The sequence below is a fragment of the Schistocerca gregaria genome, chromosome 3 (genome assembly GCF_023897955.1).
Source record: "Schistocerca gregaria isolate iqSchGreg1 chromosome 3, iqSchGreg1.2, whole genome shotgun sequence".
Taxonomy (NCBI): Eukaryota; Metazoa; Arthropoda; class Insecta; order Orthoptera; family Acrididae; genus Schistocerca; species Schistocerca gregaria.
In genome coordinates, this window is record NC_064922.1 from 298,938,370 (window position 1) to 299,010,028 (window position 71,659).

Below are 71,659 nucleotides of genomic sequence, written 5' to 3' on the forward strand. Positions count from 1 at the left end.
GGACATACGACGAACGTGTAAACTTTCCTCATGTCAGCACTTTGTAGGTGTCGCCATCGGCGCCCACCTTGCGTGAATGCTCTGAAAAGCTAATCATTTGCATATCACAGCATATTCTTCCTGTCGGTTAAATTTCACGTCTGTAGCACGTCCTTTTCGTGGTGTAGCAATTTTAATGGCCAGTAGTGTAGATTTCTATTTCTAAATAAGATTTCCAACCGTTGCGTAATGGGTAATGCGCAGTGAGAAACAGTGGGGTGGGGAGAGTAACCATTCCTATAATATGACATTCCAAGACAACGATTTTACAATGAAGTATATATTCAAAAATACAGAGCAAAAATTCGCGTGATATTCACACATAACACATGTCTCCACAATACTATGCTTAACAAAGTGAACAATGATTTAAAGAAGGTAAAATGTTAACAGAGAATTTCTATGAAAATCAAACACTTTAATCAATTAATACACTAATGCAACACACAGGGAAGTGGGGTGGTCTCTCTTTCTCAGCACTGAGTAAAAACTTAGTTAGCTCTCAATTATCATTTCTACAAATTATGTTCGCAGTGCTGCAGTCTTACCTGAAACTTCTTCTCTTAAAAAAAAGACACAAAATTCAAAATTTATATTCCTTTCGCCTTTCAGTATACACAGGATATTGTATCTTTCTGCGTGTTGTGGTTGGCAGGAGAGCCAACCGTATGGTTAAAGGAGGCCGATATGCACGCATTTTAGCTCACGCAGGCTGGCGTGAGGTCTGGAACATGACAAGGGAATTAGAAGCGAGAAAAACGGACATAGCTGGTGGAATACTTAACTTTAATCCATTCATGGAGAACGTCGCTCTTTATGGTACATGATTCACAATATCAATAGTACGGAGACTGGCGCTTGCTAGGTCGTAGCAAATAACGTAGCTGAAGGCTATGCTAAGGATCGTCTCGGCAAATGAGAGCGTAGAAGTCAGTGAACCACCGCTAGAAAAGTCGGCTGTACAACTGGGGCGAGTGCTAAGAGGTCTCTCTAGACCTGCCGTGTGGCGGCGCTCGGTCTGCAATCACTGATAGTGGCGACACGCGGGTCCGACGTATATTAACGGACCGTGGCCGATTTAAAGGCTACCACCTAGCAAGTGTGGTGTCTGGCGGTGACACCACACTGCGCAGAGCCAAAGACTGTGCCACGACAAGACCAAAGATTGTTTAACAGAAGCGTAACTTGCTTTCTCTCTGACTTGCACATCGATAACACAAACAAACAAAAATAGAAATGTCATGAAGAACTTGCAAAGCTGCCAACAACAACAGGCATTACGGTTTCCACGTCAAACTGTACGTCCCTTTGCCGGTTGGATAACTGGGTTTGATTAGGAACGCAAAAGTCACCGAAATGGCGTCCAATTGAAACAGCCGGCCTGTTTGGCCGAGCGGTTCTAGGCACTTCAGTCTGGAACGAGGCGACCGCTACGGTCGCAGGTTCGAATCCTGCCTCGGGCACGGATGTGTGTGATGTCGTTAGGTTAGTTAGGTTTAAGTAGTTCTAAGTTCTAGGGGACTGATGACCTCAGATGTTAAGTCTTATAGTGCTCGGAGCCATTTGAACCAACTGAAACATTTCCAACCGACCATTGTGCCAAACCATTATACTATGACACCTCGAAACTAATTATTTGACTCACAAGATTTAAAAGGAAAAGCACCAAATACGGAAAGGTTTTATAGATAGATATGTCGTTTGATGTCATTTCTTAAGAAACCGTTCCTAAAACGAAGTGTCTTCGAGAGATCCGCAACGCGCCTGTACATGGAAACATTCTACATTCACAGAAAATTTATTCCACTCCATTCTGGCTGGCTGGTACAGTAATCGTTTCGAATTATTTCAAACAGGTCTGGGCTGCAAACTGAAGAAACAAGAATATGAAATATACTCATAATACATAAGCTATAATGTAAAAACCACTACATACGCGCGTCACCTGCGGAGACGTGATCCAATAAGGCTTCTCCAAAGTTCTGATTGGGATGTAGCAATCATTCATGTCTATGACCACGTTCCTCTCCCCTCTGCAAAAATCTGACATGTCGAATTCTGCATTTCACGCTTGAAAATACACCGCAACGTGAAATACCACGCTGTGACCTCATAACTCACGTCCACGTTAACTTTCACGTCCCGTGTGAGGACAGCTTACAGTTTTTAATCAATTGTATCTTTCTCATATTTTACCGCCACGATCATTTTGTGGAATGTTTGCGAAAAGGAATGAAGAAAACGAAAGTTCAGAAATATGACTCAAGATTTAGGATGAAATAATGTCAGTGGTAAGATGTACTAATGACACTGTTACGCTTCGTAAAAGTGAGATAGGATTACACGAACTACTGCAGGGAATGAACAATCAGCTGGACACAATGACTGGACTGACAGTAAATCGAAGATGGACGACAGCACTGAGGAACCGTAGAATGAGATTATTTGCAATCTTAACATCAAAACTAGTGACCGTGCAGTAGGCAAATAAAATCAGTTCTGATATCTCTGAAGCAAACCGTTGCTTGATGGAAGAAGCAAGAAGGACAAGAGATACAGACTAGCACAGGAAAAACAGTCTTCGCCAAAGGAAATGTTCCATAGGTGTTAACGCGAGGAAGAAATTTCCAAAAACGAACGTTTGGAGTAAGCGCTATGTAATGGGTATCCTAAAAATGTGGGAAAACCGGAAAGGGGAGAACTGAAAGTTTGACGTGAGGATTTACAGAAGAGCAATAAAAATTAGGTGTTCTGATAAGAAATGAGGTCTTCTGCAGTATTGGAGAAGGAGTGAAAATGTGGAAAACACGAACTAGTAGAAGGGACAGAATCATAGAACATACGGTATTGCATCAGGGAAGAACTTCCTTGGTCCTAGGGTGACTTATAAAAATCACAAGTTACAGAGACGAGACAGAGATTATAACAAATACCACAAATAATTGAGGTAGATGTTCGTGGGTAATATTCTGACATGATGAGATTGGAACAGCAAAGAATATCGTGGTGGTCCTCATCAAATCATTTGCAAGACTGATGATCAAAAAACGTGGTAAATGTGATATACTGTTAGATTACTTTTGGCACGAACGCTCCCAGAACATTAATACTTATTCTCTCCGTGATCCGTAACGATCCTCTTTTAGCGTCTCCTATCTTCGTAACGTCTTCACGCTTACAAATCAAACCTCAAAGAAAGCGTGCTATCTTTTCTTGTGTCTTCACTGTCTCTTTAATGATATCTCCTCAGAATCATCACAGCAACGATTAGACAATTTTACCACACGTCTTATTCTAATATCTCTACCCCTTCTCCATCTTCCAGATGGTAAGGATCTGACTGACGAGCTATAACTAAGAAGGGACGAACGTGAGTGTTGTAAGCTACCCTCCTCCGCGAACGAATGGAGCTTTACTGTTACCTATAGTATCGTAAATTATCACTGTGTCGTCTAGTTTTCACTGCCGCTATATTTATTTCAACAAGTTGATTTATGATTTACAGAACATAAGGCTTCTTATAGCAACTGTTCATCACTAATGTTGAAAACAGTAATTACCGGCTGTGGGCTAATTTTGTTTCATAATCAGACATGTTTCATACTTCACCCACTAGAGCAAAGACAGTAATGTTCCATTTATGTTGGTGTTCCTTTTAATTTTGCATGTTGTTCCAATTACCTGTTCAGACGTTTCAATTTGGTCACAGGATTCCTCGAGAACAATGAACGTAAGAAAATGGTATTGTTTTGCAATTTCACTCACGTAAGTCACGCTAAAATAAGCCTCGACTGTACTTTCGGTATGTGTAAAAATTACTATAATGTTTTCTTTGTGGTCTTTTCGTGACCTGTACTTCTTGTATTTCCAAAATTCTGTAATCCAGTTTATTTATTCTTAGTGAAGCAATCAACGTTAGACTTGACTAATACTCTGATTTATTCGGCCACTGAAAAAAGAGACACAGTACAACAAGTGAAACAGTTCGTAACCTTTCCATTGGGAGCCAAAGTCAACTAGAGTCCAAAACAAAATTCGATAATGTAGCCAGAATGTCCATAGATCCAAAGTTAAGTCGTCGTATGCTACAACAAAGCACTCCAGCCTATAATTCAGTATGTATACGTCTTTAAAGTCATCGCCCGTTGATTAAGATTAATTATTTCACTTGCAATTAAAATGGAAGGCAATTTCAGGTTGTGAACTATTTTTATATTAAAATGAAAAGAAATTGCGGCAACGTTAAGAGAAACTGGGGCGCCTCTCATTAAATGACTGACTTAATTCTGAATTTTTACGTAAGTTAATGCAATTTGTTCTGGAAGTAGCAACTGTGCACAGTTTTGGCTTGGAGAGCAAATTTCATAGTAAAATATGCTAGTGATCGTGAATTTTAATATGTGTCCTTGTGGAAAGTAGTTTCACATTGATTATGGGACCTCGTAATATTAAAATGATTGCAGGTTCCGGTAGTATTTCACAAACAAAAAATTACGGCGCATCAAATGGCGCACGTGAATTTTAATAACAAAAAAAAAATGCTTCCGTATTTAAGAAGACACACAAAATTATGAATCTGTATAAGAAGGACTGGTTTGTAAATGGAATATGGTTAAACTTTGAGAGTATATTTTAATGAAATAAAAGTCAACTTACCCTGTTCCTCACGGTAGATATTTGATGTCTGATACAAACCATAGGATGCATGGTGCCGAAAACACACATGAATGCATATGCAGGGCTTCCAAGGCCCTGCCCTAATTTAAAATTTTTCTCTTTTCGTATAATCATTCTTGGGAGTTAAATTTATTTCTGTCAAATTTATTGTCATATTGAAAGATTCCTAAGATACAGTAACATGATCTGGTGGGCTTCATTAACTTTTATTAATTTCAAAAACCTGTAAGTGTGAATTTTTATTAGTTACATCCATTTACATACAACATATACAAATAATTTTATTAATTCACTTATAAATTGCAGTTTACATTTTATAACATTTATTACAACCAATTTCTTCAATTAAAACATACTCATCATTCACAATATTATGTATATAGGCAATATTTTGACAAAAAGTTATTATTCATTGTTCGCATAAAACTGCATTTTTCTTAGTTTTCAACATGTGACAGACAATAAGAACAAAGAACGCCACTATGTTCCTTACAAATGTTGGTTTTGCACTTAATGCATGTAATAGCACTTTTCCTGTGTTTATTATATGGACAATAATTGCATCTTCTTCTTTTTCCTGAAACAGGTAGTTGGTTCGGCAATGTGACATCTTTTTGAACACCACATCTTTGCATGGCATCAATTATTTTCTTTGGAAGATTAGGGATCTGAATACGAAGTTCCATTAGTGGTCTTACCATTTCCTCTGCTAAATCTCTTAGGAACAAACGCCTCTTATCACTTCTTCCACTATGGTATGTCAGATGGTGGGCGGAAAATAAAATTTCGCTGTTCATTGCTGCGACGGTCATCATATTCATCTACAATACAAATGGCCATCTTCTTGTTTGTCTCTTGCAAGTGTAATAACGAATGCCCTAGTTTCACTGCTATTTAAACTAATTAAGCATTATGACCTTTTTGTATGACTATCGATACACTATAGAGAGGTGTCTAGCACAGTTATATTACTTTGGGGGAATTTCGTATAAAAGTTTGTGATGTTATGAGTCTATAGGGAATGGCTAGTTTCTACGTTCGGTTTAGTTGACGTCACTAGCTCGAAGAAACAAGACAATCCAATAACAATTAAATTACTGTCATAAATTTCTGAAATATAATTTTTTACCTGAAAGTAGTCTGGTTGGGTTTAGAATAAGTTTCCCTTGGTTTAACTACTGATATCGTCAGTTGGGTTAATTTACCTCACTTAATTGTGTCTCTAAACATAAATGCTACCAATGATTGGTCTTTCCACTGTGACTGCAGAAAACCAAGTGATTCAGTGCAAGCCTAATGTCACCAGGAACTATCAACAGCATTATGATATACATAAGTAACCGGTTGAAGCATGCACGGCAACATTGACTCATGTTATTTTTACATGGTTATGAACTGTTGCAATACTGCAGAATGAGAGATATATTGTATTTATGTTATACTTTCTCTCTTTAGTTATTCACTCTCTTAACGTAGTAGATAGTAGTTCTTCTACCTGAGTTGTAGTTTAAGAAGACGGCAGTTGTATTGCCGAGCCCTTTGATTCTGTTCAAAAAGCTTCACGATAACGAAAATTAAATAAAAACTTACGAACGGCATATGATCGCCCTCCAAGTTGTCTCTTAATGTCCAGTTCCACTCATTACAATGTCGATTGCTTAGAAACGAAACTACGAAGTCCAGACCAACAGAGATTTTTGCCTGCTGATATCAGAGTCCTTGTTCTCTAGTGTGAAGCTTGTTGCTCGTACATGACAGGACAACCAATCTGTTTATTAATCTGAGTTCTATTTAAGTATATGGATGGCAACTGAAGAGGGAGCTGATAGTGTGTATTTAGAACCATAGTGCATTTGGAAACATTTGACATTTGTAAGTTCAAAAAATTGTTGAAATTGTACGTCAAAATGAGAATCAAGCCTTGACCCTTTGGATCTGTTATCCAAGACGCACTTTGTGTTTGCAAAAACCTTCCATATTTAAGCTAATTTTTTGTAGGGTTAATTTAACGTTATGGGTTATAAGAACGAATGCTAAATGAATATGCTTCTCTGCATTCTATCTTTAAACTGCCTAGATGCAGCTATAAACAGAGTACATAATTTAACGGAAATTTTTGGTACCCATAGTATAACAGTTACCTAACAAATGGTTTTCGACATTCATTCTGCAGTAGTTCCGACGATTAGAGTACACTGTGTGCGGTGTACTTCATTGTGGCACATCCTCAACGGTAGACTCAACGTTTGCTGTGGAGTATTGACGGGTTTGAAAAATGCATGATGTATATAGAAATAAAATCAGTAAAGTAAATTTATGACGTAACCCCTATTTAATGTAGAAACAGTTATAAATGTGTGGCTCAATAGTTACATTTACTATAATACAGGAATAGATATAATGATTCCCAGCTCATTCTGGAAGTTGATAGGTGGGACACGAAGTGATGAGCAGCATAATGTGCAACTGCTTCTCAAATCGCAGTGTAACAGTTTGGGGATGAAGTGGGCGAGTACGAGTGATAATCCCTGAGATAGGTTACCACGCTTAATTGTGTATGTAAACGTAAAAATTGGACACTGTGACTGCAGAAAACCAAGTGATTCACTGCAAGAAACGTAAGGTCCAATCAGTAGGTCCATTAGTGCTGAGTTCCTGCTAAAATAAATTTAGCTCGAAATATTCAGCTCACACTGTACAGGACATTCCAGGAGCCAGCATTATATCCTCACGTCACATTGTTTACTATACTTTTTAGCATTTTCTAAGCTTATTGTTTAGTTTTATCGTTTATTGAACATCGATGGTAATGCAGCAACAGTGGTTAAGCAGTATCCAGCAGTAAAAATATAATCTTTGCCTGTTAACGATGGGATGTGCATTATTATTGCTGTCGTGTCCTGCACGCTATGGGCATATATGTTTGAGTATGATCATTTGGTTGGCAGCGAATTTCAGATACAGACGCGTTTAGACGTGTCTGTTTCGATACAATCGCAATAAAACTATATCCATCTAGAGAACGTGTTGAGTTTGATGCGTCGCTTTTCTATTCTTTCTTAAGTTTTATTGTGAAAGAGTTTGTTATGTGTTGGGTCTTAGTGGATTTTTCTGAATGGAGATGTAGTATGAACTGGTTGTTTTTTTTTTTTAAAATAAGGAGTAATTCCAAAAGGATATAATACGTTTCGTGATCCATCATTAAAGGTTATGAATTAAGTCATTTATAGTTCGTTCCATAATACGCTACTGAAGGAATGCATACGAGTGGCCGAATGGAGAAACGGATGTGGGAGGCAGTAATGTAATACCATCGGCACATGCTGCCATGCGAGCTAGAGGATATGTTCTAGGTGGATACAGCAAACCGTTCTTGAACTCCCACACTCGTTTACATGCCGTGAGCTGTATAAGAATCACCTTACAAACAATACGTTTGCTTCTTCCACTGTTTGCACTCCTCTGACGGGCTCCACACCAGCGATATGTTTCGTGTGAAGTCGCAAATGGAATTCCAAAGGGGAGACCTCCGGACATTAGTAGCACTGTGTGACTTGACCGTCTCGTCCGGTTCACAGAACGGGTACGATGTTGTGTTGCCATCGCACAGCCACTCCAAAGTCGCCTGAAGCAATGTCATCTAGTATTGACAGTGTTGTTAGTTTTGGATGCCTTTCCGTTCGTGAAACACAGCTGATGAAACTTTACAGTATTATACAATATTTCATGAATACGAAGCCTATTCTTGCAAAAGATATTCATAAATAGTTTTCTGCACTCATGGGCAAAGGAGCTGCTGTATTGGAAAGACAATACCCGCAACGGTACGAAGAAGATTTCGAGCATTCAGCAAGTTAGATATGTCCGACAGAAAAGCAATCGCAGGATGGGCAAAATGTGCGATACCAGTGGATGTGATCAAGACAAAGTAGTTGGTGTCTGACGCTTGAGAAACTTCGCCGCTCCGCCGTACAGACATTGGTCTTCGTATGTGCTAACCTGCAAAGTGTGTACCGTGTTTAACTTGATTCCGGGGAAAGTATCTCTGTCGGGTTCATACGCTGTAGGAACAACATATTGATGTCAGATTTCGCAGTGTACCCTCGTGGACTGTAACAGTGAATACGGAGACCAAAGTGCCGCGAATCTGTCCCAATATAATGCCTGACGATCAATGAGCCGACATATCAGCCAGAACCACCTCTCCACTGCTAGTTAAAAAAGCGAGAACTCCACACGAGTGCCTCTAAGCAGCACAGCTGACAGGACACAGAGGCTGTTCGTTCGAACCATAGAAAAGGGTCCTTTGAACTGATGAGTCAAGATACTCTGCGGTACACGTCATTTAAGAAGCTGGTGGAGATGTTAACATATGATATTACGTTTATACGGAACAACATGAGGCTCCTGACAGGTCTGGCACTGTGTCACAGATAAGAGGTGCAAGAAACTACAGTACAGTTATTTACATCAAGAGTAACCGGCAGGCAGCCAGTTTGTTCAGTACCGTAAGAGAGTGAAACCCCATCACTCCCGATGTATGTCAGAATGATTCGATTGACACTACGTGGACAGGAGGGAGCTTGTGTACCTCAATCCTATCACTCCAATCCTTTCATCCCAAGATCACCTTGCGTTACGACTTTCTGACCCAGTTTGGGAAGTTTACCACCGAGGTTTATCCGTTTTGTTATAAACGGTGTTTAAACAGTCGTGGGTCAGGATGGCACTCCAGCGCTTTTGGACTGTTGTGGAATCCATGTCATCAGAGGACATCGACGCCATCAGAATGAAGAGGTGTTGTACAAGCTACAGATGTGGGCCTCCAATTCATTTACGTATTACTGTAATACTAAAAGAAACATAGTAGGTTTCAAGAAATGTAAAGATACTTTCCTACCTTTTCCTCATCCGAGCTGCTTCTTCGCCACTAATGATTCTTCCGTTGAGAAGACGCAAAATCCTTCTCTTCATTTCTTTCAGTATTGTAGAAAGTGCCCCTAATGACTTTGTCCATTTATGCAGGAACATAAATAATTTCGCAACGTTGTCACTTTGATCAATCCACATTTCCATCCTGTAGCTCAGAGTCGGTGACGGTGTGCCAAACGTCAAGGTAGAGAGTGTGAAGGACGGCCTGAGACAGGCTTTGCTCGGTGCTACTCGAAAGTAACAGGAACAGCACGAAATTTCGTTGAGCATCGCGGTGAGCTATTTTTTGGTCTTCTTGATGCAATAATTTACCAACAGCCGTATGAATTGTAGTAATTTATTTTATTTTATGAACTTCTGTGTGTTAGCAGTTTCGGCACTATATTGATCCCATCTTCAGGCCCCACTCATCATAGTCGTCAAATCGCTATACACGAAAGGAGCCATGTAACTGGATCTGTGAATCAAATCATCCTGCAACAGCTCTTGGTGGCCAGGTGACAAAGACTGCCTGACCACCAAGAGCTGTTGCAGGACGATTTGATTCACGGATCCAGTTATATGCCTCCTTCCGTGTATAGCGATTTTACGACTATGACCAGTGCGGCCTTAAGATGGCATCAATATAATGCTGAAACTGGTAACACAAAGAAGTTCATAAAATGAAATAAATTTCTGCAATACATACGGCTGTTGGTAAATTATTGCATCAATAATTTCATGCCAGCCGTCGTTCCACGATCCATAATGGATCAACGAAGATTATTTTTTTGGTCGTCCCAGCTCTCTTCAGTCCGACGGAACCCTGCTCTCAGCGCAGCTTACCCTTGGATGATTGTTCGTGGTATGAAGAACGGTCACAAGTCCAGTGGCTGTTTGCGCAAAGAGAAGCAGTGTAGCTGCCTGATATTCACAAGCCTTTAATAATGAATAGGAAGGACAGAAGACAGGGGTCAGAGTTATAAGTGTATATTATGCAGTTACTGAGCGTCCGGAATGTACTGCAGACCTCGCATTTTAAGTGGGCTTGATGATACACTGTCCACAGTAAGCCACTGCAAGGTAATAAACAACTTTTTTCTCGTTTGATGGGGATGCGTCTAAAAAGAAAATCGCTTTGTGGAACGGAGACGTTGTGAGAAGAACAGTCACTTCCTTAGCCGGCCGGAGTGGCCGTGCGGTTCTGGGCGCTACGGTCTGGAGCCGAGCGACCACTACGGTCGCAGGTTCGAATCCTGCCTCGGGAATAGATGTGTGTGATGTCCTTAGGTTAGTTAGGTTTAATTAGTTCTAAGTTCTAGGGGACTGATGACCTTAGATGTTAAGTCGCATAGTGCTCAGAGCCAGCCAGTCAGTTCCTTAAGCTCACTAGAATTAAAGAAAACGTGAGGCTCGAAGAATTCATTGTGGTTTCGAAAGAATTTCAGTGATAGTCCCCTAAACGTTTTGAGGAGACTACCGATCAGTCTTACATTTTCGAGCTGCTTTTCAGACCGTTGGCGTTTCAATTGAAAGCGCCCCCGTACATTTGAAGATGTAACTGACTGATTTGCATTGTAGTTTCCGTTTTAAAGACAAATTTCTTAAAGGACAAAACCCTCCAGGACTTCTACATTGCTTTCCTCAGCTAAAGATCCACATCTCTGTAATGAGGATGCCAAAGAGCTATAGTATTTCGATCAACATTGATGTGTGAAATATGTTATTTCGGTTATGAAACTAAATAAGTCACTATTACGTGTCAATTTGAGTGCGAAAATCTGGAAAATTGTCTGTCTGTCCGTATTCCGACAATTTGTACTTGATAAAAGTCATATTATGTCTTCAGCACGCCGAAAATAATTAAATAACATTGAAATTTAGTTTTGTTTTAGACCTATATTGTCGAGAAATGTGAAACAGAGAACTAAATTGTATGCAGTGCGACTGCGTTGCCAGTTAACATGTGGCGCTTTCGTAGATTCCCTTCTCCCCCCTCTTCACACAGAGACAGTATGGCGTGGTGGTGGGGGAAATGTGCCAGCCAGGCTTAGGACTACTGCACTCGTGCCAGGGCACGGCATGTGAGCCGAATTCTTGGGCACCCCTACCATAATTCCCAATTTTGAAAGCACAGACATTTCAGGTCAGATAAGTCAAATCGTGATTCGTTGGAATGATGCAAGTGTACTCAAACAAGTCTTATTTGAAAGCTATTTTGTAAGTACGCACATTTTTAAACTTTTATGTGACGTCTCACGCAAAACGGTTTTCAACAAGGAGCGAGAACCCGTCTGTAATTAACTCCTCGTCCAGTGCCAATGCGTTGACCGATTTCGATAAAATTTCTCACAGTTGAGAGCGTAGCCGAACGTCGCAAAATATTTGCGTACCAGTACACTGTCACAGATAGTTCCTTAGTAAGGGGAACCGTTTGTTTCTTTCTTGTCAGCTCTTGTATTTGTAGCTATTCTGCTACAGAGAACGACTTCAGGTGCTCAATATGAATGTAATAGTACTCTGTAGCAGTGTTAACGTCCTCGTGGAAATCGTGATTGTGCATAAAATCTTCACGGTTTTCAAGCCGTGTCAATTCGAATAAAATTCTCGAGCTTTAGATGGCCCTCTCCTTCATCGTCTTCAGGAGTAAAACCAATGACAGTCAATTGTTTTACTCCTGGCGACGATGGCGGAGACGGCCATCGAATGCTAGAGAATTTAATTCGAATCGACGAGGCTTGAAAACTGAGAAGATTTTATTCCGACATGCCACCGCGAAAGATTCCGAGGGCATAAATATTGATTCTGTTTGTTACCATTTGATAACGTGTTCTGTCTTTATGTGTTGTGGGTGACCTTCACCGACGTAGTTCTTACACTGCTAAATGAGCTCTAGAGAAACAGAAGTAATAATCGTTTTCACATTTTCGTTTTATACCGCTCTGAAAAGCTGATTTATAAACACCAATATTACCCTTTCAGTGTCCTTACATTAAGAATGATTTTTAAAGGTGTTGCTATGTACAATTTTTTTCCTCTTCAAACCATAGTCAGGAATTTCACAGAAGGCGTCCTTTGTAAATGGAAACATGTGATCTATCTTTTTCCTACGAACGTGCATTACGTAATTGGTACGGTAGCTTTGTGATGGGTGTTCACACTATGATTTTTATTATAGACAGCCTCTTCCGAAGAGAGCGTAATCTGTTTCTGTATACCACTGACAAACAACGCTGCCAAGGGTGGAAAATATGGTGCATATATTTTTCTGTTCGTCGAGAGCTATAATAGCTTCGTCCTACTTCCACAGTGTTTGAAGTTCATTTTTTTCGAAGATTTATATTGGAACAAGGAAAAAAAAGAAAGCGCGGCCGTGTTAGGCTGTTGGCTGCGCCGCTACCCGATCTGGAATATCTCATGGAGGTCCTTTATTGTTTTTCCTTTCCCTCGCCAGGGCGCTCTCCAGTAGCATAAACGTTAGTATAGGGTACACAAATCAAAAGCATCTCTCAAAAAACAAAAATACGGGCCCTCTGGAAGACGAGGAGCAGGAGGAGGAGGAGGAGGAGGAGGAGGAGGGGTGGAGGAGGAAATTTTTTATTTGTGCACTCCTCCTAACAGGTCTCATCATCACTCTCCTTGTTGTGGATCCCGGTAAACAGCGGCCGGGTGAATAGGTGCAGACGGAAGCTCCTTAAGAGCTATAACAGTTTGCTCAGGCGACGCAAATCGCTCGCCGCCCCGGCTGCAGTGGGCGGGGCTGCTCTGTTGTAAATATACAACCCGGAGGCAGGCAGGGCCAGGCGTCGCCGGGGTGCAGCCAAGTGCCTGCTGTACCAAACGGCCGCGGTCCGCGATGCAGCGCCAGTACTGGCGCTTAATACACTGCTGGAAATTAAAATTCCGACGATCTTCAAACTGGCGTGAAGCGTGTTCCAGTACGCAAATCATAAGCATTTCAGCACAGCTGCACGAAGACAACAACATTGACGCCATTTATATATACTATGCGAAACTGCTTCCTTCCAGGTTTCTGACTCACGCATTTCTATTCTTAAGTTCTGAGCGTATAGTGCGTGTGGATTCAGTGTCTTTCCCTTACTTCTACTTAAATCAATGACAAGAACATAATTTTTTTCGTTCATTGTTATTTCATGCTCCCAGATCCCATACTGGCGGGAGGGGTGGCGGGGCCTTCACCCAATGGACATTAAAATTTCAGTTATAGGAAAAAGAAACAAGAAACAAGAAACAAACAGTTGATGAAAAACATTTAAATAGGTGAGATATCTACACTGAATTAAATTTTTCTGGAGGGGTAAAAATAAAATGGAAGTATTTAGACATACGAGAGATACGACCTATTGGACTGATAGTTAAAAACATTACGAGTAAAAGGTAAAACGAAACACAATAAGCGGACATTTAGAAATATTTATAACCTGATGTCGAAACACTGATACTAAAAAGAATCACTTTTTTCTCACTGGACAGGAAGCACCTGCCCTGGGATGGGGAGTCAGTTGTTGAAGGTGGACATGTTTGAAGGTGGGAATGTTGTGGTATAAGAATGAAGGACTGGTGAATAGCAGCGATAGGACATCAGTGGCTATTGGAACAGATGAACAGGTGGTAAAGAGGGGGAACTGGGGAAGCTAATGACTGTTGGCAATGGTGTTGGAAGGGCAGGGGAGGTGGCGAAAGAAAGGCAGATGGGGAAAAAAAGTGGAGGGGGGTAAATAAAAGTGGGGACAGGAGGGAGAGAAAGCCCTGATGAGACGTGAGTGGACTTAAAGCTGGTAGGATGGGTAAATGACGGGAGGGAGTTCATGATCTGGGAGGGAAAGACGGTTGAAGTTTCTTTGGGAGAGTACGAGGACGGTGTGTAGGTGAAGAATTGGTGGATTGTGTTGGTAAAGATGCAGTAGCGTATGTTGTTTGGAAAGTTGAGGGGAAACGTTAGAATTATTGGAGTCGATTTTGCGGAAGGTGTAGGTTGTTCAAAAATGGTTCAAATAGCTCTGAGCACTATGGGACTTAACTGCTGAGGTCATCAGTCCCCTAGAATTTAGAACTACTTAAACCTAACTAACCTAAGGACGTCACACACATCCATGCCCGAGGCAGGATTCGAACCTGCGACCGTAACGGTCGCGCGGTTCCAGACTGTAGCGCATAGAACCGCTCGACCACCTCGGCCGGCGTGTAGGTTGTTCGGAGGTGTTCAGTGTGAGTGAGAAGAGATGGGAATTTGATAGGTTGGCAAAGGATTCTTGTCGAGGAAGATAAACGGATGCGAAAAGCAAGGCGGAGGGAATCGCGTTCAAGGATCTGGAGGGATTTATAGAACTTGGGAGGGGCGGACATTTATACAACATGTGCATAGCAAAGGATGGGTCGGATCAGGGATCTGTACATGTGGAGGACAGCAGAGGGACGTAGCTACGTTTTCGGCCGGATGATAGTTTTAGTAGTTTTAGTCTATTGTGAAATCTCCATTGGATGATTATTAGGTGACGTTTTCCATGTAAGTGGCCATCGAAGGTTAGTCCAACGTATTTTACTGTGAAGAATGTAACATTATTTGATATAAAAGTACTTTTGTTCTCGAAAATGCTTTACGAGCTGTTCCAGATGGCCGGTGGCGTAAGGCGTCGCTCAGAACGGTGTCGCCAAGCTACTTCATTGCTAGAGGAGGGCACCAAAGCACGTATCTGTTGCAAATCGTAAGTGACTGAGCACTCACAGTTTTCACGAAGACTTCTCAGTATTTGGCTGTGACTTCAGGCACAACCATATACCGCGCCATCTGATTTACAGCATACATACTGCTATGGAAGTCACATGTTATTCGGACTGTTCTGAAGAACAGTATAAGTCATAAGTAACAACTAAAAGTACCATAACAACATGCAACAACGTATCCCATGAGTCGACCTACTCACGTACTTCGTTCTAATAAACTTGTGTCTCGTGCTGTCGATGTGTAACCCATTATTCTCGAAGAGCTCAATCACGAACTCGTACTGCACTTAGTGACAATTTCTGTTTGATACTTTACATCACACTATTAAAAAAAAAAAGTTGTGTGACTAGGGCCTCCCGTCGGGTAGACCGTTCGCTGGTACAAGTCTTCCGATTTGGCGCCTCTTTGGTGACTTGTGCGTCGACAGGGATGACATGATGATGTTAAGGACAACATTACACCCAGTCCCTGAGCGGAGAAAATCTCCGACCCAGCCGGGAATCGAACCCGGGACCTTACGATTGACATTCTGTCGTGCTGACCACTTTTTTTTTCTTCTTTTTTTTATCGTTGTGGTTGGTCGTCGCGGACGTCACACAACATGAAGTTCGTTTGTTGATCCATCCACTCAGTTTCTTATTGTAGAGGCTATCCAGCTCTCTGACCGAACACGCTGAGCTACCGTGCCGGCAAGCCACTCAGCTTCCGGGGGCAGACATCACATTATTAATATTTTCACACTTGTTCTCTGTGAACTTCTGAAGTAATTTTCATCACGCGGTAGTAGTCACCCGGTGGAACCCTTTGCATTTTAAATTTTTATGTACGATTTCTATAAGCATGAATATAACCTTCTACATTATTTAAGATTTGTGTTATGAATCTACCTTGTAGTTTTAGATTTTATCGTGAAAAGTGAGTTAAATGTAGGAATGTGTATTTAAATATGGCGCGAACATAAATATTACGAGGTGCAGCGGGTTATTCTGTTTCAGAACCCTTATTTGCCGTTCACACTAGTTGGGTGCACCAATTCACTAAAAGATTATCATCTTTCTACGTAATCTAGACCTCGGGCTACGCTGCAGATCACTCTGTTAACACAATCAAGACTTCATGCGGGGTACAATATCAAACCCGAGTCCATTACATAATATACAATTTATGTGGTGTTAGGCTCATTGGTACAGATATCGTGACCATTGGTGACCTGGCCTGCGCTGTCTGCTACCGAAAACATGCGGTGCTTCTGAGTCACTGCTAGATTTTTGTTTATTCTTTGTGTTTTACTGTCCCGGTTGATGCATAGCGATAACACAAATATAGCACTAATGTGGGACTGGAGAGATATAATTCCGGTTTAAAAATCATTTTGTTTGTAACATATTGACGCTTTCCGTCGACAGTGGGCATCGCATGAAAGACCACATGAGCAGTATTCGTTTGTGCTGACTCCATCTACACAATGCAAAAACGAAACTGCAAATATCTGCCGAAACACCAGACAAAATAGTCGTGGCGACTCTTGGGAGAGATACCCTATATAGTCGTTCATTAGACTGGTTGTAAATATTAACAGTATCACTTTTTGTCGGCTGGGTTACTGAAAACGCTAACCTTTACAAGCGAGATACACTTACCAGTGCCTGTTAGTTTTTATTTGCGACTACTGACAGTACATCCTCCACTGTCACAAGTAACAGCAGGAACTTTTTAACTTTGTTGAAGTATGAAAGGATACACGTTGTGAGTTAGTAAAAGGTGATGTAAAACAGTGAAAAATTACAACTGAAAATTCTAGTTACCGAAAAGCAACATTACCAAAAATCGCTGTTTTCAAAAAGTCACAGATTACACCATACCTACTGCTGGTCCTGAAAAGCGGATAGTAGACTCCAGTTAGTGAGATAGAGATGCCGTTTCGTAGGTCTCGACATGGAGGAGGCTACACTGGACCGGATAACCTGGCCAGTTGCAAGATGAGACATAGCTCAACATGCTTCCAATCTAAAATGGATCTTCTCATTTTACTAATTAAGCATAAACTTCACAAGCAACAAAAAAATGAAAATTTTAATAATGGAAACTAATAAAAATAAATATTACTACACCTATACAATCAATGTATTTCAGTCACAAAGTGATTAAGAAATCCAACTGACATCAAACAATCTTAGAGAAAAGATTTACAGATTTTTATGCTGAGAGCAGGACGTAGAATTTGGATATTGTAAATTGCAGTATGGTCACTCACTGAGAACGAACATAAGAATGGGAAGGAATACATCACTGTTTCACTGGTGAGGGAACGGCCACAACTTCACTATTGGCCTCTTAATCTAAAGATTTTTGGTTTTCACCATCCCTACTCTAATTTGATCTTCGCGGCGAGGAAACAGCTGCTTGATGAGATCCAACCTCCACATCAAGAGAGGCAACTTATCCTCCTTGATCAGCACTTCATCGCCAGTCTGCGGCCGCCATGCTCCTTCCGATGTCCATTTACTGGGTTGATGAAGCAGGGCTCAGGCAATCAATGGACAGCCTCCCCAAAGGGATTGATTGACTCATCATTTGTTCACGTTGACACCTGTCCAGCCTTTTGGTGGGAAACTCAAAGTTATGGTTTCCGGACAATGGAAAGGCCAGTAATGATTCACCAAATCGGCCTACAACTATCCACTTTACAACAAAAGTTGAATTTTGCCGAACGTGTGCCTCACACGATTCCTCTTGCTTGCACACAGCCTCGCGTGGAATTAGTATATTCCTATCTGACAAATCAAATTCTTCGTCAATCAGCTGCGATAATTTCGATTCTCCAGTCTTTCCTTGCCTCAGATATCGGAGAAAACATCTGCCCCCATAATCGCTTCTATTCTAACAGGCGTTTAGAAATCTGCTTCAGCAAGTGGAAGAGCAAAAGGAATGTTCCAGCTTTTTGAGTCTGTGTACCTAGACAGAAACTTACTGGTAAATTGTTCGCAACAGCACAGGTGATCTTAATGTGACAATCTTTAAGTTTAGAAGACATATCGACATTACATGGATGCGAAACAGCAGTGGCAATGCTGTTCTGTATGTTATCCACAGGAAATTACCGTTTACTGAGTTTCACTTTTAGTGTCTAGGCCATGCCCTTGGATATAAAACAAAGGAGGCTCGCACTGTCTAGCAGCACTGTGCAAGATTTGACAACCGTGTTGGCAACAGGGTATCATCCACTGTCCCCTTAATAGTGTGATGGGACATGAGCAGTTTTCAATGTCACCAATCCGACTAAATCTTACGTCAGCTGACTATTGTGTTGTGCTTTACCTTGCTCCTTGCAAGTAAGAACCTTGCACTCGATAACGAAGTGGTCATGGCAGATGCACAATGAACACGGCTTAGTTTTTGTAACAAATGCCCGTCAATCGTCGAGACGTAGCGCTTCGAACCCCTTCCATTTGGTAATGGCATGCGGTTCCTTACAAACTTACATTTCTTCTCATCGTCATCAATACCCAGATGAGCACTCTCACGTATCTCGTTTGACTTCAGTTATTGGTATTTCTTGGCCGATAGTTTGAGGTGCTTTTCCTGAATCTGATCAAATCAGGGACTTGACGTTTGTCTACAGAAAATTCATCAGTTGATTTAGCGTGGTAACGTGAACTAAGACGTTTTCACCTCCCATACAAGTCGATGTGTGGTTAACAAGATAGCCAGAATGGCTTCTGAAAGAATCACTTTATAACTTTAAGAGTCGCCAAGGCCTTCAAATTCCTACATACATGATTAATGAAGGGTCTGTAATTGCTCGCAGTGCCATGCTTAACACTTGGTAAGGCCAACAGATTCTCTGATTGGGTTGCTGCAGCTATTGTGGGATCACCGTATTTGTGTGCATGATGTAGACCACCCACCGCCCCCCCCCCCCCCTACCTCCCGTCCCAAGCAATTGTTATATTTCCTGATGTGAAACATCTTTTGCTTCATCTAAGAAAGGAGAACTGAGGTACTAATATGTTTGCGGAGCACCACTTCAGTTATTGGTCGCAATTAGACTCGAAAAGTCATCCATGTTCGACTACCACTTAAGAGAGCCCTTTCAAAACTTGGCAGATTAATGCAGCTTAACTTCAAAGAAGTGACATTGCCTGACGCACTCGATGATACTATGGGCCGAGGGAGGTGAGTGCGCCCCTTCTTTAAACACTTGCTAGTGGATTCAAATGAAGTCACAGGAATTCTCGAATTTTGCGCTGTCCTTACTGTGACACACGGATTCATTTCCAATTTACAGCCACGCCTGAGACACGCAAAATCAATCCGAATCCGCATCAGTCTGTTTAATTTTGCATCCGGCATTTCAATGCTAGGACTGTCTGTTACCTTCCCAAAATCTCTCTATGCGACAGAGAGCGGCCTTTGCAACACCTCACTGTGTAACTAATCTTGCCCCCTCAAAATAACCCATTTTTGGAATGGGCAGATAGTTGCAGGAGGCCGACAGTTGCACTTATCATGCTGCAGTCATCGTAATAGGGCAGTCCTCACTTCAACCCCAGTGACGTTACGGACGCTGACAGCTTCCGCGGTGCGGCGCTACATCTACATCATACTTCGCGCAGAGTTCTTCTGGTACTACTAAATGATTCCCCCTTCCCAGTTCCACTCGCGAATGGAGCGTGGGACGAAGATTGTCGGTAATCCGCTATATTAGCTCTGTTGTTGTTGTTGTTGTCTTCAGTCCTGAGACTGGTTTGATGCAGCTCTCCATGCTACTCTATCCTGTGCAAGCTGCTTCATCTCCCAGTACCTACTACAACCTACATCCTTCTGAATCTGCTTAGTGTACTCATCTCTCGGTCTCCCTCTACGATTTTTACCCTCCACACTGCCCTCCAATGCTAAATTTGTGATCCCTTGATGCCTCAAAACATGTCCTACTAACCGATCCCTTCTTCTAGTCAAGTTGTGCCACAAACTTCTCTTCTCCCCAATCCTATTCAATACCTCCTCATTAGTTACGTGATCTATCCACCTTATCTTCAGTATTCTTCTGTAGCACCACATTTCGAAAGCTTCTATTCTCTTCTTGTCCAAACTAGTTATCGTCCATGTTTCACTTCCATACATGGCTACACTCCAAACAAATACTTTCAGAAACGACTTCCTGATACATAAATCTATATTCGATGTTAACAAATTTCTCTTCTTGAGAAACGCTTTCCTTGCCATTGCCAATCTACATTTTATATCCTCTCTACTTCGACCATCATCAGTTATTTTACTTCCTAAATAGCAAAACTCCTTTACTACTTGAAGTGTCTCATTTCCTAATCTAATTCCCTCAGCATCACCCGATTTAATTTGACTACATTCCATTATCCTCGTTTTGCTTTTGTTGATTTTCATCTTATATCCTCCTTTCAAGACACTGTCTATTCCGTTCAACTGCTCTTTCAAGTCCGTTGCCGTCTCTGACAGAATTACAATGTCATCGGCGAACCTCAAAGTTTTTATTTCTCCTCCATGAATTTTAATACCTACTCCAAATTTTTCTTTTGTTTCCTTTACTGCTTGCTCAATATACAGATTGAATAACATCGGGGAGAGGCTACAATCCTGTCTCACTCCTTTCCCAACCACTGCTTCCCTTTCCTGCCCCTCGACTCTTATGACTGCCATCTGGTTTCTGTACAAATTGTAAATAGCCTTTCGCTCCCTGTATTTTACCCCTGCTACCTTTAGAATTTGAAAAAGAGTATTCCAGTCAACATTGTCAAAAGCTTTCTCTAAGTCTACAAATGCTAGAAACGTAGGTTTGCCTTTTCTTAATCTTTCTTCTAAGATAAGTCGTAAGGTCAGTATTGCCTGACGTGTTCCAACATTTCGACGGAATCCAAACTGATCCACCCCGAGGTCCGCATCTACCATTAGCTCTAATTTCTCGAATTTTCTCGTCGTGGCCGCTTTGAGACTTTCAGCAGCAAAACTCTCCGCAATGCACAGCGCCTCTCTTATAACTCTTGTCGCTGGAGATTGTTGAGCATCTCCTTAACGCTCTCTGGCCGACTAAACGATCCCGTGACGAAACACGTTGCATATCGTTGGATCCCCTCTCTCTCTTCTATCAGTCCTGCCTTTAAGGATCCCAAATAGTTTAACAATATTCAAAAATCGATCGAATAAGTGTCTTTTTTGCCACTTACTTCATGGGTGAGTTATATTTCCTTAAGATTCTTCCTATGAATGACAGTCTGGCATATGGTTAGCTTATTATATGCTTCATGTGGTTATTCTGGATAGTTACTCCTACACATTTTGCGGTAGATAGTGTTTCAAGAAATTTGTCATCAATAGTGTAGTTGTACAGTAGTGGATTTCCTTTGCTATCTGTGCAATATATTACATTTATTTACGTTCGGGGTCAACTGCCATAGCCTGTGTCATTCATCAATCCGCTGCAAGTCATTCTGTAAATCGAAACTGTCTTCTGGCGCTGCTGCTTTCTTATAGACAACAGTGTCATTTGCGAACAGTAACGAGCTTCGACACTTCTTTAGTAGATTACTTATACACATTATTAGCAGCAACGGTCCTATCACATTTCCTTGTGATAGTCCGGGAATTATATTTACATTTGTCGATTCTGTTCCGTTCAGGGCGATGTGTCGAGTTCTATCTGCAGGAGAAATCTTGAATCCAGACGCAAATCGGGTCCGATACTTGGTAACAATATTGAGAGCATCGCAATAGTTCTGTTTAGGCAAGCTTCATGAGAAGTGGTACAGCGTCTGAATATCTGTTACATTACACATAAGGCCTACCCCGGCGACTTATCAGGAGTGACAGAGGGGAAGAAACACTTATATTCACTTTTATTACAGTAAAAAATGCATTTATTTATTTGTTAATGCTTTTCTCTTACCTGGCAAGATTCGGGTCTTCAATCCCGAAGTCATATCTAGGCAGAATCAATATTAATATTATAATATGGATGTGCAGCATAGAATTATAATAATACACTCATGCTCATAAATTAAGGATATTTTCAGAATATGGTGCCACAGAGCGTGCCACTACACAAAACTGGCGCTAATAGCATAGGCACATAGGGAACACACACGACGCAGATCTGTAAGTCCGCGGTACTGGTGATAAGTTGAGAAAACCGTCCCGAAATACATGTGCTACTTAGCGCCACTGTTTCCTGCACATGTACCCCGACATCAATATGGGATATGATCACTATGCACACGTACACAGGCCACACAACGAGTTGGCATACTCTGGATCAGGTGGTCGAGCAGCTGCTGGGGTATAGCTTCCCATTCTTGCACTAGTGCCTGACGGAGCTCCTGAAGTGTTGTAGGGGTTTGAAGACGTGCAGCGATACTTTGACCGAGAGCATCTCAGACGTGCTCGATGGGGTTTAGGTCTGGAGAACAGGCAAGCCACTCAGTTCGCCTGATATCTTCTGTTTCAAGGTACTCCTCCACGATGGCAGTTCGGTGGGGCCGTGCGTTATCATCCATCATGAGAAAGGTGGGACCCACTGAAGCCCTGAGAAGGTGGAAATACTGGTGAAAAATGACGTCTCGATACACCTGACCTGTTACAGTTCCTGTGTCAAGGACATGCAGGGGTGTTATTTCACCAATCATAATCGCACCCACACCATCAAACTACGACCTCCATACAGGTCCCTTTCAAGGACATTAAGGGGTTGGTATCTGGTCCCTGGCTGTCGCCAGATCAAAACCCGGTGAGAATCACTGTTCAGACTATACCCGGACTCGTCCGTGAACATAACCTCGCACCACTGTTCCAATGACCATGTACTGTGTTCTTGACACCAGGCTTTAGGGGCTCTCCTGTGACCAGGGGTCAGTGGAATGCACGTTGCAGGTCTCCCGGCTAATAAAACATGTCTGTTCAGTCGTCTTTAGACTGTGTGTCTGGAGACAACTGTTCCAGTGGCTGCGATAAGGACTCGAGCAAGGCTACCTGTGGCGGCCGGGGTGGCGGGGCGGTTCTGGGCGCTACAGTCTGGAACCGCGCGACAGCTACGGTCGCAGGTTCGAATCCTGCCTCGGGCATGGATGTGTGTGATGTCCTTACGTTAGTTAAGTAGTTCTAAGTTCTAGAGGACTGATGACCTCAGAAGTTGTCCCATAGTGCTCAGAGTCATTTGAATGCTACCTGCAGTGCTCCGTGGTCGTTTGCGGGCAATGATGGTGAGATATCGGTCTTCCTGTGGTGTTTTAAACTGTGGACGTCCCGTACTGCAGAGTCTCGACACATTTCCCGTCTGCTGGAATCGCTGCCATAATCCTGAGATCACACTTTGTGAAACACGGAGGGCCCATGCTACAACCTGCTGTGTTTGACCTGCCTCCAGTCGCCCTGATGTTCTACCCCTCATACGTCATCAATGTGTGTTCTTTGAACCATTTTCATCACACAGTTACCGTTAGCACGCCTGGAAACGTCTGCACACTTACTCGTTGCACCGGTACTGTGACCTGCACCAACACACCTCTGCGGATGTGGACAGCTGCCAGCGCCACCGTGCGACGACCGCAGGTCAAATGCACCGCATGGTCGTACCCCGAGGCGATTTATACCCGCAAACTGCGTACCAGTGCGTTGTTTCACCGTGTATCGGCATTATTCTTAATTTATGAACATCAGTGTACAATAACTTAAATATACCAACGATTATAGTTAATTCAAGAAATGTTAGTGTTGTTAACAGTTTTAACCAAATCCCTGACTATTTTCTTCTTGAATATGAGTAACGTCAGCTAATACCTAGGGACTTCAAAAAGTAAGTGGTACATGGTATCTCACTTTAAAATCGTTATGTAAGAAGATTGGAACATTGTCAGAAAAGAGGACGTATTCCAGGTTTCCTCCAATCACACTTCTGGCGTGGTGAGACTACAGGAGGGTCACAGTGTGAGAGTGAATAGCCTGTCAACTGGAAATGTATGCGGGAGAATAAGAGTCTTGTGGGAAAAATGTCTAAATTGCACACATACTCTGTGCGAAAATCTGGTGGTATATGAACCAAACAAAACGTCGCTTCCAGCCACAGTGACTCCTGTCATCTGTATTTGACCAAGCCTCGCACAGACGTGGCGGATGCCGACCGGGAAGTTCATATCTTGCCTTATGCGACGTCGGTATTTTCGATAAGCTGAATGAACATCTTCGGGGAAACAGATTGTCCAATAATGAGGACTTATGTGGATTGATGACCTACAGACGTCTACAACGAAATTAGAATTATATTAATACCTTCTGCTGCTAACAGGCGTTGATATATATATACGGGGAGAGGTGAAAATGTGTGCCCAGACCGTGACTCGAACCCGGGATCTCCTGTTCACATGGCAGAAGCTCTATCCATCTGAGCCACCGACGGCACAGATGACAGCGTGACTGTAGGGACTATCTCGCGCACGCCTCCCGCGAGACCCACATTCTCACCTTGTATCTCGCTTTAAAATCATTACGTAAGAAGATTGGAACTCTGTCAGAAAAGAGGACATGTTCCAGGTTTCCTCCAATCACACGTAAGAGTTTGGGGAATATGTGTGCATTCGCACAGAAGAAGAAGGTCGTGACCGGTGTTGCCAGAACTACACTCATGGAAATTGAAATAAGAACACCGTGAATTCATTGTCCCAGGGAGAGGAAACTTTATTGACACATTCCTGGGGTCAGATACATCACATGATCACACTGACAGAACCACAGGCACATAGACACAGGCAACAGAGCATGCACAATGTCGGCACTAGTACAGTGTATATCCACCTTTCGCAGCAATGCAGGCTGCTATTCTCGCATGGAGACGATCGTAGAGATGCTGGATGTAGTCCTGTGGAACGGCTTGCCATGCCATTTCCACCTGGCGCCTCAGTTGGACCAGCGTTCGTGCTGGACGTGCAGACCGCGTGAGACGACGCTTCATCCAGTCCCAAGCATGCTCAATGGGGGACAGGTCCGGAGATCTTGCTGGCCAGGGTAGTTGACTTACACCTTCTAGAGCACGTTGGGTGGCACGGGACACATGCGGACGTGCATTGTCCTGTTGGAACAGCAAGTTCCCTGGCCGGTCTAGGAATGGTAGAACGATGGGTTCGATGACGGTTTGGATGTACCGTGCACTATTCAGTGTCCCCTCGACGATCACCAGAGGTGTACGGCCAGTGTAGGAGATAGCTCCCCACACCATGATGCCGGTGTTGGCCCTGTGTGCCTCAGTCGTATGCAGTCCTGATTGTGGCGCTCACCTGCACGGCACCAAACACGCATATGACCATCATTGGCACCAAGGCAGAAGCGACTCTCATCGCTGAAGACGACACGTCTCCATTCGTCCCTCCATTCACACCTGTCGCGACACCACTGGAGGCGGGCTGCACGATGTTGGGGCGTGAGCGGAAGACGGCCTAACGGTGTGCGGGACCGTAGCCCAGCTTCATGGAGACGGTTGCGAATGGTCCTCGCCGATACCCCAGGAGCAACAGTTTCCCTAATTTGCTGGGAAGTGGCGGTGCGGTCCCCTACGTCACTGCGTAGGATCCTACGGTGTTGGCGTGCATCCGTGCGTCGCTGCGGTCCGGTCCCAGGTCGACGGGCACGTGCACCTTCCGCCGACCACTGGCGACAACATCGATGTACTGTGGAGACCTCACGCCCCACGTGTTGAGCAATTCGGCGGTACGTCCACCCGGCCTCCCGCATGCCCACTATACGCCCTCGCTCAAAGTCCGTCAACTGCACATACGGTTCACGTCCACGCTGTCGCGGCATGCTACCAGTGTTAGAGACTGCGATGGAGCTCCGTATGCCACGGCAAACTGGCCGATACTGACGGCGGCGGTGCACAAATGCTGCGCAGCTAGCGCCATTCGACGGCCAACACCGCGGTTCCTGGTGTGTCCGCTGTGCCGTGCGTGTGATCATTGCTTGTACAGCCCTCTCGCAGTGTCCGGAACAAGTATGGTGGGTCTGACACACCGGTGTCAGTGTGTTCTTTTTTCCACTTCCAGGAGTGTATATACTTACATGGATATGTAAGTCCGAAAGAACAGACACAATTGATGATCTGCAGCCCAACTCTTACAGGAATTGGTAAGAATGTCTTCCACGAATAATGGGGTGGGACACTACGAATGTAGTGTGTGGACGTACAAGGTGAGAAAGTGGGTCTCGCGGGAGGCTTGCGAGAGATAGTCCCAGCAATCGCGCTATCCTGTGTGCTCTCGGTGGTTCAGATGGATAAAGGATCTTCCATGTAAGCAGGAGATCCCGCGTTCGAGTCCCGGTCAGGGCACACGTTTTCACCTGTCCCCGTTAATAGATATCAACTGCTGTGAGCAGCTGAAGGTATTAATACAATTATAATTTAATTATGAGGACGTTCACACAACGGTTTTGGAAAATCTAAGTAACTAAGGAGCGGATTTCTGTCGTAGAGAAATTGAACGAGTGGTAGACCCTTCCGAACGTTATTTTCAAAGACGTTGCTACTATTATTTCAGTAATTGCAGCAACAAGCCACTTTATGATTTTTTATTTATGCTAGTACTCGTTTCGGCCTTCGACCAATCTTCAGTTTGCATAATAAATATTCAGTCTTCAATTGCACAACATTTAAGCCTTGACAGCAGTTCGAGGCTGTAGCTTACCTGTGCAAATCAACAGTTTTGGTTAGCCAGTAAACTTCGCGAATTGTATGTTTGCGATATATTATTAGTTAAGTATACTTACGTTCTATTCTGCTTGCTATTGCTCCGATTTTTACCTTTATAATGGTAACACATTCTTATTTCACTTGCTTTTTGCGCAAAAACAGCGCAGTATCCTCCGTTTTGCCCACTGATATCTTTCTTTACATCCGAAAATTATACCTATGGAAAAAATTATATTTTAATCGCAAGTTCTGAAAGCATTATTTCTAGTTTAACCCTCCACATGACCAAAAAATTGTAATTGCTCAGCATGAATGTGCTGAGTGCTTGAAAGGTAATTTAATAGGTGCCACAGTGACTGGTTAATTTAACTATATTCATTGTTATAAAATGATGTAGTACATTTTACATAAAAGAACCAATGTCATATATTTTACTCACTGCTGGAGTGACATTCACAGATTATAAAGGAAGAACGGGTGGCTTATTTGGCGTAGAATTACTACATATTTTGGATGGGCTTGTTTTGGACTAGGGTTTTTCAGGTCTGTACTTAGTGTGTGGCTGTATAAGCAAATTATAGAAATTTCTTACAAAAATTTTGTTTAATTCTGTTTGGTCTTTTAGGATATCTTGGTGAGTATGTTGAAAAACTGATGTAGCTATGTCTCTCTGAAGTGTCGTGTAGAATTCAGTTAAAGTCACTTGCCTTATCATAATAATGTGCAAGTAAAAAAGTATGGCGAATCGCATAAGCAGTCAAACTTGGCGAAGGGAATGACTCGTCAGAGGAACAGAGAAAAACAATTGGATCGGTTCGGACATGAGATGGAGGGAAGAAAAAATATAGATATGGAAAAAAATCATGCGTTGTGTTAATAATGTGGCAGAGATACCGAAGGAATACAGTTTTTGACAACGTTCACAGGAATACAGTCACTGAAATTCTGAAGGTATATGTGGTAAAATACCTGGAGCGAAAGGTTATATACAACTTGTACCGATACCAGACAACAGTTTTAAGAGTTAAAGGGTATGAAAGGGAAGCAGTGATTGACAAACGACTGGGACAGGTTGTAAATCCCTGGTGTTATTCAGTCTAAAGATCTAAAATGATGGAGAAATATGGAAACAGAATTAAAGTTCAGGGGGAAGAAATAAAAAAAATGAGGTTTACTGACGACATTGTAATTGGAGTCGGCGAAGCAACTGGAAGAGCAAATGAACTGAATAGCCAGTGTCTTAAGAGGAGGATACAAAATGATTATTTAAGGAAAAAAAAAGAAAAACAAGGGTAACGGAATGTAGTCGAGTAAATCAGGCAATGCTGAAGGAATTAAATTAGAAATTGGGTCACTAAAAGTAGTAGATGAGTTTTGCTATTTGGGCAGAAAAATAATTGATGATGGCCGAAATAGAAGGGATATAAAATGTAGACTGGAATGACAAGAAAAATGTTTCTGAAGAAAATAAATTTGTTGACATCAAGTATAAATTTAAAAGTTACGAAGTATTTTCACGTATTATTGTGGAGTGTATTATTGTACTGAAGTGAAACTGTTCACACAATAAGAGAAAGAATCCTTAAAACGTGGTGCTACAGAAGAATGCTGAAGATAGGTGGAAAGATGCGTAACTAATGACGAAGTACTGAGCAGAATTGGGGAAAATAATTATCGAAAAGTAAGTCAACCAATGTAAAAGTCTTTACGAATATAAATCGTGAAGAAGGTAACTGAAAAAGTTCTTGACGTCTGACGGGTGTAACTCAGATTGTTCAAAAATAACGTTGGCGTAAAGTTAAATTCTTTTCGTTGCTCCGCTGCAATTGATTGTTCGTGTAAATTTATTAAGTGGTGACGGGCCAAAGAACACCCTAGTTCCCTACAACTTGAAAGACGAAAAAGTGATACGGTTGTACTCTGAATGTTGTTTATTTCATGACTTGATGTTACACCACACATTGCAGCTCAGCATCTCAACTTGTATAGCCTCCTCGCGCGATTTCCCGCGGGTCTTATGTACACTGGTTGACAATCGGAACATTGTAGATTGAATAATTTCGTTAATTACAGTCACAGAAGTTGCCCAAAATTATGGAAGATGTTATCATTCGGTGGTTACAAAAGACAGGCATGGAATAGGATACAAGGTCCAATACGTATGTGTCGTTTTCATGCAAAGATTAGTGAAATGATTCAAGTAGACAATTCTGATTACATTTTTGCTAACTACACTGAGACTACACTATCCCACGTAATCATACCATATTTCCTACTTCAAATACGGGCACATTATTTTTTAATGTAGACGGAATTTCGATTTATAGTCCAGTAGCCTAAATAAAAACTTTGTTTATATTCTCAATTTAGTTTCGTATTGTGACATAAAGGAATGAGGAAGTAATTAAACTTCATTACGTTAAACAATAGCCGGCCGGTGTGGTCCAGTGATTCTAGGCGCTTCAATCCGGAACCGCGCTGCTTCTCCGTTCGCAGGTTCGAATCCTGCCTCGGGCATGGATGTGTGTGATGTCGTTAGGTTAGATGGGTTTACGTAGTTTTAAGTCTAGGGGGCTGAGGACCTCAGATGTTAAGTCCCACAGTGCTTAGAGCCATTTGAACCATTTAAAAAAAAAATAGTACAACAAGTTGACAAGATGACTTATAGAGTTGCTACAGGTTTGTAACATCATAAAATACAATATATTCGGTGCTTCCTTGATACCCAATTGTTTGTAAACGAGTAGTGCTAATTAAACGAACAGAGGATACATGGTCTTTACAATGAATGGACGTACTACTAGCGAATACATAGATATGAAATTGCTGAAAATCACATTGAAGAGCTCAAAAGGAGAAATTACGTGTATGGGTCCTACGTAGTGACACAACAGTTAATCAAGTGATCTAATTTAGCTTCGAAAATGTATGAAAAACGGGCAGTTACGTGTCAGGAGAAAAGAAATTTGTGGCATAAATTAAATAAAAGAAGTTATCGATAGAAAGGACATGTACTGAGACATCAAGGGATCACGAGCTTAGTGTTGGAGGGGAGTATGTTGCCTGTCTAGGGATGGGGGGGGGGGGGGGGGGAGGGGGACAGGAAACTTGCTGTAGACGAGAACGAGAGATGAACATGGTAAGTGGTTCAAATGTATGTAGGTTGGAGCAGCTATTAGGAGATAAGGAGGCTTGCGTTGGTTAGAGTAGTGTGAACGGCTCCATCAGACCAGTCTTTAGACTGAAGACCACAACAAGACATTGCCTTAAGAAAATGAATTTTGTGGTTTCAGAAACATAGTCCTGTCTCTGTTGAGGTATCGAAGGGCATTTGGTGCCAGCACAGCGTTCGGGCCCTGGTCAGTGTTCCGGGGGCACAACTTCCCGCCGCCGACACTTGCTAAGACAATGGCGGTTTGCCGCCGCTGCGACTGCTGCGCGCTTTTATCGCGGTGGCGTCTCGGACGGCGGCGCTGGCGCCGGCGCCAGGGTGGCAGGTAGCGAGCGGCCCCGCTGGGAACGCACGCGCCGCCTCGCCGCCTGCAGCCGATGCTTATCGCCGGTCGAGTGTCTCCGAAGCGGCAGGCCGGCCCCTTACCGCGCCGCGCAGTGTCTCTTCCATTTACGACTATCTCTCCGCTGCGCGAGGACGCGCGACTCCTTGGCGCCACGCGCCACATTTCGCGTCTTCCTCGGGGGACGCCTCGCGTCCAGACAACTGCCACATGTGGCTCACAGTGCCAATCTTTCTCCGCAGGTTGCTCCAATCTTAGCTTTATTGGCCAACTTACAGAAGCTGCGTATTTATAAGCTTTCGTTTCGATAGCCCCGTACCATTCAATTTCGGGATCTGTATTTTGATGTGATGTTCAAATAACATACAGAAATGTAGGTAGGTAACGCACTCGACATCATCCAACATTTCGAAGGGTGAACACTCCGTGCCACGCTGGGTAGCCAATCGGTCTGAGGCGCCTTGTCACGGTCCGTGAGGCTCGTCCCGTCGGAGGTTCGAGTCCTCCCTCGGGCATGGATGTGTGTCTTGTCCTTAGCGTAAGTTAGTTTAAGTTAGATTAAGTAGCTGGGGATAAAAGCGCGATCAAAAAGAGAGGGATCGAATTATGGCAGGAACAGTGGAATAACGAGGATACGGGGCGCAGAACCTATAAACTGTTACCGGACATAGAGGAACGAGTACAGCTTACGTACTTCATACCTACTAGAGGAATGCTGCACTTTCTTACTGGACATGGACCCTACCCGACATATTTATGTCGGTTTGGGAAGCAGGCTACACCCGCGTGTGACTGTGGTGCTGTGCAAGGCACGCCAGAACATGTGGTGTATGAGTGCCACCTCATCGATGACGTAGCAAACGAACTGCGACAATAACTTCCCAATAACGATACGTACCGTCTGCTAAGTCATGACAACACCTTCAATGTCTTGAACAAATTGACAGACGAAATCTCGAAAAAAGTCCTTAAGATTTTTCTAAGGGACAATCAGTAAAAACCAGTAACAATCACACCAACTCAGACTCCGTGCACCTTTCCTGTTCCGCCGGGCCGGGCCGGGACTTGGCCAGCCGCTTCACGGCTGGAATCCGCCTTGCTCTGGACTAGGGGGGGGGGGGGGGGGGGGAGCAGGGGCATGCCCACTGGGATTAGCTCAGTGGGCCAGGCCAACATTCATCAGCTTTATAGAGAACTGGCACACCTGTAATGCTGCAGGTAGCGTAACTTTCGTAGCTTAAGTAGAATTAAGAACCCCATAGAGGTAAGATCAAAATCTGAGATTTACCAGTAGTGTAAAAAATAGCTGCATATATGTGTATGAAATTAGGACCCACTAATGTATTCAGGTAGTGGGTTAATATGTATAATGCAATGATTTCAATAAAGATTTTTTTATATATAAAAAAGTAGTGTGTAAGCTTAGAGCAGTTTGGTCCCTTAACACCTTACCACAAATTTCCAATGGAACACTCGGTCATTTGCAATGTACAAATTAAACGAGAAATAGCTTTTCATGACAGTTTTGACAGTTCATGTGTTGGCCTGCGCAGACCGGAAGACCAGAAGAGATAGTATGCAGAAAGACCACATACATCGCAAACAACTATGGCCCCTAAGCCATCAAATACGAGAAACGTCAGATGTGATCGATAGTGAAATATATATATATATATATATATATATATATATATATATATATATATATATGTGTGTGTGTGTGTGTGTGTGTGTGAGTCTTGCAAGACATACTCAGCTAAAGTTGATAAATATTTCACTATCGATCACATCTGACGTTTCTCGTGTTTGATGGCTTAGTGGCCGTAGTTGTTTGCGATGTATGTGGTCTTTCTGCATACTATCTCTTCTGGTCTTCCGGTCTGCGCAGGCCAACACATGAACAGTTAAAGAAATTGTCCTGCAAAGCTAAGCTATTTCTAGTTTCATTTGTACATTGCAAATGACCGAGTGTTCAATTGGAAATTTGTGGTAAGGTGTTAAAGGACCAAACTGCTGCGATTATCGGTCTCTAAGCTTACACACTACTTTTTTATATATAAAAAAATCTTTATTCTAATCATTGCATTATACATATTAACCCACTACCTGAATACATTAGTGGGTCCTAATTTCGTACACATATATGCAGCTATTTTTTTTTAGAGAGAGAGAGAGAGAGCAGAATTTAGGCGCCGCGTGGGATTAGCCGAGCGGTCTAGGGCGCTGCAGTCACGGACTGTGCGGCTGATCCCGACGGAGGTTAGAGTCCTCCCTCGGGCATGGGTGTGTGTGTTTCTCCTTAGGATAATTTAGGTTAAGTAGTGTGTAAGGTTAGGGACTAATGACCTTAGCAGTTAAGTCCCAGAAGATTTCACACAGATTTGATTTTTTTTTAGAATTTAGGCAACAAACTCCACCTGTTTAAAGTCACTGCTTGTATAATTTTAACTGCTTCATTAATAACACTATCCCACTAACTGGAGGTGTTCACAGATATCGCTGTGTTGTTCTATTCGATCGGATGAGCAGTCCCAAGACAATATTCAGCAATGGCAAATTTGTCTGTCTCTTGAAAGCATGTGTTACATGTATGGTCTATATTCCTATCCTGCACAATCTTGATGGTTCGACCTAGAGATGACGTGCCACAAATGCAAGAAAACAGCAGAAAGTGGTCTTATGGACGAAAGCATCCAAGCTCATATTCTGCAGATCCTAAAAGGGTCCTAATGTTTAAAAGGATCTAATTTCCCTCAGAATACGATGAGTCCTGTTACAAACATTATCTGCTTCAGACAAGAAAACTGTAGACTTTAGTCTCATCATTCAGCCGATTCAAGACTGATCGATAACCCAACGCCCATCTGACCTGTTTTTTACTATACCCATTGCGGTGTAAGGTTACGTCTTGTTGGACTAATTCGAATGACAAACCCTCAAGGTCTAACAGGACGTGCCCCTTCAACAAAGGTAAGTGCCGGTACGGCAGAGAGATCTGTATTTCCGTGCTAAAATATCTTATGGTACAATAGTGGTTAGAAGGCGTGAAACATAAACAAATACACAGTAATTAAAATATTATAGTTCTAATTTATTTGTAAAGCATCTGGGAGCAATCACACACACACACACACACACACAAAATCGGTAACAGCACAAGTTCGGCTGGTTGATCAGTGGACCAACCCACGATCAGCTAGTTACTGAGTAACACAGTAAATGCCCTTCGTTAAAATATTTCATAGAGTCATTTGTACGTCGCAACCATTGTAGACAACTGAAGGTGTGGGGGAGGGGAGGAGGTGGCGGACTGTCGTCCCCCGATGACAGTATAAAGCTGTGCCTTAAACGACTGTGTCCTTTAAGGTACATGTGAAGCACTACCTCTTGAAATGCTTCAGCGACCACCTTCTGGTGCGGTAGTGAAACGTTGTGCGAAGCAGTGAACGCAAATCCTGGCTAAACTGTTCGGATTACAAGGATGGTACAACCCTCCCTAAAAAAATGTCAATCTCAAAGTGTTCTGCGCGCCGATGTGGTGCTTGACTGCTGAGGTAGAACAGCTGTTAGCGTTCGACCTCTGGGGAACAGGTATCACCACAGCTGCATATGGTATAACTAGGGAAACAGGGCTCTGTCTGGGTGGACTTCCATATCCCGGACCTTCATATCACTAGCTGCTCGCAGGAACACCATGACTAAACACAGTGTAAAAACTCTCCAAACGCAGTGAATGTACCATCTGGGAGTATTCACACTCGTTCTTCCAAGAGACTGCAGGAGGCTAGTCCTCCTGACAATATGACTGCTTTAATAACAGGGCTTGGCCGGCCGGTGTGGCCGAGCGGTTCTAGGCGCTTCAGTCTGAAACCGCACGACCTCTACGGTCGCAGGTTCGAATCCTGCCTGGGGCATGGATGTGTGTGATGTCCTTGGGTTAGTTAGGTTTAAGTAGTTGTAAGTTCTAGGGGACTGATGATCTCAGATGCTAAGTCACATAGTGCGTAGAGCCATTTGAACCATTTCAGCCAGTAACAGGGCTCCAGAAGTCATAAATCAGGATGCTCCATTAAATTTAGAGCGGGCAGCCGCAGAAATTCCACGTCTTCTTCTGATATTTCGACTGTCTGTCGTCCAGCCATTTCAGAGTGAGCAGAAAGACTGACTTTCCAGCACTCGCTTTGTACTCTTACACTCGCGGACCGCGCCAAGGACGTTCATCGGTCGATCCACGCGGGATATCGATGGTAGCTGTACTGTTTCGCCGTCTTTATAAGTTTATTACAGAAAGTGGCAAATTCCACGATTTATCATAGCTGAAGTCGCTATCTGTAATTATTAAATTCGTCACCAACGTGACTTCAGTTCCTTCTTTCAACTACTGAGTCCCAGAAAGATGAGCATGGGGCTAAAATTTCGACGTTTTCGTATACGAGCGAGTGACCAGTGTCAGTATAGTGCTCTGCCACCACCGGTTTATTAGGCTGTTAAGAGCCGGGTATACCTGTGGTTTTCGTGCATCTTTCATGCACTGTAGGTGTCGTCCGTCTGAAGTATGAAAGGCCACGCTCACAAGGAATCTTGTAAATCTCAGGTTTCCGAAACACCAAATCATCTTTGACGGAATCCAGGTCTGCTGCTTTCTTTGGTGGAGAATGATTTGTCACTTTGTGTTTGCAGAGGGTGCGTCCTATTTTTATGATAGGCCTCCCACATATCTCAGGAAAGCCCTTTCCCTTTATTCTTCTATATTCCCTATCTCCACCGATGGGTTCATTCGTAGTGCCGTACGTATCTGGTTTGGAGAATTGCCGTTGACTTTAAAAACTCTCTTCATGGGTAGAAACTCACCCTACCTATTGCACTCGTCAGCAATGATGTGCGCTTTGTGTACCAGAGTTCTCAGAACACTCATCGTCTGGGGAGGATGGTGACAGCTACTTCAACGTAAATATAATCCCGTATGCATCGGTTTCCGATATACTGCATGTCTCGAAGTGCCAGCATCTTTGAGTCATACCAAAACACCCAAAAATAGAAGGCATCCCTCTTTTTCGATTTCCTTTGTAAGCTAGATTTGTCTGTGGGTGGAATTGTTGTAATTTATCTACACCATGAGGCCACGCTACAAATGGGTCTTAAACATACCTCCGAAATACTGTAGGCTTCAAGCTAGCAGGTAGCTGCGCCTTTTCCTTGATCCCCATAAACAAGGGCGGAGCGAGTTCTGGAGCGTCAATCACTCCGTTCACACTGAAGGTGGCTGAACGATACACAACCGAAATGTCAGAAGGAAAAGTGGAATTTAGGCGGGTACTCGCCCTCAGTTTCCTGGAGCAGTCATCACTCCGCGAAAACATGAAGATGCACAAAACAGACTGTTCATAAAGGCTTAAAAGGTGTTTCTGGTGACTTAAAATATATTAACCGTTGATAAATGGCTCCCTGCTGGTTGAAACACAAGGTGGAACTCAGAAGGAAATTAAAAAAAAAATTGACTGCATATGATACAGTTGTTGAGATGCACAACTTCCTGAAATCAAACACGCTTGATGTCACTTGCCATGATATTGTGGACATAGTTATCTCGAAACTGAGACAAGAACGAGTGTCACAAGGGATAGTAGATATTGAACAGAGAACGCAAAAGAATTAAGGAGAGATTAAGAAGATCGCCAATTCAGTGTGACCTTCATGTCTCCATCACTACACGAATCCACCGTGGCAGAGTTCTTCCAGTTTAGGGGTACACCATACGCACGTAAACTATAAGGCGCTACCAATGCCAACGATTTGACCACACAACACTGCCTTGTACAGGTGAATCATTTTGTGAGAAATTATGAAAGGCGCTGACTGTCTGTCTCCAATAGTGTCTATTAATTGCTCTAGAAGCCACCCAATCTGAACCCGAGACTGCCCAACTTTCTCTTAGGAAACCAATATCTAGGGAATAAAAATCAGAAATGGACTCTTTATGCAGAAGCCAAGAATGAACATAAGGCATCGACACCACTAGTCTTTGCTACTTCTTATTCTTCTTTAATGAATGAACCTATCCTCAAGGTAGATAGTGTGACAGAAACGACGTCCCGCGAAACAGTACCCCCTGCCAGCAAATTTACCTACAGCTGTTCCTGCAGATGCAAAAAGGGTAAAGAAGTGGCAACCCAGGCAGCAACGACACGAGAGAAAGGAAAAACTTCAACAGCGAGCACAGAGACGGCATCCTAGAAACAGTGTCTGCCATTTTCCCTGTCGACCTTGGAGGGGAAAGGGCCAGGGAAAGGATGAAAATATGCAACTCAGAAGCTCTGCTAGTGCATGAAAATACTGACGCAAGGATAGGTGTAACCATGGCACCAAAATGGCTCACATACTTGAGAGATTACAGGGCATTCTCACTTCTGATTCAGTGTCATGCTACTTAATGTTCTTTGGGAAGCTGATCTTTATTACTATATGAAATGTTGAAATGGTAGGCAGTAGTTAGCGCTCTTGCTTGTGTGCTCTAGTGAAGGAACAGTGGTAAGCCTTACCTGTGTTCAAAGGAATAGGGTGCCGATTTAAACGCCTGCAGTAAAAGTCGATGGTAAGTGAGGGCGGAACCTGGGTGAAAACATTTCCAGACTGCCGAGTCCCGCGGTCTCATTGTGCAGACACGTTTTGATGGCGACGATTGGTCGCCGGTTGCGTCCAGGTAGGCTGACTAGCGCCGAGGAGACGCCGCTGCTATGGCCAAAGCATTGAAGACTGGCATGGAGGATGGGCCCTTGTTGGGCAGCAAGTCGATAAGACGACTGTGAGCATTGTGCGAATTTCTGTAGGACAGGTCACTGGCGCCCAGACGTTCAGATTCTGTTACAAAACATATTTGTGAAGATATGAGGCTTTTAGCGAGTTTACGGCCGTTCTTTGGAAACTTTTAAATGGCCACAGCAGGGGAGATAACGATCGTTTTATGGAGGACTCTGGTTCCTTACTGGTCATGTTGTTAGCAAAAGACAAAGCGTAAACGTGTGGGAAAGAGGCCATGAAGCTGAATCTTTTTTGTTTCTTTTCTCCCAATTAACTTTAAAGTTTGGTCAAATCGGTGTATGCAGAGGAAGGAGCGATCTCCCATCTTCGAATGCGGGGTCCAGCTCGTGATTGGTTAGTTCTAAAGTGGAGGTAGTGTAAGACGTAAATTTGATTTGCTACCAAGCTGGCGAGGAAAATTGAGAGAAAGAGAAGACGTCACTCTTGTACTGGCGCTTCGCTAATAAAGAACTGCAGGTCTCTACCTAAACGATGACACTTGTGTCCTTTGCTAGTGTGCCACTTAGAGCCTGTGCCAGTCACCTTCTGAAATGGCAGAGGTACTGCTTCTAGCATCACACACACAATGAGTGATGCGTGTGTGGGTGTACTTATTTGTCGCCACGCGGGATTAGCCGAGCGGTCGTAGGCGCTGTTGTCATGGACTGTCCGGCTGGTCCCGGCGGAAGTTCGAGTCCTCCGTCGGGCATGGGTGTGTGTGTGTTTGTCCTTAGAATAATTTAGGTTAAGTAGTGTGTAAGCTTAGGGACTGATGACCATAGCAGTTAAGTCCCGTAAGATTTCACACACATTTGAACATTTTGAAGTTATTTGTCGTGAGTCGGCTGTCTAAACATATGACATATTCCGTCACGCTTAGTTTTGGGACAGAGTGAAATTGATCTGACAGACCAGCAAATGTGTCCACCTGCACACTGGAATCCACCGGGGTTTCAGAGGCTCATAGGGAAGTACCTGAATTAGCCAAACGCAAGACCGCATACATCCATTTTTCGGGTGCACGGCATTAATAACAGATTGCTGCCGTCCATGACTTAATTCACTGAACGCGTGGTGGAGTGCCGCCCTGACCAGGAGAAGGGTAAAATATTCACTGCTATGGCGTAGGTCTCCAATGTATGTTTCTTAGCACCCTGTTCTTAAGAACCATATTTTTCTCTTTGGAATAGTGGTGTATCAATCTTTGACAGTAGTGTAGTTTTTGTGCCGTACCCCAGATTCACGTGTATGAAGTCAGGTAAGGCGATTAGTGTTATGATTAGTGTCGTGTGTCGATCACCAGCTGATTACTTGTCCACCACAGACCACATATCAGTGAAAGCGTTAGTCAAATAAAATTGTTTGTGTGACGTTTCTTTAAAAAAAATTCTCTTGTGATGTTAAGAATGGATAAAGCTATTGTTATTTAGATGGCAACTCCTCCCTGTATTCTGATTAACATTACCTTTGCCATTTTTATTGAAGTCCAGATTATAAAATAAAGTAGCAAGCTTGCAATACTTAGAGAAATACTGTATGAATGGATGTAGGATCCGTAAGGAGTCTGCTCTTATAGAATACATGGCGCCCTTGTACGTGGGGCTGTCACCTCCACAAGCGAGACATACTTAGTGGTTATACGTCCAAAGGCGGGAAACGTGCTTTCGTCAAAGATACGTTCCCTCCTCACCCATTCCCTTACCCAAACGCTATAAAGGTCCATATTAATGCCACGAAGTGTCCATGAGCCTGCTGACAGGGAGATTTTAAAACAGCATGCTCTTGAACTGCTACATCCCGGTCTCCTCATAGCATATTTTAGAGCACACAGTGCTCTATGGGGATGCGCACCACTTGGCCCAGGGGTCAAGTACTGGGGGATCTCATACAAAACGCCGATATCATGCTGATGAACATGGGTGAAGCTACTCATTTTAGCACTGCTCCAGTTTCTTTACAGTCATATGCTTCTCTTTCTCCTCACCTGCCCTTGTGGATGACGACCTTCATGGAACGAACACTACTGCTTCTGGATCGATCTGCCAAATGGGTGCAGATCCTGAAAGAAACCCGCTGAGATAACTGTTCAGAGGGGCTAACTGGATACTTTACAAACAGTTTTCGAGCGTAGTGAATACGTCCAGGACGAGGTGGATCACATTACAGCCGTGATTCATCAGGCTGCTGATGTATCCACCCCCAAGCCTTCAGAAATAGAATAATGGGTATATTTCTGCAATTAAGGATATAAGCGTGGCTCTACGTCGGTTCAGACGGTACTGTAACTCTCAAAAACTTTCAAACTTTCGGATCACAAGGTCAAAGGCACGAATCATAATTCGAGAGAGTAAGAAGAGTTGTTGGAAAAAGTTGCTGAACTTCATCAATAGACTCAAAACCACTAGAAAAGTATAGTCATCCATTAGGAAGATTTCGTTGCGGAACTGGCGATTGTCGAGAGCAGCTCTCAGAGAGCAGGAATGGCCAGGAGACATAGCTCGTACGCTGACTGAATCTTCTAATAGCGTAACGGCCGATTGTTACCCGTATCCGACTTTCTGTCGCTATCGGGCGACACATTTGAGGGTTGGGTGGGGTTTCCGCTCGACCAATATGGAGAAACACGGAAGTCCTTTCTTTCTTTAGGAATCGGACTGTGCATTATCGGTAACTCGTAATGCTGTGACCGGTCGCGCACTCTTAACTTCAATCGTGTTAAAAAAGACTTCAACCACCAGTTGAAGCGGGCCCTCTTTCAGCTTTTAATGAAACTTGGGTGGCTGGAGTATTTCCCGCCATGTGGAAGAAAGCTAATTTAAAACTAGGGAAGATCTTACCATCTCATAGCGTAATTGGCACTAGGTGTATAAGTCATACATTAGAACGTATGGTCAACTGGTGCCTAATGCGCTTTCTCGAATCCATCTCATTACTAACTCGCTCCTCTTGGGGATTCAAGAGGTTATCACTCTACACCCTGTCGGTATATTCTTCAATTTGTAATGGCCTATGGTATTATATGGAGACATAATATTTTGTTTCCGCTCTACCAGTGGAGTTTCCATTGGTATCTCCTCTCCTCTCTGAAAGATATTTTAGATACTGGGTTTGGACTGTCTTGTTTGATCGTTCTAAGCAGGGGAAGGACGTCCCTGTAGGCAAAGTTTGAAGCGTAGTGGCGTTCGCCATTGTGATAAACAGTGTTACATCCACGGTAAGGAGTCACGTACAGTGTTCTGTATTCTTGGATGACTTCCCCACCTTCTGTGCGTCCTCCAAATTTGCGACGACTGCTCAACAATGGAATTAGGCGATCAGGAGTGAGGCAGAATGGGGAAACACCACACGTTTCAGGTTCTCTTTGAAGCAATCTGTGTGTGTTGATTTTAACAGCTCCCGCTCGCTTTTTAATTTTCTAAAACTGGGAAACACTGTCACCAGTTTTGAAAAAAAGGCGGCGTATCTGCGCCTCACTTTAGATGAAAGGCTTACGTGGCTTTCACACCTTAAGAACTGAACTTACGATATCCCAAGGCCTTAAACATATTCAAATGCGTCCGTCAGCCGACAGATCACGTCTGCACCAATTGTTCATGTATTGTTATGGAACAGACGTTTCAGTGGCGGCTGGGCAAGGAAGACAGCTGTTGGCGATTTTGGAACGGACTGAGGCCTGAAACATTGATCTTCATGCAACCCTGGCTTGAATATGCGTACCAGATCTATGAAAGTCCCGGGCCTTCATTCCCCAGCATGCAGATTGTGGTTAACCACAAGATTAGGCTGTCAACAGGGGCTCGTCGCACGAGTCTAGCGGCTACCTTGTGTGCAGTAACGGTCTATTTGACATTTCCTCCTCGTGGCACACGAAGTAGTCAGGCCTCAGTCCGTTAGCAGACAGCCGTCTTCGTGCCCAGCCGCCACTGAAGCATCTGTTCCACAAATGTCCAGGGGCAAAGACGCCATTTGGGATCCGTGTAAGGGAGAGTCTTGAATTATGGAAGGTGGCGAGCATTAACGTCCAAAGCGAGGGGTGGAGTAGGGTATCCCACTGGCTACTAAAGAATCCCAGGTTACTTTTTGAACTGAATGGGTACAGGAAGACTTGTACACCAGATTATATTTTCAAAACCAAATATTACGAAATTTTAATTCGTTTACGATACTTTACTAGTGTTCAGAGCGAAAAATTTAAGCAGGAGGTCTCTCTTGCCTGCTCCATTAGGACCTCGAATTCGTCCTTGGTATAGGGTTCCCAGAGCAGTTGTCTGTTTACTATGCTGAACTGTTTGCTGTCCTGAGGGCACTGGAGCAGATTAGAAGGCATCGCGGCAAGAAATTTCTGATATGTTCAGATTTCCAAAGACTTCTTTTCGCCTTTGGTCATATATACACTGCGGGTAGGTTGGTCAAAGATATCTAGGACGCTCTCTTTCTATTGAAAAGACAGGAAAATAAAAGTAAAAGTTCTGCTGGATTTCACGGAACATGGGATCCAGTGAAATGAATACGCTGATATGACTACCAAGGAGGGTTGCTCCCTTCCTTATACCTCCAACTATTGTTCTGTACCTTTGCAGCTTGTTACCATATATGCTACACGAAAGACTATGTATTTTTCAAGGCTCAGCGATTAAAGTAAGGAGAAATTAGCTATGGCCAGAGGAACCTTCAGCGCGACCGTAACTTACCTCCTTCCGACCACGACGAACTAAAGAAGTAGTAATTGCAAGGCCGATAGCGGGACATTACTCGTTCACACATGGCTTTCTCTTACTTTATATGTGAAGATGGTATCTGTTCTTTCGGACATGTCCGAAAGAACAGATACCATCTTCGTATATAGTTACGGCTCACCGGCTATTTGACCATCTTCTGTGCGGTTGGACACCAATTGCTGAACTGATACGGGAATCGATAAAGCTGCGAGTAATGAGAGTAATGGTCAGGGGCACTGCGAATATAGTGCGGGACAATAAGTTGCCAATATTGGTCTCACGAGGGGAGTGCCAGAGATAAGTCCCTGCAGTCGCACTGTCCTCTGTGTCCTCGGTGGCTCAGATGGAGTCGTCATAGTGGCTCAGCGTGTTCAGTGAGAGGGTTTAGCTACCCTCTGTAATAAAAAAAAAAAAAACGGAGTGAACGGATTAACGAACACCTGACCGAGTTTCATCGGACGTCCGCCACGAACAAATTCAACGAACTATATGGAACATAATTAGATCTTAAGCCAAAAAAAAAAAAAAAAAAAAAAAAAAAAATTCTGGAGAGAATATCTGCCATGTAAGCAGGAGATCACGGGTTCAGTTCCCGGTCGGGGTAAACATTTTCAACTGTACCTGTTGACGAATATCAACGCCTGTATGCAGATAAGGGTATTCATTTCATAGTATTGATTTAAATGTAATTTCATTTCTCTTACTTCAGGAAGAGCCACCAGTTGTCACAGATGTGGAACACAGCCACCGATGCAACATATTTTAATTGGGTGTGTTTGATATTGAAAGAAGCCCACTGTTTATTGATTAACATAAACGTTTAAATACGAATATTTTAGATTATGTTTTACTCTGACTGTTACTGATGCCGAATGAAACAATAAGGTTAAAATTATCAGTCACTGTTTCTTTACCTCCACGACATGTTTCGGAGGTTTAAACATCCATCGTCAGGTGAATTTACGTTTATTGGTATGACATATACGTGTGTTATGTTACTATTTTAGGGGAACTTGTGGCACTGTCTAGTCGAGAAACAAAACAATATTTAGTTTTTTTTTCCTGAAGCCTAAACCTGTATCTATCAGCGAAAATAAAACAAGTAAAACAGAATACCTCCAGTGGTCACAAGTCGCTTTCACTGTTCTAACACATCACATGTAAACATCATATTATGTAAATAAAATATGACAGTTTACATATGATCATGCGATGAGTTACGAAATTGAAAGGAACTTGTGGCCACTGGATGTATTCTTTTTACTTGTTTTAACTTCACTGGTAGATATAAGTTTACTTTTTAGTCAAAAAACCCGAAAAATTTGTTCGAAATAGTGTCTTGTTCCTCCACTAGACAGTACCACAAGTTCCCCTAAAATCCTAACGCAACACACATATATGTCATATTAACAAACGTAAATCCACCTGATGATTGGGGCTGAAACTTGCGAAACACATCGTGGAGATAAATAGCGAGTGGTAACAGTAATCTTGCTGTTTCATTCGATAACCCGAATTTTTAAAAATTGGTAGCTGTTTCTTCGGATGGACGCAATTTCGTCATATAACTTGGCCTTCTCATAGCTGTGAGCTTCCTATTGAACAAAGCAGTGCTTAACATACACTATTTGCCCCTGAATGCCCAGTTGTCTGAAACCACAGAAATATTAACTGAACGTAGCCCTAGCTTCTGTCACAAAGGATAGGTGCAATAGGAGTCGAAAACCGGACTTAAGATTGACTGACAAGGGACTGAACTTAACTAAATGCTTCCAAGTAACTTTCTCTTACATGGTACAAGAGGTTTGCGATCACTGGAGGTGAGAAGGTGTGTTGGTGTGCACATTGGGAAACCGTTTAACGAACTAAATTGATGCCGGCTACAGTGGCCGAACGGTTCTAGACGCTACAGTCTGGAACAGCGCGACCGCTACGGTCGCAGTTTCGAATCCTGCCTCGGGCATGGAGGTGTGTGATGCCCTTAGGTTAATTAGGTTTAAGTAGTTCTAAGTTCTAGGGGACTGATGAGCTGACAAGTTGAGTCCCATAGCGCTCAGAGCCATTTTTGAACTAAATTGATGTTTAAAGCAGATTTATTCAAAAAACAGGACGCGTATTAAATCCTAACCTTGTTGTTCCAAAAGGGTAAATAATTATTACTCAGTGAGGAGTAGTGTTGCCACAACATGGATTCACAGGTATGCACCGTAAAGACTCCAACATTCACAGAATACCCGAAGATAATGTTCACTATTTTATAGCTAAAGCTGTGTCGTCAAAACTGACCAAAACTGACTTCTGCCTCGCAGCAGAAAGAAACAAGCAACTGAGTAGGGATCACGATGCTTGAAGTGAATCTTGAGCGGATGAGGAATAAGTTAGGCCACATCTCATCCTAGTTAAGTGCTAGCAAAATTATCACTCACGAGAACCCCAAAATGCTTCCAGCAGATGAGTTTAAAATTACCGAAAATTCCAAACTCGAGAACTCTGAACATACTGCTACTGGTAAATCTTTCTGTGTGTAAGGTCGTGGACCACGAAATTCTTCTGTTCCTGAAGTTTAGTCCAGAACTGCGCATGACATATTCAGAGGCTTTTCTCTTGCGGTCACCAGCAGTAATATTACCCTGTCGTGAAATCCTTCATTCTATCATCTGAACTAACTCCTATCCAAAATCACAGTCCACATCATTATCCACAAGCGCGAGGGCCGCTACAACTTTAATCAAACCACCAAGATATCTGACTGGTTGGCAAGGCTCTGTCTTCATAGTTTCGCTTACAGGTGTGCTGTGTAACCAAAGATCAGACGAAGCCTGTAGACGAAAGCATGGCAGAGTAGACTTTCCATCGTATGACACGAGTAATTAAATCAATATGGTACAACAGATGTTTGGTTGAAATTGACAGTTCAAATATGGCAAAAGCGTAAACATTAGGCTACGTTACAGGTCAATCTGATACCACAGCAATTATTTGGCATTGACATCCATTGGCTTCGCCAATTCAGAACCAAATTTTCAGCTACGCCACGAGTCAGTATTGCACCACAACCAAATCGACCGATTTCAATGATATGAACGTGGCATCATACCGATTTCGGCGACTCACGGAAGAAACTCGCAGCTCCGCGGAGGTACGCCGTGTGAAAGACGGTTTTCAACTTTTCGACAGAATGAAACTTCCTGGCAGATTAAAACTGTGTGCCCGACCGAGACTCGAACTCGGGACCTTTGCCTTTCGCGGGCAAATGCTCTACCAACTGAGCTACCGAAGCACAACTCACGGCCGGTACCCACAGCATTACTTCTGCCAGTACCTTGTCTCCTACCTTCCAAACTTTACAGAAGCTCTCCTGCGAACCTTGCAGAACTAGCACTCCTGAAAGAAAGGATACTGCGGAGACATTGCTTAGCCACAGCCTGGGGGATGTTTCCAGAATGAGATTTTCACTGCAGCGGAGTGTGCGCTGATATGAAACTTCCTGGCAGATTAAAACTGTGTGCCCGACCGAGACTCAAACTCGGGACCTTTGCCTTTCGCGGGCAAGTGCTCTACCAACTGAGCTACCGAAGCACGATTCACGCCCGGTACCCACAGCTTTACTTCTGCCAGTATGCTGTGTGAAGAACCTAAGCCTGGTGTGGTGGAGCATTCACTAGTTTAAAATGGCCTGTTCTCAATTCAAGGCACCGCAGAATCAGTAATCATGGTCCAACAAATTTATTCGTGCCTGACAGAAGATCGAAACTCATTCAGTCTCTAAGCACGCAGTTTTAATACACTACTGGCCATTAAAATTGGTACACTAAGAAGAAATGCAGATGATAAACGGGTATTCAAAAAATGGTTCAAATGGCTCTGAGCACTATGGGACTTAATATCAATGGCCATCAGTCCCCTAGAACTTAGAACTACGTAAACCTAACTAACCGAAGGACGTCACACAACACGACGCCATCACGAGGCTGACAAAATCTCTGACTCCGCCGGGAATCGAACCAAGGAACCCGTGTGTGGGAAGCGAGAACGCTACCGCACGACCACGGGATGCGGGCAAACGGGTATTCATTGGACAAAAATATTATACTAGAACTGAGGTGTGGTTACATTTTCACGCAATCTGGGTGCATAGACCTTGAGAAATCAGTCCCCAGAACAACCAACTCTCGCCGTAATAACGGCCTTGATACGCCTGAGCATTGAATCAAACAGAACTTAGATGAAGAGCACACGTACAGCTGCGCATGCAGCTTCAACACCATACCACAGTTCATCAAGAGTAGTGACTGGCGTATTGTGACGAGCCAATAGCTCGGCTACCATTGACCAGACGTTTCCAATTGGTGAGAGATCTGCAGAATGTGCTGGCCAGGGCAACAGTCAAACATTTTCTGTATCCAGAAAGACCCGTACAGGACCTGCAACATGCGGTCGTACATCATCCTGCTGAAATGTAGGGTTTCGCAGGGATCGAATGAAGGGCAGAGCCACGGCTCGTAACACATCTGAAAAGTAACGTCCGCTGTTCAAAGTGTCGTCAGTGCGAACAAGAGGTGACCGAGACGTGTAACCAGTGGCACCTCATAACATCACGCCGGGTGTCGGCAAACACGGATGTGACCAACATGATGCTGTAAAAAGAACCTGGATTCATCCGAAAAAATTACGTTTTGCCATTCGTGCACCCAGGTTCGTCGTTGAGTGCAGCATCTCAGGCGCTCCTGTCGATGATGCAGCGTAAAGGCTAACCGCAGCCATGGTCTCCGAGCTGATAGTCCATGCTGCTGCAAACGTCGTCGAACTGTTCGTGCAGATAGTTGTTGTCTTGCGAGAGTCCCCATTTGTTGACTCAGGGATCGTGACATGACTGCCCGATCCGTTACAGCCATGCGGATAAGATGCTTGTCATCTCGACTGCTAGTGACGCGAGGTCGTTGGGATCCAGCATGGCGTTCCGTATTACCCTTCCGAACCCAACGATTCCATATTCTGCTAACAGTCATTGGATCTCGACCAACGCGAGCAGCGATGTCGCGCTACGATAAACCGCAATCGTGATAGGCTACAATCCGACTTTTATGAAAGTCGGAAACGTGATGGTACGCATTTCTCCTCCTTACTCGAGGCATCACAACAATGTTTCACCAGGCAACGCCGGTCATCTGCTGTTTGTGTATGAGAAATCGGTGGGAAACTTTCCTGATGTCAGCACGTTGTAGGTGTCCCCACCGGCGCCAACCTTGAGTGAATGCTCTGAAAAGCTAATCATTTGCATATCAGAGCATCTTCTTTTTTTAGGTTAATTTTCGCGTCTTTATCCCGTCATCTTCGTGCTGTAGCAATTTTAATGGCCAGTAGTGTACGGGTTGAGACGTCATACAATCATACAAGCAGAGTACAAACCCCATAAAGTTTCCAATGTTTCCTTCAGCTATGTACAGGTAGGGGAACGTATGAAATTAATTTTAGGATTTAGTGTATCCTAGTACGCAGAGAGTCTGGTGCAGACGAGTTCTGGCGCGTGCAGCCCAAGTGCGGAACAGCCATTACCAGCCGTGGCGCGTGTCTGCTGGAGGGCGGAGAAGGGCCGCTGTCCAGATAGGTCGTCGGGCCACGCTGCTTTATCAGCGGAGCGGGTGAGCTGAGCTGTTACTCCTCCAGCACAGCACAGGACGCTAACCTGCCCCAAACCGATACGCTGTGAGGGGGTCCTGCAGCGAAACTGCTCTCCTCCACAGTCTGCGGTCACGGTCTTATCGGAACAAATTACGAGGGGCATTCAATATGTAACGCAAAACTTTTTTCTCATCGGCCAATTTCGGTTGAACAGATGCGAAATTTGTTGTGGGATATCGTGGAATATTTTCGGATGTTCTTCTGTAGTTTCATGAAGTTCCGATACGATTGCGACACTCTACGTAGGCTTCAAAATGGTGTCTGTAACGGAGGTGCTTCCAGGCAGAGAGCTGTCACTGGGTTGCTTTTGGCGGAATACCACAACATCCTTGATATTCATAGGCGCTTGCACAATGTCTACGAAGAACTGGAAGTGGACAAAAGCACGTTGAGTCGTTGGGCGAAGTGTCTGTCAGCATCGCATCAAGGTCGCGCAAATCTGTCCGATCTCCCATGTGCTGCCCGGGTGCACACACCCCCAGGAAATTGGAGAAACAACTTGAGCTTGTTCATCGCCACAAAAACGCAAAAGAACTTCTCCTTCTCCATTGCAACTCAAGGCCCCACACAAATCAGCGCACCCGAGAGGAGCTCACAATACTGCATTGCACTGTAGGTTCTCATTCAACCCGCAGTCCGGATCTCGGATCTTTCGACTTCCATCTGTTTGGCATAACGCAGGATGCACGACGCGGAAAGCAATATGTGGATAACTGGGAGGTTATTGATGCAGCAAGACGTTGTCTCCGTCGCAGAGCAGTACCATGCGGGCATATAGGCCCTCGGGGTAAGGTGCCGTAAGGTCGTCGCACTGAACGGTTACTATGTTGAAAAATAGAGTTTTGTAGACAAAAGAATAGTGTTTTGGAATTATGAATAAAACCAATCTGCTTCAGAAGAACGTGTTGCATTACTTACCGAATGCCCCTCATATGAATAGCTGTAAGAAGGATCTGCACTGCAGAATACAAAAAACAACTCCAATATTTTCAGCTGTTTCCTCGTGTCTTCCCATTTGCACAGAATTTTGTGAAAACTTCAACACTCAAAGCTAATGACACGGAGTAAGTAAAGAACAAAGCACAGGCAATAACTAGCTGAGACTGCAGATAGCTGGTACGCATTTAGCTTCTACAGAGTTGACTCTTATGTAACAGAAAGGTCAACGTTACTTCAGAGCAAGGGTGAGTGTGACCTGTCGAAGTCAAAGCATTTATTATAGTTACATCCACATCCATGTTCTGAAAACAGCTACAGAATCATATCCTGTCTTTGTTATTGGAGTATCCTCCCATTACATTCACGTATGGGACTGTAATATACAGGGTGTCCAGGATGAGACTCCAGCATTTGAACTCACAAAATTTGAGAGGAAACACAATTTATTGACGAAAAAATACAGGGAAATCATACAGCAGCTCATCAAGTTTTCATATACAGGTGGACGGTTCAGTACACTTGAACATGGGCGCCACGGGTAGCATGAAGAATATGAAGTCTATAATCGATATCGTGCCATGTGTTGCGGAGCATCTGCTCTGTCACAGAGTTGATGACAATTCTTATGCGATGTTTCACGTCTTGCAGGTCCTGCACTGGTGTAGCGTGTACGCGGTCTTTCACATAACCCCACAAGAAAAAATCGAGGGGGGTTATGTCGGGCGAACGTGGCGGCCAAGAAATTGGACCTCCACGGCCAATCCATTGTTGTGGGAACGTGTCATTTAAAAATTTTCGGACATGGCTCCAATGGGGTGTTGCACCGTCTGTGGCACGGGAAATTGTTCCATGTCCAATTAGATGGCTCCATCCACAGTTGGCTCCTGAAAGAAAAACGGCCCGACAATGCGATTTATCATCAAACTACACCACACATTAACTTTCGGACTGTGGCGCATGTGTTCTCTAGGTGCATGTGGATTTTCTGACCCCCAGACACGCACATTGTGACGATTGACAGCCCATGACACGTGAAAGGTTGCCTCGTCAGTAAACATCACGCGTGATAAAAATGTCTCGTCCACAGCAATGCGATCTAACATGACACATGAAAATTCTTCTCGCTTTGGTCGATCATCAGGCTTGGTTTCTTGCACAACCTGCACTTTATATGCGTACAAACGTAATCGCTGATGAATCACTTTGCGCACTGCTGAACGTTTCATAAGAAGTTCTCGTGCTACCTGTCGCACTGACTTCTGTGGACTTTGTTGGAATGACCGCCGCACTTGTTCCACATGACGTTCGATGATTCCAGGCTTACCACCACTATGCCCTTTCGCAACACTCCCAGTAGCCAAAAACTGTTTGCGCCACTTCTTTATAGTCTTGAACGACGGGGGCGCTTTGTTGTAAAATGGACGAAAGTTTCTTTGCACTTGGGTCGCCGATTTTGTCTCTGCATACCACCAGACCACTTGTGCACGCTCCTTCATATCCTCCATTTTGCTAAACAATTGATTGCAGCTTCACTACGGCCACTTGGCGTACCTAATTTGCGCACCACAAGCTTGTTGAGTTGCTCTGTCTGCCCCTTCAGGATTCACAGATCCACCATGTGAAATGAGAAAGATATAGGATAGTAAAATACTGGAGTCTCATTGTGGACACACTGTATTACTAGATTCCTTAATACTGATTCTTGGAGCTATGTAAGTAGTTTTCTCTGGGTAATTGAGGTCTCTCTATTCAGATAATTCTGCAAGCGAAAAAATCCTGTGACCAGTTGTGTTGGCCTTCTATATACCCATTCATTGTGTCTGTTACTAGTACCAGGAACGGGTACCACATATATGAGGCATCTTCTATGACGGCTATTACGAGTATTTGTAGGAGATATCATTTGTAGACAGCGCAGTTTTCCGGTATCCTGCCAGTCAAAGGACATCTCTCACCTGCTACAGTTAACACTGAGACTACGTAATCATTCCGTTTCAGATCCCACATGTAACTACACTAAGTTGGTTGGTTGGTTGTTTTTTTGGGAAGGAGACCAGACAGCGTGGTCATCGGTCTCATTGGATGAGGGAAGGAAGGGGAAGGAAGTCGGCCGTGCCCTTTCAGAGGAACCATCCCGGCATTTGCCTGGAGTGATTTAGGGAAATCACGGAAAACCTAAATCAGGATGGCCGGACGCGGGATTGAAGCGTCGTCCTCCCGAATGCGAGTCCAGTCTCTAACCACTGAGCCACCTGGCTCGGTACACTAAGTTATTTGTATGTTGACTGACTGCAGTATTGACTCTTTTAAACCGGAAGTTGATACAAAACTGCAGCTGAAGATCATATAAAATGCAGTCACGAGAATACAGCCCAAGCATGTTAAGCTCCCACCCTAATTCCTGGAAGCTCCAGTGGAATAATGGTCATCTCAAATCATTCATATGAAAACAGGATTTAACTTTTACTAAGTCGACGTGCAACACGACGTGAAAAGCATCTGCAGCTCTGAATGAAGCGTATGAGGAAGAAGGAATACGTGATGACTGGGTATAGTGTGATGTCCTTCGGTTAGTTAGGTTTAAGTAGTTCTAAGTTCTAGGGGACTGACGACCATTGATGTTAAGTCCCATAGTGCTCAGAGCCATTTGAACCAAGAAGGAATAAGTACACATATGTGAGGGCCAAGTGAACTTGAATCTAGAGATCTGATTGGTTGACAAGACTTGAAAAACCCCTAGAGTGTTTAAAACGTTGATCCTGACCCAGGAAGTTAATCAAGGGACAGACACGCCTTTAAGACCCAAGCTAAAATTAGTGTACGCAACGGAGTGACTAACAGGAAGAATCTATGACCCTACAAGAACGGCAGCAATGACGACTGGAGAGAACCGTTCAACATGATAGAAGTGCAACCCTTCTGCTAATTGCTGCAGTTTTCAATGCTGGATAAACAACAAGTGTCAGCGTGCGAACAGTTCAACGATATATTGTCGATATGGGCTTTCGGGGCTGGATGTCTAATTGTGTACTGCACGGCACGAAGCTTTACGCCTCAGCTAGGCCCATGAAGGTCGACATTGGACCGTTGATGCTAGAAACAAGTCGCCTGGTCGGACAGGTCTCCTTTCAAACACTCTATCTAGCGGATGGACATGTACAGGTATGGTAACAATGAATCCATGGGCCTTCATGTCAGTAGGGGACTGTTCAAGCTGTGGAGGCTCTGTAATGGTGTAGGGCGTGTGCAGTTGGAGTGATATGAGATCGCTGATACATCTAGATACGACTCTGACAGGCGACACGTACGTAAGCATCCTGCTTGATTATCTGCATCCTTTCGTGTATCCTTTGAGTAGCAACAGCCGGGACAAATTTTCAGTTCGGCAGATCAAGAAATATTAAGTACAGTTTACTTTCTGAAGAAATGACCGCGATATGCTGGGGAAGAACAGTTACTATTGGGACCTTCTCTTAAGCTTTCGAACAAGCTGTGCTGATTTGATAAGGGGCTGAACACAGTAGCAGAACATTTACTGGTTTCCTTAGTTTAGCCGCGCGGGATTAGCCGAGCGGTCTCAGGCGCTGCAGTCATGGACTGTGCGGCTGGTCCCGGCGGAGGTTTGAGTCCTCCCTCGGGCATGGATGTGTGTGTGTGTGTGTGTGTGTGTGTGTGTGTGTGTGTGTGTGTGTGTGTGTGTGTGTGTGTCTTTAGGATAATTTAGGTTAAGTAGTGTGTAAGCTTAGGAACTGATGACCTTAGCAGTTAAGTTCCATAAGATTTCACACACATTCAAACATTTTTTCCCTTAGCTTACACAGGCATACACAGGCATGCAAAAAAGTTGTGACTTCTTTTTCTTTAACATTAAAACAAATAATCCTGCAAACATTACAAACAAAGAACTTTTTTAGAATGTTAACTTTTTTTCTTTTCTAAAACATCAGAAGCAATAACCTTTTAAAAAACTTAAGATTATTCAAAATATTTAAAGGTTATTACTGAGATTCTAAATTAGCAAAAATTTCCTTTTCCTTAAACATTATAAACAATAACTTTAGAAAAAATGAAAATCATCCAAGGTATTTAGAATAATCACTGAAGCTCTAGATTGGCCAAGTTCCCCTATCTTTAAACACTAAAACAAATAAGCTTTAAAAATTGAAATCATGCACGGTATTCTTTTTAAAACAATTAAGCTTAAGTTCAGACTTACTATTACATTAATGCACCTTATTTGGCCATAGGGATACTAGCTTGTAAATAACTTAACTCTAGTTCAAACAATCCGGTTGTCAGATAACAAACGTAAAGATAGTTACCAGAAAAAGCTATAAGTAAATTTAATTACAACTTACAGAAGCATAATATGATACAGCCACACGGAAATCAGCATTTCATCAGTAACAGATACATCGGTACACGGCTAACCTTACTGCAGTTCCCAGTTAAGGATGAACGCTGTGAACGAGAAATTACCACTAGCTGTCTTCGCCAACATCATTTTCACGGTGCCTCTTGAACAAGAGACGATTTCGAACAACAGACTTGAACGTAATTTTGTAATCATAGAAACTAATTAAATCCCCCTTACATTCAAATTTCGGTCAGTGGAACCTGAGAACATGTATACACAATTACGAAGTGCCCAGAAGCTGACATCACTTCTATGGAACACCAAGTGCATAGTTCAACATCATTTGCACAGGCCGGAAAGTCTACAACAGAAAGGCATCCGATTAACCACACGTAACATGGAAAATTTCATAACACTGCCAGCATACAGATTCGTGGCACTACAGTCATGAAAAGACGAACCCGCTCTTCGGCGCTACATCCAGTGTGAAATGTCCCAGAAGAAATAGGAGAAATGCTCCCAAGACTTATATATGTGAAGATGGTATCTGTTCTTCCGGACATGTCCGAAAGATCAGATACCATCCGTAACCATGCAGGTGGTTAGCATCAAATTACGATGAAATGAATACCCCTAGCTGCATATGGCGTGGATATAAGTCAACGGGGGCCGTTGAAAATGGGTGCCCCGAGCGGGACTCAAACCCAGGATTTTCTGCTTACATCTCACCCACCGAGGACACAAAGGATAGTGCGACTGCAGGGACTTATATCTTGCACGTCTCCCGTGAGACCCACATTCCCAACTTATTGTTCCGCACTACATTCATAGTGCCCCTGCCAATTATACTCAGTACTCGCGCGTTTTATGGATTCCTGTAAGAGATATTTGAAGATGGTATCTGTTCTTTCAGACATGCCCGAAAGAACAGATACCATCTTCATGTTTATATACAGTTGGCAACGGCCTTGCCGCAGTAGATACACCGGTTCCCGTGAGATCACAGAAGTTACGCGCTGTCGGGCGTGGTCGGCACTTGGATAAGTGACCATCCAGGTCACCATGCGCTGTTGCCATTTTTTGGGGTGCACTCAGTCTCGTGATGCCAATTGAGGAGCTACTCGACCGAACACTGGCGGCTTCGCTCAAGAATACCATCAAAACGACCGGGAGAGCGGTATGCTGACACCACACCCCTCCTATCCGCATCCTCCACTGAGGACGACACGGCGGTCGGATGGTCCCGGTAGGCCACTCGTGGCCTGAAAATGGAGTGCATTATATACGTCCACAGTTCAGGTTCACCGGTCCTTTGACCATCTTCTTCTGTGTGGATTCACAAACAGTGCCCGAACTCTTATGGGAATCGGCAAAACGCTGCGAGTAAGATGGATAGAGCGTATGCCATGTAAGCAGGAGATCCCGGGTTCGAGTCCCGGGAGGGGCACACATTTTCAACTGCCACCGTTGACTTATTTCAACGCCTGTATGCATCTAGGGGTATTCATTTCATTGAAACTCACGAGACTTGCTAACCGATAACAGTTTAATTTACAGGATGAACCTGCACGCGACCGGGGTCGACCACAGACGGGCGAATTAATGTTACAGCTAAGGTGAATGACACAGTTCAAATTCCAAAGAGAATGCCGATGCTCACCAAAATCAGTAGGAATGCGAGGCACTAATTCCGATTTTATATGCTCCTCGCCATCCGCCGATTAGACAGCAATCTCCTGGCCCCTGAGCTGTCACTTGGATGACGCCGTAGCACTTGCCGCGCACCCAGTTCACAACCTGCATTCGCCCGCTTCTCGGTACACGGTTTACTCCGCCCTCTGTCGTCCAGTCCACTAGTTCCATAAGGCTCGCCCCGCGAGAGTTTAAAACTGCTATCCACGACTGGCATCTCTGACCACTGAACAATTTTTATTTCCGTAAAGACGCCCTGACGCCAGAAATCAATACGGTCCCGTGTATGCACCGTAGAAGGACAAACCGAAACTCTTATGACCGTATCTCCTATTACAATTAGATATAAAGCCTTTATATTCCCCTCGACAAGAGTGGCCGTAATAAATCGAGAGTGTTCAAAAACATTTAACGTCGCATTTATTCAAGAACATGGCCTCAAATAACTAAGGGAAAACAAATAGCAATACTGTTAAACACAAAGCTCTAAATTCTCTTTAACCGAGGAACAACAGACTAGACAACCTCAGGCAAAGTCACAGCGGCTTTTCACACAGCTACTAGCTGTACCCATACATGGCTCGCCAAACTTTCAATCAGCTTAAACACAGTGAGTGGCGCTGTTTTAACGTATCATTTTGCAGTTCTCTGTGCCTCAGCACACTGTTCGAGGTGATATGAGGAGATGGCCAAATCACCAGAACACTATAACAAAGACCCATCCCTCTAATAAAGAAAAACGAATTAATTGAACAACGACGAACTGAAAAGGGTGTCCTGCGACGTCCGCACCGAGCAGATAAAACGAACAAATAAATAAATAAATAGTTGGCGCAGTGGTTAGCACACTGGACTCTCATTTGGGAGGACGACGGTTCAATCCCGCGTCCGGCCATCTTGATTTAGGTTTTCCGTGATTTCCCTAAATCACTCCAGGCAAATGCCGGGATGGTTCCTTTGAAAGGGCACGGCCGACTTCCTTCCCCGTCCTTCCCTAATCCAATGAGACCGATGAGCTAGCTGTTTGGTCTCTTCCCCCAAACAACCCAACCCAACCAACTATAAGAATAGAGAAATTCAATTAGGTTCAGCACAAATTACAGCGTAGTATTATCACAAGTCGATCTTGACGAATGACACTTTGTACACAACTGCGCTTAACATAGAAACTCAGAGTCAAATCAATTTCTTTCCAAATGTAAACAGTAAACTCAAGCGTGGTAAAACAGAGCACGCAACGCCTTCCAAGCTCGCCCGCAGAGCCAAAAGCAGACCTGGAAGTCTTAAGCACAGAGCACACATGGCCACCGGTCTCTGTTCGAACTGTCCTGCCGCTACGGGCTTGTATGCAACAAACACGTAATCACAGTGCTTGCCCTTCGTAGCATGCGCTCCATTGGGCACAAATCCACCTACGTAACTGCCCGCCGTCTCAAGCGAAAAATAGGGCGAACCGCGGCGATGCGTGCCCTTTGGACCGACGCCACACGTCCATATCGACCGCTAAACCAAACTAATGGACACGCATCAGAAGGGTTCTGTGGGCGTGGAAAACGTTTGTGAACATAATCTGGTAGTAGATGTTCGTGTATTCGATCCTGAAGCGATGCCTAAAGGTTTGATGTCGTTATCAAATAAGCCTCACAGAAGACAGAACCCATTAAAAGAAGCCCTGTTAGGTTGTGACATGTTCGTATAACCTCGCGCTTAAGTATAACATATTTTCAAGGAGCTTAGACTGAAACTTGGGAAAGAATGTTACATACATTTAGACGACCAGTTTCGAGGAAGAATGTCTAACAGTTCTTTTATGTCCATCGTGTGTCTCGCATAGGAGTCAGGAGAATATGATAAGAGACATTAGGATGTATAATGAGGCATAAAGACAGTCACTTTTCTCTTACTCCAGACATGCTGCAGACTTGTACCGGATACGGTAGAAAAATCACTGATAGTGGTGTTAAGTACCCTCGACAACACAGTGTACTGTGGCACTCGAAGTACGTACAATGTAGCAAGACGGTAGAGACAAACGTCGAGGGGTTGCATGGGGCGTAAGTAGGAACAATTCGAGGATAGTAACTAATGTCAGGAAACATTATCCAACGACGTTACAGAGTGATTTCTAGAAAAATAAAATGAGAAAGGACACTACAGAGGCTGCTAACCTCACGTTTGTCACTCAGGTCACGGCCTAATAGCAGGCATTGACCCTTTGTCACGACTTATGTTTTCGACTTTTTGTTTATTTTTTTACAGTCACAGTGCAGAAACAATACTGATTCCCCTGAGCGCTATTTTAAAACAAAATTATTTCTCTCTTGACTTACCAACGACTGCGTAAAACCAGGCCTTTCCCTAACCTTGTGCTTCTTGCAGTCGCTGTCGGTAACATTAAATATAGCCAGGGAATAAAATCACGCACTGATACCTTAAAGGGACAGTAACTCTGGCTCAGAAGTTCACTTTTTCTGTTCATGTGAGTGTACCGTCTATACTCGGAATCTCGTGGTGTAATGAGACTACCGCTACATATACTCATCACTAGACACATCGACAGCTGCCGTATGAAGTACTGCATCGAGGTTCGGAAGATTTTCGACATTTAATGATAATGAAACTGTTTCTTATGACAGATGTAACACTGTGAAGACCTGGTTCTGGCCAAAAAGTTTTTATAGAAGTTTGTTAAACTGTTCTGTATGCTACACGTATTCTTAAAGAAATAATGAAATGGGAAAGAATAACTTCTAGTTAATTGTCATTGGTATTTTAGTCAAAATAAGAAAATTGTAAACTCTGTGTATTTCTAGATTAGAACTATTGTTCTGAAAACTTCAGTCGAGCTTATCAAAGGAAGCTTCCATAAAGACTTTTAACGGCAACCTATTGCTCAGTAATTATTCGCCATACATTGTTTGTCATTTAAACTCTAGGACAAAGATAAGCCATTAGTTGTCATGTTTAGATAACACTACTGACTCCAGTTATTAAAATCATAATAGTTACATTTATATTTTCCTGCTGAAAAAAATGACACTATTACCTACCCACAGTTACGTGACACGCACCAACACACTAATCAGCGTAATTATATTCAGTTATATTTCCTATATAGAGTATGAATAGTGTACTTTAGGAGAGAAAAAAATGGTTCAAATGGCTCTGAGCACTATGGGACTTAACATCGGAGGTCATCAGTCTCCTAGAACTTAGAAGTAACTTAAGGACATAACACACATCGATGCCCGAGGCAGGATTCGAACCTGCGACGGTAGCAGCAGCGCGGTTCCAAACTGAAGCGCCTAGAACCGTTCGGTCACTCCGGCCGGCTGTAGGAGAGAAACAATATAATGAAAGAATGTGAGCTCAGCTAAAAATAAAACAATGGATTTGGCAAGAAAGCTATTACTTTTCAATAACAATTACAAGATAGGAAACAGGAGTGACTAAATAAAAAATATTCTTCATCCAACTTACAGATTTCTCCTTTATTGCAGGCAATGGAGACTGTCGTCTCTGAATCAAAAGTTAACAGCTATAACATCTGTATTTACTATTTATTTTGAGATATTATACTCTTATCTGCGGTAATGTGCTTTTACGATATTTGCTGTGTATCAACATTAGTAGGCGGTAAACATTGTATTTATAGTCTACGTGATGTCACTCATGGCAGTGCATCTACCTCTACAAATCCAATATTGAGAGAGGAAAGAAAAACAGTGTCAGATAGCAAATTAATTGCGGCTCTATTAAATAAAGTAACAAAGATTTAAAGAGAAAAGGAAATGATAATAACGTAATGACCAAACACACACACACACACACACACACACACACACACACACACACACAGGCTTCTCTCAGTGGAACAGAATATAATCAAAACATTATCATTAAATCTCTGGACTCAATATTTATCCGAACTAGTAACTACACTCCACACCAGGATACCTCTATTCGGACTATTAATATCTCTGCCCTGTGCATCTGCCAGCCTCTTTACCTTCATTCTTCACACTGTCCACACCATCTCGCACCTTAATCTCCATACTTGCTACGCAACGTACTCGCATACGCTTCTAGCCACATCCTTCAACCGTATAGAACACATTTTCTTCTCCTGAAATTCTTCTATTCCAGTGCAGATCGTTCTATTTGCAGGCGAGAGTGTAGTGCCGGTTTTTAGAGGTACGTCACTATGTTTATATCTATTCTTTTAAGCTTTTAGTTTTCATTTAAGAAAAAACATATCGACTGTCTTAATATTTTATGCAAACGACAAAAAAATTTATCCTTTTTATACTTTTAAAAATAACCTCTAAATTTTTCACTTTTTAATAACACAAGGGGCGTTCAGTTGATAATCAAACACTTTTTTCTGAAATCAGCTTCGTTTTATTCAGGATTCGAATACACCATATTCTTCCCCACTATTTTGGCTACTAAACCTTGTTTTTTATTATAATCTGCATTTAACGCAACGGCCTTACGCCACGTTACTGCAAGAGCCTATACGCCCGCTTGGTATCATTCTACTGGTCGACTTCGGGGCCCAGTCTTGCTGCAGAGATAACCTCCCCATCGTCGACGCTCTGTTGCCCACGGAAAGCATCCTTCATTGGGCCAAGCAGCTGGAAGTCCAAAGGTGTGACAGCTGGGCTTTAGGGTGTACGCCGAAGAAGAAGCCAATGCAGTTCTGTGAGCTCCTCTCTGGTGTGCAGACTTGCGTGAAGCTTTGCGTTGTCACGGAAAAGAAGAAGTTCATATGCTTCTAATCTGTCGATCACCTCGAATGTGAGTTTCCTGGCGCTCTAGCAGTGCAGAAGTCACAGCTTTGTGCGACTGGACAGCACATGAGAGGTCGGACGAGTTTGTGCCACTCTGGTGCGATGATTACAGACGCCTCGCTCAACGACTCGCTGTGGTTTTGTTCACTCCCAGATCTCCATATAAATTCTGCAAGCACCTATGAATACCTGCGATGCTCTTGGTATCCGCCAAGAGAAATTCACTGACCTCTCTGCTTAGAGCGCAGCTTCGTTACAGACGCCATTGTGAAGGATGCGTGTAGCGCCACCACCTGTCGGAACTTCATACAGGGTGGCGCCCGACATGTGTTATCAATTGTTTCTTTCACAATTTACGACGCACATTACACATCCCGTTGGGATCTCTACAGCAGTACCAGCAGAGCTTGGAAAAGTAAATGAGTTACGAAATGACGTATAATTAACGATACTGCCGCTAGGAGACTAGTAAGCAGCAATGGCTGACAATGGAAGACAGGCGACACAGCAACGATCGGCAGTTGTGTTACTTTTTCATGAAACGAAAAGCCTTTTTGTGACTCAGAGGCGTTTTCGACAACAGTTTAACAAACGACGAGTCCCTTGCAAGAAGAAAAAAATTGTTCAAATGGCTCTGAGCACTACAGGGCTTGACTGCTGAGGTCATCAGTCCCCTAGAACTTAGAACTACTTAAACCTAACTAACCTAAGGACATCACACACATCCATGCCCGAGGCAGGATTCGAACCTGCGGACGTACCGGTCGCGGGGTGCAGACTGTAGTGCCTAGAACCGCTCGGCCACTCTGGCCGGCTTGCAAGGAGACCATCCACAGGTTGTACGATAAATTTGTAAACGAAGGAACAGTATTGGAAGCGAAGCGACCTCGGCCTAAGCCTGTTTTTTCGCTTGAGAATATTGAAGCAGTACGAGTTGGTGTACAGAGAAGTCCCGGGAAAGCGTGTAGAAAGGCAGTAGTGCAACTGGGAATATCCAGACGCTCCGTTCAACGCATTCTTAAGAGTGACCTCCATATGTACCCATACAAGATGACCTGTGCACAGAAGCTCATTGAAGAGCACAAGCAGCAGTGGGCGGAGGATAGGGACGAAACTCTCAACAACGTTTGGTTTTCAGACGAGGCGAATTTTCATTTAGACGGTGTGGTTAACCAACAAAATGTACGCTTTTGGGCCACTGAAAACCCACAAGTGCTTCATGAACAACATTATGCTCCGAGGATTACAGCGTAGGCAGTAATGTCCAGTCACGGTCTTATTGGACCCTTTTTCTATGAAGAAGCTGTGAACAGCGAGCGTTATTTGAGCATGTTTCGCAATAGCTTAATTCCACAGCTTCCTGCTACTGCCTTGCCTTTCAACACGCAGTGGTTCATGCAAGATGGAGCAGGCCACACACTGCAAACACTGTGTTGGAGTTTTTACACGAGCATTTCGACATGCGGAACATTTCACTCAGGTTTCCAGGTCGCTTCAATGGTGGACAAAATTGGCCCCCCAATACTCCAGACCTCAATCCATGTGACTTTTTTAATGGGTGTACCTAAAGGAAAGAATTTTCCCGAAACGTCCACGTGATTTAATGGAGCTCAGAAGATTTATTCTTGAATCCTGCAGTAAAATTACGGAAGACATGTGCCGTAGGGTAATCACTAACTTCAGTGTTCGTTTGAAGGAAGTTAGGAAACGAAATGGTGGACATATTGAGCATGTGCTGAGTTAAAACATATCTCCATGAACGGCTCTTCATTGAAGTTATGTTCCTTTCAGATTGTTTTGACAATATAGTTTATATTCAAAAACAAAGTGGTAACACATTTCGTGCGCCACACTGTAGAACTATAGTGGCCGAAGCAGGAATATTTCACATTTTGTCAACAAAAATTGGCTGAGAAAAAATGTGTTGCATAACTTGTTGAATGCCCCTCGTATTTGTTTTCGTCTTCTTGTATATTTTTAAAGCACATGCTGAATAGCGGAATGTTGTACCACTGATAGCCCCCCCCCCCCTTCCACCGAATAGAGGGGAGAGGTGAGAGAGATAATGATAACCAAAGAAAAGGTAACTAGCTGGGTAGCTTTTGTTGGCACTGTATCTCTTTCGCACACTGCTTCATTACACCCTGCAACGCCAACACTCCCCAGCGTCGTTGGATGACGTTTCAGACAAGGGTTCCTGTCCTAATTTACTACTCAAAACGCTCTTTCCTCAAAGAAGAAAAATGAAGAATACGGAAGGGATAAGGTATTGGAATAGCTGCTCTGGACTTCCTGTGCTGATGTTCCACAGGCCTTTTGGCACGGCCTCCTTTCGGCTATGACTGATGGTGCGTAATGTATTGAACCTGTGCACTGTTAACACTTGTGGCGTAGAGGAGCACCGACAACATGGCGGGTCCCCACTGGTTGCTGGGCAGCGGGCTGCTGTCTGGCGTGGGCGCGTCGAGTGGCGACGGCCGATGCGCGCGCAGCCCGCGGCCCACTCTGGCAGTAGGGCCGGCCGCTGGGCGCTGCGCTTTATTTCTGCCGCACCCCGGGCGGTCGCAGAGCGCGGCGTGCCGAGCCGTCTCCAAAATATTTAACGCCCGCCGCTACACAGCGTAAATATACAGCGCCGGGATGGCCTCTTGCACCGTGTTGCGCCGCGCCTCCCTTACCGCTCGAGGCCAGGAGGTACAGCTATCGCTCACCACCTTATCTACGTACTGTAGTTGTGCCGACAAGTGGAACTTCGTAACAGTTTGCCGAGGACAGTCTAAGACTGTCAATTATCACTTCGAAAAAATCGAAGTTACTGAGTGCAAGTACATGTCTGCGATTCTCGAACAGAAAAGGGAGGCGGCCACCGCACCTTTATGAAAGCGCCGTGTCATTTATTTTTTTATTCTAATAGCGGCGGGCTACGGTACTCTAGCATGGGGATTTCAGTACCTAAAAAGAGTGCAGACATGTACCGAAAAAGAGTTGACCAAGAGCGACTGGGATCGTGCACTGAGGGTTCTGCACAAGTTTAATTGTGTATATAAATAGTTCATCCATTCCAGGAAATGAGGAGTTAGAAGGAAATGTTCAAATGTATGTGAATTCTCAAGGGACCGAACTGCTGAGGTCATCGGTCTCTAGACTTACACACTGCTTAAAGTAACTTAAGCTAATAACAACACACCCACCCATGCCCAAAGGAGGACTCGAACCTCCAGAGGGAGATGCAGCTGGAAGACTTTTGTCCATTATCAACAGTGATTCTGGTAAGATATCGGTTCCAGGCAGTCCAAAGCTCTCAAGAATGTTTTAATTTCAACTTAGAATTCGTATAACGAATGACAAATCAAATATTTATAAATTAACAATTTCAGACTTTTATCTTTGCTTGTAACGTGAAACCTTTCTTTTTGCCGAATTTTATGATTATAGACCAACGGAAAGCACCCTATAGGTTTTGATAAGTGAATTTGCGACTGTCAAAATTTGTGACATAAACGACCGTATCATTTGACTATACTGATTTAAAAGCTAACGTTTAGAGACGATAGATCTTTCATGGGGAGGCCACTACGTTGGGATCACGGACTTACTTCAAACGTTTTGTACACATTCAGTAGTCCATTAAAAAACCATAATATGCAAGTATTAATGTGCACTACCGCTCGAAGTGGCCGCGTGGTTAGAGGCGTCATGTCACGGACTGCGGGGCCCCTCCCGTCGGGGGTTCGCGTCCTCCCTCGGGCGTGGGTGCGTGTGTTGTTCTTAGCACAGGTTAGTTTCAGTAGTTAGGAATTCACACACATTTGAACATTTGAACTAATGTGCACTACTCTGGCATTTCCGAGTAAGTTGTAAGAGAAGCTTTACGCATGTATTATGTAAGTGATGTATCTATGCTTAAAAACAAGTCTTTGGAGTTCTTTGTAGTCAAGTGTTAGGGCACGGTCCCGGCACGGTAGCCCAGCGTTTTCTGTGAGAGGGTTAGCTGCCCTCAGTAATAAAGAAAACTGAGTGAATGTATCGACAATGAACTTCAACGGGAGCCATGGGACGTCTGCCCCGAACAAACGCAACGAGCAAAATGAAAAAAATTTCATACGGTGAGTATCTATGTGTCGACAGTTCGACTCCCCCTCAAATCTTACTTTTTGTATTACAAGTGAAAATTCTGTGATATTCAAACAAATCCATCTACACTATTCCTTCGTGCTACATCAGCAACGTCTTACAGCTACGCAGGCTGACTGCCAAACGGGTCTGCCTCTGTGTTTGCAGCTCGAAGCGTCGAGGTCCAAAGTAGTCCCGGATACATTACCGGACTGCTTGTATAAGGGATATCGCAAATCACGACAGGAGTACATTTTCAAGAAAACTCTATGCGTTTCTTCATTTACTTGTCGATAGTTACCAACATGTTTGTTCTAACAATCAAATTTAATTAAAAATAGTAAGTGGTCAAATAACATGAAATTCACCAAAACTTCATGCAATAACACCTGGTTTCTTTCGATTCTATTACCTCTCAAATGTTTTGTGCATTAAATAATACGAACAGTGATAAAAAAATAGATTAAAAGTTAAGTTTGAGTGCGACTCGAATCGTCGCTTCATACACATCTTGCTTACATAGCTCGAACAGTAACCACTTATTATTATTGTTAATGGATCAGGTAATGGACTGACGGAGGCAGGGTGGGCAGGGGTCTCAACCCGAGCCCTGGCCACAGTGCCTCCTTGTCGTGGCCTCCCCTTGTTAGTACGTGACATAAATCTCTACTTCTTACATCTAACCGTTCCTGAGAAAAAGGAGTCTTAGCAAACGGACAGGCACACCGAGAGTCTCATAACAAAAGACAAGAGAAAAAATTCTTCTTGTATATTTACAAATTAACGATTTTCGGATTTTTTCCTTTGGTTGTACTTTGAAACCGAGCTAGTAGGTAGATGCCATGATTCTAGGTCAAAGGGGAGTATCCGGTAGGTTTTGATGAGTGAGTTTGCGAGTATGAAATGTTGTAAAATTATGGCAAAAATGGCTCTACCCTTTGATTGTAGTGAATTAGAGGATAACGTTCATTACACTGCCAAGGACCGTAGATCTTTGTACGTGATATTAATTTCAACTTGATACGTTTACCCGTTCCCCCAGAAAAAAGGTTTTCAACTGTCGGACATACAGACAGACGGGCGGACAATAAAAGTGATCCTATAATGGCTCCGGAACGCTAAAAAGTAACAAAAAACTGATTTCGTAGCTTTATTTCTTCCATGTAGTGATTAAAACTTTAAGATTGCCTCTCGTATGCCTACATTTTGTAAATAGGCTGTTTAAGTTTTTTTATTGGTAACGCCGCCGCCACGTAGCGCTCTGTATGAAAATCACTGGCTGTGCCGTGTGCAGTCTGTGTCTGGTTGGCATTGTTGTAATACTCGCCATTGTAGTGTTGGGCAGAGGCAGCTGGATGCTAACAGCGCGTAGCGTTGTGCAGTTGGAGGTGAGCCGCCAGCAGTGGTGGACGTGGGGAGAGAGATGGCGGAGTTTTGAAATTTGTAAGACTGGATGTCATGAACTGCTATATATATTATGACTATTAAGGTAAATACATAGTTTGTTCTGTCTAACTATGCCTACCAGTAGCTAGTACCTTCAGTAGTTTGAATCTTTTATTTAGCTGGCAGTAGTGGCGCTCGCTGTATTGCAGTAGCTTGAGTAAGGAAGATTTTTGTGAGGTAAGTGATTTGTGAAACGTATAGGTTAATGTTAGTCAGGGCCATTCTTTCGTAGGGATTTTTGGAAGTCAGATTGCGTTGCGCTAAAAAACTATTGTGTGTCATTTTAAGCACATTCGTGTATAATTGTTCAAAGAGGACGTTTCACATAGACCAGTCTTGTATAATTTTTCACAGGGGACGTTTCAATTTCTAGCATTTGTAGATTTAGAGAAAGCCTTTGATAATGTTGACTGGAATACTCTATTCCAAATTCTGAAGGTTGCAGGGGTAAAATACAGGAACCGAAAGGTAAATTACATTTTGTACAGAAACCAGATAGCAGTTATAAAAGTCGAGGGGTATGAAAGGGAAGCAGTGGTTGGGTAGGGAGTGAGACAAGGTTGTAGCCTATCCCCGATGTTGTTCAATCTGTATATTGGGCAACCAGTAAAGGAAACAAAAGAAAAATTCGGAGTAGGAATTAAAATCCATGGAGGAGAAATAAAATCTTTGAGGTTCGCCGATGACATTGTAAATCTGGCAGAGACAGAAAGGACTTGGAAGATCAGTTGAATGGAATGGACAGTGTCTTGAAAGGAGGATGTAATATGAACATCAACAAAAGCAAAACAAGGATAATGGAATGTAGTTGAATTAAGTCGGGTGAGGCTGAGGGAATTAGATTAGGAAATGAGACGCTCAAGTAGTAAAGAAGTTTTGCTATTTGGGGAGCAAAATAACTGAGGATGGTTGAAGTAGAGAGGATATAAAATGTAGACTGGCAATGGCAAGGAAAGCGTTTCTGAAGAAGAGAAATTTGTTAACATCGAGTATAGATTTAAGTGTCAGGAAGTAGTTTCTGAAAGTATTTGTATGGAGTGTAGCAATGTATGGAAGTGAAACGTGGACGATAGTTTAGACAAGAAGAGAATAGAAGCTTTCGAAATGTAGTGCTACAGAAGAATGCTGAAGATTAGATGGGTAGATCACACAACTAATGAGGAGGTAGTGAATAGGACTGGGGAGAAGAGAAGTTTGTGGCACAACTTGACTAGACGAATGGATCGGTTGGTAGGGCATATTCTGAGGCATCAAGAAATCACCAATGGAGGGCAGTGTGGAGGGTAAAAATCGAAGAGGGTGACCAAGAAATGAATACACTAAACAGATTCAGAAGGACGTAGGTTGCAGTAGGTACTTGGAGATGAAGAAGCTGGAACAGGATAGAGTTGCATGGAGAGCTGCATCAAACCAGTCTCTGGACTGAAGACCACAACAACAACATGCCTAGCTAGCCGTATGTGACAGTGTTGTGACTCGGATCAGCACAGCTGTTCCAAGCGTCATTATCGTCAGCTGGACAGTGCATTACCAGAAGATGGCCTACCACAAGAGGCCGAAACCAGTCATTTTTCACAAATGACTGTGCGATCAAGACAGGTTTTTAGAAATAGGGATTACAGAAATGCATCACAAAATGCAAAAAGTTAAGAAATTCTATTGTACGTGTTTACATTTTGTGCTGTATTTCGGTAGGAGCGATCCCGTTTTTGGTGTCCCTCGGACTACGCCATATACTCTACAAGAGCACTGCGCGAAGTCTCTTAAAACTCGACAAGGGTAACTGACTGCTGAGGTCTTTTACGTATTTTAAACGTGGCTTCCAGTGTAGTCAACATTACTTTATATCAAGGCACCACGAGATCTTAAAATATTGAAGATGGTGTTTGCCTGCTAAGACATTTGCATGGACGGCTGCCTATGTGTTTAACTCCTGTTTGCCAGCCAATCTGAAGATGTCTCAAACAAGGCGAAACGCGTCTTTGGCAAAATATAAAATAATGAATCCTGTTTTGAAGTCAAGACTGTTTATCTCAACAAGTCTAAAGCAGAGCAGGCAACAAATTTCTTTTCAGACCGAATAAATAAGATGGACTCTTGTTAGAGTTAATGCAATGAACCGAAATGGAATTCTTTCTTCGTTCTTCTAATATTCAATTAAAAAGTGTATTTGAACATGTTAACTTTGTCTGGCAACTTTTTTCTCTTCTTCTCGTCCCAAAACATCTTCATGAATTCTCTGTGTTGCTTTTTGCGTTCCTCTGTCCACTGTTTCCGACGGTTTTTCTAGCTTTCCCTTTGCATGTGAAATTTGGAGATAAAATTCTAAAGACTATGTGTTCTTTGATGTTATGTTCTATAGCATTTGTTTCTCGTAGGTAATGGAATTATGTTAAAAAATAAATATTTTTTTTGAGAAATCTTACTTATATGGCTTTTATCTAACGTATCAGTCGATCATTACCCAGCGTCGGTGATATGCTGTTGTGACAATCGCATTGCTCCTTTTGCAAGCATCGAATGAAGATTAAGCATTAGTCTAGGGAAGGCAGCAAACGTTTTTCAGATTCCTTGGTACAATATTCATTTATAATTTACTTAATGATTGAAATATACGATGAGCGAGATACAGATACTTGTACAGTATTCCACATTTGCGTTTTTCATAGTTTTCCACTATATCGACTGCGGAAAACGTTAGGATGTTTCATTTGAAAAATCACAGCCATTCCACGGTCATTTAAAATATAGTAACATTTCATCTAGTGCCAACATTATTAAAATCTCCAAGCACGTACGTATCTCACGTGAAAATCTACATTGTAAATCACAGCTTATTTCCCTTTTAGTCCTTGTGTTTCCGGGTTTGAGGTCCATCTCTAATGTCCTCATTCTTGACGTGACGACAAGCCTCAGTTGTCACTTTCTCTTCAAGTAGAAACAATTATGTCCAACTAAACAATGTTTCTACCAGAATGGGTAAATAAGACAAAGATAAACAATGGACATGTGGTCAAGGGATAGCGTCCTTGATCAGCAGTCAAAACGTCATCATTGCCGGGGTTGAAAACCGCCACTGCTTGAATTTTGATTAATAATCATCATAAGTTGTTGTTGTTGTTGTTGTGGTCTTCAGTTTTGAGACTGATTTGATGCAGCTCTCCATGTTAATCTATCCTGTGCAAGCTCCTTCACCTCCCAGTACCTACTGCAACCTACATTCTTCTGAATCTGCTTAGTGTATTCATCTCTTGGTCTCCCTCTACGAATTTTACCCTCCATGCTGCCCTCCAATACTAAATTAGTGATCCCTTGATGCCTCAGGACATGTCCTAGCAACCGATCTGTTCTTCTAGTCAAGTTGTGCCACAAACTTCTCTTCCCCTCCTATCCTATTCAATACCTCCTCATTAGTTACGTGATCTACCCACCTAATCTTCATCATTCTTCTGTAGCACCACATTTCGAAAGCTTCTATTCTCTTCTTGTCCAAACTATTTATTGTCCATGTTTCACTTCCATACATGGCTACACTCTATACAAATACTTTCAGAAACGACTTCCTGACACTTAAATCAATACTCGATGTTAACAAATTTCTCTTCTACAGAAACGGTTTCCATGTCATTGCCAGTCTACATTGTATATCCTCTATACTTCGATCATCATCAGTTATTTTACTACCTAAATAGCAAAACTCCTTTACTGCTTTAAGTGTCTCATTTCCTAATTTAATTCCCTCTGCCTCACTCGACTTAATTCAACTACATTCCATTATCCTTGTTTTGCTTTTGTTGATGTTCATCTTCCATCCTCCTTTCAAGACACTGTCCATTCCATTCAACTGATCTTTCAAGTCCTTTGCTCTCTCTGACAGAATTACAATGTCATCGACGAACCTCAAAGTTTTTATTTCTTCTCCCTGGACATCATAAGTTGTCACCCTCATTCTTCCAATGGCCTTCTGGAAGATAGCAGAGCCGTGGAAAGTGGTTCAGGGCACTCTCTTGTCCTTGGGGTGGGAATCTGCACCCAAAGGTTGAAGAATCAGCAATGATCAAAGGCATGAGGATGCAGAAGGCAATTGAAACCACTGCAGTAAAGACACAGAAAATGTTTCCGCAGGACAAATAACCTGTAATTGAAAGAGTGTCATGATGATCTCTCCACTGATAAAAGATTGCGAAATAGTACCACATCTGTATCTCCTGGAGGGGACTGCCAAGGGGGAGGTGACTACGAGAAGAAGATTGAATAACAAAAAAAAAAAAAGGCCAAATGGCTCTGAGCCCTATGGGACTTAACAGCTGAGGTCATCAGTCCACTATAACTAAGAACTACTTAAACCTATCCAAATTAAGGACATCGCTCACATCCATGCCCGAAGCAGGATTCGAACCTGCGAACGTAGCGGTCGCGCGGTTCCAGACTGACGCGCCTAGAACCGCTCGGCCGCACCGGCTGGCGATTGAATAATCAACGAAAGGATAACTTTCGACGAGTCGGGGGCGTGGAATGTCAGAAGCTTGAACGTTGTAGGAAAGCTAGAAACCTGAAATGGAAAGCGCAAAGTGTCAATCGAGATACAGTAGGGGTCAGTGGAGGGAAATAGAAAGAAAACAAGGATTTCTGTGTTATATCAACAGCAGCAGAAAATGGTGTATCAGGAGTAAGATTCATTATGAATAGGAAGATAGGACAGTTCAGTGATAGGGTTGTTCTTATCAGAATCTACAACAAACCAACACAGGCAACGATAGTGCAGATATACTTGCCGACGTCGCAAGCTGAAGCTGAAGAGACAGAGAAAGTGTACCAGGATATTGAAAGGGAGACACAGTACGTAAAGGTAGATGAAAATCTAATAGTTACGAGGGACTGGAATGCAGTTGTAGGGGAAGGAGAAGAAGAAAATGTTACAGGAGTACATGGCGTTGGGACAACGAATGAGAGAGGAGAAAGACTAATTGAGTTGTGTAATAAGTTTTAGCTAATAATAACGAATACTCTGTTCAACAATCACAAGAGAAAGAATGCTTAGAAAAGGCCGGGTGGTAGGGGAAGGTTTCAGTTAGATAACATAATGCTCAGACAGAGATTCCGAAATCAGACACTGGATAGTGAGCTGAGCCCAGGGCTCAGATGACAATGTAGTAGTGATGACGAGTAGGCTGAAGTTTAAGAAATTAGTTAGGAAGAATCAGTAGGCAAGGAATTGGGATACGGAAGCACTAAGTAATGACGAGGTACGCTTGAAGTTCTCTGTTGCTATAGATACAGCAATAAGGGTAGTCAGTAGGCAGTACAGTTGAAGACGAATGGATATCTCTTAAAAAGGTAACGACAGAAGTTGGAGAGAAAAACATACGTACAGAGAAAGTAGCTGCAAAGAGACGGTGGGCAACAGAAGAAATACCTCAGTTGATCGATGAAAGAAGGAAGTACAAAAATCTTCAAGAAAATTCAGGAATACAGAAATACAAGTCACTAAGTAATGCAATAAACAGGACATGCAGGGAAGCTAAGAAACAATGGCGGCGTAAAAATGTGAAGAAATCGGGAAAAAGAAATAGTTCTCGGTAGGACTGACTCAGCATAAGGAAACTCAAAACATCCTTCGGTGAAATTAAAAACAAGGGTGGTAACACTAGGCGTACAACAGGAATTCCTGTGTTAAATACAGAGCAGATAGTTGGAAAGAGAACATCGGAGGCTTCTAGAGATGTGCTTGCCCACAGTCCCACTGCTAATAACCGTTTCGCAATATTTCGTGTTGATACATCTGATCTCACAAGCCTCCTTATTTATGTTGTGATAGCCGTACGATCTGTCCCTGTTGCCCTTAGAATATGACTGTACTGGTGGGCCTCTGTGCTGTGTAGACATCCAGAATCTCGTCTACGGATGTGAGAATATTCACGTGACTACCGATGCCAGCATCGTTGCACAACTGACGCAGTACGCCCAAAATGAGCGGTAATTATCCGAAAGCTCCATCCTGCCACTCGACGGCCAAAATTTGATCCCTTCCAAAATAGCTCAGTCGGTGTAGGAAAGACGAGTGCTTCTCCGTGTCATGGTAGAGAGGTTGCATCACACGTCTGTGGCACACTGAGCCTTCCAGTCGGGAGCATTCCCTATTGAAGAATAGACACAGATGGTGCTCTTGTAGCCATGCCACTACGCTATATGTTGGCGGACGGCGTTGAAAACATTTATCAGCGCATCTACTCTCCCCGAAGTGCATATGCCGTCATCTGATCAAAATCGATGTCTTCTTTCCAGGTGTTCTATTTGTTTCTCCGGCAGTGTATTTTGGCTCAACTTGTATGTTATGATTACTAACAGCGATGACTGAATGGTTAAAAAATACGAGACCTCTCCGTATAGTAACCTCTGTTTTACAATGCTTTGGAAGTAGTGGGCGACAGGGAATAATTACTGTACTGACGCACATTATGGGTGAGTGTAACTCGAGCTGCTATTTCTATAAAGCCACTTTACTTATCGTTCGCCTACAATAACCTTTATA

General features: G+C 43.3%; 1 non-coding gene across 1 annotated transcript; it reads right to left on the reverse strand.

The window, feature by feature from the left end:
* Nucleotides 1-45,311: 45,311 nt before the first annotated feature.
* Trnas-cga (transfer RNA serine (anticodon CGA)) lies at nt 45,312-45,386 on the reverse strand. The gene has a single exon. It is a non-coding gene; the product is annotated as a tRNA-Ser (tRNA).
* Between the last annotated feature and the right edge of the window lie 26,273 nt (nt 45,387-71,659).